Source organism: Pseudochaenichthys georgianus, chromosome 23, assembly GCF_902827115.2.
Source record: "Pseudochaenichthys georgianus chromosome 23, fPseGeo1.2, whole genome shotgun sequence".
Taxonomy (NCBI): domain Eukaryota; kingdom Metazoa; phylum Chordata; class Actinopteri; order Perciformes; family Channichthyidae; genus Pseudochaenichthys; species Pseudochaenichthys georgianus.
Window position 1 is genome coordinate 22,646,460 of NC_047525.1, and position 72,089 is coordinate 22,718,548.

Consider the following 72,089-nt stretch of genomic DNA (forward strand, 5'->3'; position numbering starts at 1 on the left):
TAATAATAGTGATTTTACAAATGTCTCCCTTCGCTTCTTTTAGAGTAAACTAAACAAATACAATCCTCATCATAACTGTGAAAGGCTGTGTGTGTGTCTATGTTAGCGAAGTACCATATTCCTGCATGTGTTTAAAAAAACCTATATGAATCGGTGTGCTGCTGTATGTCTTATGTGTGTGTCATACATTGCACGCTAACGGGAAGAGCAGTGTGTGTCTATTACTGGCTACATAACACTGCCGGCATAGCAGAGTGTGGAGGATGCTAAGGTGGGGAATGAGTAATTTATTCACATTTAACAGAGGAATTCCCCAGAAGATAAATTATTTGAGATGATTGTATCGACGTGGTTAAACAAGTACAACAAAACATTGAGTAATTTAGCACTGATGTAATGTATTGCATGACAACGCTGTAGAAAACCGTGATGTGTGTGTCCTTCGTTAAATGTCCCTTAGCTTGTTTTCAGTCAAAGTCTAAAGTGGTATTCTCGAGAATCTAAGAGCTCACATCCTCCTTGAGCTTTTCAAGCAACAACCTATCTGACTGCCAGCGGAGATAATTTCCTAATTCATCTCTGATCTCCACAATGAAACTCTGGCTCTGAAGTTTTCAGTGTTCTAAGGAAATCCACTGGGAACAACGACAGCCAAGACCTCCCTGTTGCCACTGAGCCTCCCTGTACACCATGTTCTTCAAAAAGTATGGCTGTATAACAACAATAACACAGCAAACTTGGGAACAAATCTCTTTATTTACAGGTCATCTTACAAAACTGATGTTGTTTAAATAGAAGAAACACGAGTGATTATGTAAGCCCTTTTTCCCCCAGAGGAATGTGTTGTAATTTCTCAACTCAAAGTAAGACATGAGATGTAAATATCCTGATCTCTGGTATTTAGTCTCATATATGATGCCAACTCCGTCTAGGACTTTGAACACGTGTCTCACACACACACAATTTCTCCACTTACAGTAAGAGCTTGCGTCATAATTCAAACCAAACGTTTGTAGTCAGTCTTTTTCTTTCAATTTCAATTCCTAAGGACACATCATTAACCGGTACTGTCTTGTTGATCTGATGGTATGTATAGCTTCGTCATAAGCTACAGTTCATACATACATTAGTGTCGGAAATAAGTAGAAACAAATTGTCATATTTCTCAAAAATCATCAGGTAATTCCCATTATTTTAAATGTCACCCAGCCCTGTTCGTCCATTTCGTCAGACAGGAACAAACTGTATATTACAGACATTTTTCTTCATAGTTTAACACAACTTAATATCTGGTTGTGGGGGTTGTTATTAAACATCTGCCAGGTACTCTCCCTGAGTTATAGCTCATCCCATTGAGCTGTAAACACCGTGAATAACTCGGTTAATGTCAGACTGAACGCACAGCAGCGGACCGAGCGCTGTGTGTGCAGAGCTCGTGTCAGCATGTAATCAAGTAGATGGAGTACGCCACCGTTTGATTTATAACACCGTTTGACATCAATATTCATAAATTGCATGAGAGAAAAATTGAGAAGTTATGGAGAGAATTGTTGCTGCAACAATTCATATTAATAGCTGCTGGGGTTATTGATTTTCTATAAAGAATTGAGCTGTTAAATGTAATTGGATCAAACAACTTCCCCGTTTTAGATTTACCCGTGTTTGTGTTTGAATGCTTTGTACACTTACAAACTGAAACGTTGACTTTAATTACATGTATTATCAACAGATTAAGTTAGGTGAAAGCAGTAATATTAAGTATAAAATACGAGGTTCAACTTTGCTTTCAATTAACCTAATAAAGTTATGTGAAATCTGTTGACATAATACATTGAATTAAAGTTTTTTCAGTAGACTGTCCGTATCGTTCCACGCATGCCTTCGTTTTTACTGTAAAAAACGAGGGTGATTATTTCGTCCCTTCTGCGTCGTATTCTCCCCTCCATCTTTCTTTTCTGGACGTCTCCCTCCATCTTTCCTCCGCCCGTCTCTCATCGTCGGTTACTTATCCTCAAGGCCGAGTCAATGATGACTTTTCTCTCCGACACGTTTTCCCCGCCCTTCCCGTTTCATTTCCCCTCAAAGCCCAGCAGTATTAGTGTCTGTTTCAGAGCCGTCTCCTCCACGAATCTGGCGTCCACGTTCTCCTGCTCCTCGAAAGGGTTCGGAGCTGCAACACAGGAAGAGGATAAAACACCAGACACTTCCTTCCTCTCTTCCACTGCCTCGCTTTTTGGACCAAGCATCACGCACTCGTAATCCTCCAAAGGCCCTTGTATCAGAACCAGGCGGGAAACACACACACATACCTTGTTCCTCTATATCAGAGAGTATTTTTGCCAGGTAGGTAAGAGGCAGGAACTCAGGTCTGAAGCCTGGCTTGTCTCTGCCGCTGAATGCGAATCCCTGAAGAGGAGGAAAAAACACAACTGTGGATAATATGAAGGTTTTCTCTTCGTCAAAACAATTCTGCGGAAAATCAAAAACACGTAACTCTTCTGGATAAAGTTGTGTGGCAGCTTTTTTTAATTCATTTATACTTATCCACCATTGCACACAAATGCTGCTGGTTCCACTACTAGCCTATTAGCCGACTAGCCGTTAGCATCATGAAGTGGATAGACGATGTGTAAGCTGACCCGATGGGTTCACTTTTAAAGCACATTTGATGAAAGAAAAGTCGAGGTAGATTTCTTTTTTGGAAGTGTCACAAAAAAGTTAAGTTTCTGGAGTTAAAATGGTGCGGCTGCGATGATTTCTTGTCAGGAAATTGTGATAATGGCCACTCACAAGTGTCCTCAGTCGAAGAAGATGCCTTAAAAAAGCTTTTCAAAACCGACTTCAAAAAAGAATGTTACATCTTCATACTGTATGTGAAGAGCTGGAAGCAGCCAATGTTCGGTATCCTTAGGTTCTTTCTTCCCAGTCTCTGAGGTGTTTTACTTTTTTGCTAATTAGCGAATGCTGTGTTAGATGTGTGTCGGGCTTCAGGTATATGTCAGTGTGTATTCTCCACGGTATGTGTGACACTTTGCTGCGTTACCTTTGCTTTTGTTGAGTTTTTCCAGCTGAGTCCTGACATAATCTCTGGAGATCCAAGCTGAACTGACAGGATGGTCCCACATATGGTAGATCCTCTGCTCCATAGGCTAACACACACACACACACACACACACACACACACACACACACACACACACACACACACACACACACACACACACCACACACACACACACACACACACACACACACACACACACACACACACACACACACACACACACACTTCATCACTTCATGGGACATTACATTGACTTACATGCATTTCCTGGAGACTTATCCTAACCTTAACCATAACCAACACATGCCTTACCCTAACCCTAAACCTAACCAAGTCTTCACCCTAAAAGTAATGATCCCCCTCATGGGGACCTCCAATTTGTCCCATAAGGGAGGCGAGTCCCCACATATGACTATGTAAACAGATGTAGGTCCCCACAAGTATAGTAATGCTAGTACACACACAACACACACACACACCCACACACACAACACACACACACACACACACACACACACACACCAAAGTTAACATGTTAGGCATGTGGCTCATGTAGTCATGCAGAAATGATTGCCCGAAGCAAAGGAACATCTGTCCCTCTCAATGTTGCCAACTGGAGCTGAAAACTATTCTCGAGGAGCTGACTGCTAATGAGGGATTCAAGAGAAATATTTTTTGTCAGTTAATATATGGCAAAACTGTAGTAAATAAAACATAGCGGTCTCAAGGTCAGGTTGCAATATGTTAAACATGTGCAGTAGCATTCATACAGGTTAGCATTGCAATGTCTGATTATGCTAACTAAGCTAACGCTATTTGGACATTTGGCAGATTTTATGCCATTATGTTTAGTTTTTTAAGGTATTTATATTGATACAGATTTTTTAATCAAGCAAATGTATTGGCAGAGTATCTTTTTTTCTCACTATACAGGTTAGCAAGCTATCGCGAATTTAGTAGTCCGTATCTACAGAGCATTAAAACCAAAACAAATACTAGGTGTGAATACTTGATTAATAGCTTTATAAGGAACGTATCTCTACGTAAGAACTACTTTATTTAGTTCAATTATTTAAATATCCACTTAGTAAACACTAGCGTTATAGGCTAGTTGAGCGGCTAAAGAGCTAGCATATCTCTTTAATTTGTTATTTATATTATGAAGGGCTATTCAATGGGGGTTGAAGATCAGTATAATAAGAATTATGAGGATGATAGGGTTCCCCAAATTGTACATTTCTTAAGTTTGTTAAAATATTCTTTGTTTTGTAGCTGTGCTGTGCTGTGCCTGGTAAATCTCTCCTGCTAAGAAAAGTCTGACAGGCAGGAAAAACAGACGGCAAACACTCGACATTCCTCTGACCACAATGCGGACGGATCTCACACACACACACACACACACACACACACACACACACACACACACACACACACACACACCCACACACACACACACACACACACACACCACACACACCAACACACACACACACACACACACACACACACACACACACACCACACACACACACACACACACACACAAGAGCTTTATGATGGCTTGAGGGGGTTTGAGGAGAGATATACCAAATAACTCTACATTAGCTCAGAATAGGAAGCTTGGGGGAGAGAACCATTCACAGAGACATCAAAACGTCCCCCTCAGGGAGAGATAGAATTACATTTAAGCCTCGTGAATTGTTTTACTGAATTCAGCCCGGTCATGTGCAGATACATTACAGCTTGATACTCCAAGTTTGTACATTCAAAGTGTCGTCATTTGGATGGAAAACTATTCTAAACTACTCCTTGGCCTTCATTAAAAAACTCATCTTTGACTCGGTAGTACCTCGGGGAGTCTCTTAAGTATGCTGAACTTCAGTCGCTCGTTGGCATCACTGTTGTCCAAATCTAAAGAGAAAAGTAAAATATAATTTTAAGACAACAGGGAGGACAAATAATGCAAAGTCACACCTTCTCTTTTCATAGTTAACTAGTAGCTCAAAATCCTTAGAAACAACAGAAACATGGTTTTTTAATAAATGCAAAACAACAAAGTCCAAAATTGATAAAACTGCAACTTTTACAGAAAACACTGACACGTTTTATCCATAAACAAGTCTGATCCCTGAAGCATGAAGATCCTGAGTCAGCCCAAGTTTTTTATTTTGAAGTTTAAAGAACTCCCAGAAGGTGTGCTTGTTGTGGTGCAGAAATATCTATTCATCCAAAAAGGAAATGGAGTAGTGAGCCTCAGAGATCCTTTGCTTCAGCAGCTCCTGGATAACTCTGATGCAACAATGCCTTCTGGGTAATGTAGTTCATCTAGGGCAGGGGTGTCAAACTCAAGGCCCGGGGGCCAAATCCGGCCCGCCACTTCATTTTATGTGGCCCACAAGAGCTTGCAAAGAATATAATACGTTATTATAATGTTACGTGCCGCTTTACAGGAGAACGTTGCCCATAAATTACATGTCCCACAATGCATCTCATTTTGTGACATGCGCACTGAAGAGACTTGCAATGATTTGCCCTAGACTTCTGCTTTCAGACGTGGTTAATTATGAAGTTATTACCCTATCCGATAATAATCCAATGCAGAGGAAATATTGTAAAATTATACATTATTTTATATTTATTATCTATGTATATTTATATAGTCTTAAAGTTACCACCGGCCCTTTGAGTGCAACCATAATTCTAATGTGGCCCGCGATGAAATTGAGTTCGACACCCCTGATCTAGGGTTACCTTGAAAGCCAACCTTTCTCAAGGTGTATGGGTGTAAGCAGCAAACAATGCCCCAGTGAAATATCTCAACAACTATTGGACGGAGTATCATAACGTTTTGTACAGGCCTTTCAAGAGCATAACACTTCCTTTTTGTAGTTTTCATGATAAAAGTGGTTCCTGCCAAGATGTCAGAAGGCTATAACCAAGATAAGTAAGACCAGTTGAGAATTCCAGATGAGAGTATATGTTTGTATGTGTTTGTAATGAGGCAGAAAGAGCACACTGCCCAGCAAATCGCCCAGGATCAAGTGGTAGACATTTGAATAATGATATACTCATTTGATGTGATGCGTGAACCCGGGTACTTCAAAGCTCTGAAGCCTCCTTGCTCTCACTTTGAAGTCCGAATCTTTTGGACTCTGCCCTTTAAATAAATAATCTTGGTTTGTTCTCTTCATGAGAAAGAACCACGTTAAAGTACAACGAGATCAAGAGTTGACGAGTGTATTTCTGTTCTGTTGATCTCAGAGCCAAGTCAAGATGTTTGTCATTCAAACAATGTGCTCTCCATGTGAATGGAAGATAAACAATATTAATGTGTTTTTAAGCCAAGTAAGCAAACGTTAGCAACGGACCTTTCCACAAGGTGATGAAATGAACTCCTTTTGTTTATTATTGTCGCTTAAAGCCACACATGTTAACCTCTATGGCAGCACTAGATGCAAATTCAGAGAATCACCAGTGGAACAAAGTCTAATGGAAATCCACCCGATAGTTGTTGAGCTAGTTCAGTCCGGAGAGAGCCGAGGATGAATTGACAATATGTTTCTACTCGCATATGGAAATAAATAAATTGCAAAATGTGTGTGTGTGTGTGTGTGTGGTGTGTGTGTGTTGTGTGTGTGTGTGTGTGTGTGTGTGGGTGTGTGTGTGTGTGTGTGTGTGTGTGTGTGTGTGTGTGTGTGTGTGTGTGGTGTGTGTGGTTGTGTGTGTGGTGTGTGTGTGTGTGGTCTAGCATTACTATACTTGTGGGGACCTACATCTGTTTACATAGTCACGTGTGGGGACTGGCTTCCCTTATGGGGACAAATTAGAGGTCCCCATGAGGGGGATCATTACTGTTAGGGTGAAGACTTGGTTAGGGTTAGGTTAAGGGTTAGGGTTAGGTATGTGCTGGTTAAGGTTAGGATAAGTTTCCAGGAAATGCATGTAAGTCAATGTAATGTCCCCTGAAGTGATGTGTGTGTGTGTGTGTGTGTGTGTGTGTGTGTGTGTGTGTGTGTGTGTGTGTGTGTGTGTGTGTGTGTGTGTGTGTGTGTGTGTGTGTGTGTGTGTGTGGTGTGTGTGTGTGTGTGTGTGTGGTGTGTGTGTGTGTGTGTGTGTGTGTGTGTACCTGTCATGAGGCGGGACACGAAGGTCTCGGTGAGCTGCAGGAAGCCGTGGTCAACGTACTGTAGGAAGGTGGGCTGAGGGAGGCAGCGCACAGCAAACACTGCTAATAGCGTGTGATAGCCTGCAGAGACAGAACAGTAGGGCCGGAGATGAAAAAGAGACTTTTGCTTTTGATGCTCTGGAAAACAATAAATAAAAGAAAAAGGTAAGAGTCTGCAGCAACGCTAGCGGCTCTGTGAGGCTGTGTTTAGACTTTGAGCTGATTACATTATTTTTTACAGATAACGAGACATTATGATGGAATACATTTTGAAAGTAACCCTCCTTACCCTGTCTACTGGCCATAGAGGATTGACATGATTTCAGTCAATTATATACAGTATATAAAACAGGCTACAAATAAAGGTACTTCCTGTTAACCATAACGGATACCTGGCTGAACAGCGATGTGCAATAGTTTTGTGTTTTAAACAGCAAAGGAACACACACACACACACACACACCACACACCACACACACACACACACAACACACACACACACACACACAACACACACACACACACACACAACACACACCACACACACACACACACACACACTCCTGCTGCTTTACATCTTCACACCCTATTGACACACACTTACACCGGCAGCCTTGCTGCAGGGCATTTCCTCTCATTCCCACACAGTTGGCCGTTTTCTCTGTTGAAACTGAAATCATGGAAGTGTCGCTGCATACAACGGAATATAAATGATTGAAAATGTATTCACACTCTGGCTCACCCATGTCTGCCGCACTATGCTAATGTTTGACATCTTTTTGGTTACAGCAGCCGCTCTGTCGTCCCTCATTGGTGTGTGTGTGTGTGTGTGTGTGTGTGTGTGTGTGTGTGGTGTGTGTGTGTGGGTGTGTGTGTGTGTGTGTGTGGTGTGTGTGTGTGTGTGTGTGTGTGTGTGTGTGTGTGTGTGTGTGTGTGTGTGTGTGTGTGTGTGGTCTAGCATTACTATACTTGTGGGGACCTAAATCTGTTTACACAGTCACGTGTGGGGACTCGCCTCCCTTATGGGGACAAATTGTAGGTCCCCATGAGGGGAGTCATTAATTTGAAGGTGAAGACTTGGTTAGGGTAAGGGGGGGGTGTGTGTGTAATACCAGGTGGGAGGGGCAGGCAGAGACCCCTTGTTGCTTCCAGGATCCGAAACATGAAGTGAAACACGGACCACTCTCCGGGACTGCCCTGCTGTTTACTGAAACACACACACACACACACACAACACACACACACACACACACACACACACACAACACACCACACACACACACACACACACACACACACAGTCAGGGTTTTATACTTTCTCAGATTTCTCAGAAACGTTCAAAGAACACACACGTATTACACACACATGGAAGAGGGGGGGCTACTCACAGGCACAGAACACGAGGGCCAAGCTTGTACTTCAGCCAGGCCGACTCCAGCATGTGTCTGATGAGCTCCAGCTAATCACACACACACACACACACACACACACCACACACACACCACACACACACACACACACACACGTTAGCGCTGAGCAAATGAGAGTCTGGATAAGACACCTGAAAACAAGACCTTTCTTGTGTTTACATGGAAATGTACAGTCCTCGCTTCCCCTTTTTTTTCCTACTTCCCATTTTCATTTCCACTGAACGCTGTGACTCAGGATGTGAACACACGCATCTCACCACACATCAGTAGGCATTAGGATGCACTTGACTCATGTGCTCCGCGCTGTAATACACACAGTCGTTTTTCCACGAATGACCACGTCTCTCATCTCCTGCAGAATAACAGGAAAGACGATCGGTCGAATTCACATCCTGTAAACCAGCGGGAAACATTCCGCCGGCCGCGTCCTCCACTGACCTCAGGATGGGAAGTTCAATTAGCCTCGATTATGTAACGTTCTGACCCCAAAAAATAAAACAGGTGTCAAAGAAAGATGTGAGGGAAAGCTCCGCCTTTATCCATTTGATCCCATTGGAAATGATCCGTCAACAGAGGAAGAAAATAATACTCTAAAAGCGTCAAAGGAATGTTATTATTCTTTAAAATTAGATATTCATTGTTGGACGAAAAGGTGGCAACTTTTTAAACTTAATACATTCTTAAATGTCTTAACCCTTAAACTGTTTAACGAACATCACTTCTGCTCGCTGACGATGTAACGCAGAAGGTCAGTATTAAGGATGTTCTTGTGTCAGCATTTAAAAGCTACAGCCCCCCCCCCCCCCCCCCCCCCCCCACTGTGTGACTTTCTATGAGGATTATTCCATTTCGTCTTAATGAGCCCGAGACATTCGCTCAGTGAGGCGGGGGAGAAAAAAGTCTAATAACCTTGGGTATCGAGCAACTTTTCGACATAATTACAAAATATTGCAGCCTATTTCAATTAATTCCATTACTTTATATTCATGCGTTTAGTTATATATTCAGCCATTAGCTCTCTGCGTTGACATTGGCTGTGCTGCATGTGTTTCAGTCGTCGGTAGCAACAGGAAGATGAAATAAATAACAATAATGTGCAGTGGAGCTGTAATCTATCATAGCAGAAGTTCCCTGACTCTTAAAAGCTGTAATCTGTGTCCCCCCCCCCCCCCAAAACCTCTCCCCTGTGTCAACGCAGCCATTAGTCTCAATGAGTGCCGACGAAAAGGCGAGATGTTCTTTATCAGCGGAGGGGAAGTCAGATGACAACAGTTCTCTGTTTAAAGCCGGCTGTTGAGTTCCTCGACTGTCCTTTAAGCAAAGCGTCCCGGAAGGATGTCTCTTATTTTCTGCTTTAATAGGAATATAAAACTTTTCCACTTCACTTGAATACATCTAATATAAACCCTGTTTGCCTGTGCCGACACTATTACAAGCCACTTCTATTTCCATTGCTTTCATTTGGAGTTGGAAGGCGCAGGTTAAAACTTTTGTACCGAGGGAAGCCAATCCAGAGATGCTTCTGAGAGCAGAGAGGATTTGTTCCGTTCTTTGTTACCGTCATTTGCAATTCCACAAAGTCCCAATACGTGCTTCCTGCTTTCTATTCAATTCCAGCCGTACCCTTGGCCTGCTTTAATACTGTTGTCTTGATGTATGCTGGATGTCTGCTTTCTGCGGCTGCTGCTAGCTGGGAAGAGATGTACCTCCCAGGAATACTAAAGACTGACTTTACACATCCAAGAAGTTCCTTGTGCCGAGACGTCTCTCCGCTCGGTTTATGCAGAGCCCACCTGCTGCTCTTTGGGCGGGAAACACAGGGCGTAGGTTGGGTTTTCAGAAGTAAGTGGGGTGCACGGGGAAGTGATATTTATACACATCGAAAAGCACTGTCATTTTCTGCCCATAGAGTTTCTCATAAAATGCGAAGCTAGCTTTCTCGGTTAGGTTATGTTCTTAGGATTACTTTTCTTACTTTTTAGGTTTCAATCAAAAGTCGAATTGTCTGCAGGGGTCCTCCTCCACTACAGAACAAATGGACCGATAAAAACAGTTTTCATCAGGGTTCTCCAAGTGGATACAGGATACAGTAGCCTCAAGCTAACCGCTAACATGTGCTTGTTTCTCTGCTAACTTTTGATCCAAACTCAAAAACTACAATGGTACAATGGGAGCCAGAGCCTTTTCTTATCAAGCTCCACATTGTGGAATCAGCTTCCAGTTTGTGTTTCGGGCGGCAGGACACCCTATCCGTTTTTAAGAGTGCGCTTAAGCACCCTTCCTTTTTGATAAAGCTTATAGTTAGGGCTGATTAGATTCAGCCCCTAGTTTTGCTGATATAGGCTTAGTTTGTCGGGGAACATCTTACTTCTTCCTTCTCTCTGTCTGTACCCGTGTACACTCATGTTCCGATTAACCCAGCTTCCCCAAATGTCTTTCTTTTTGGTGTCTATATACGCTGGGATCCGGAGTCATGGATGATCCTGCGGTCCTGTGTCCTGGATCGCGAGCCCTGGATCTTGAGTCGTGGCTGTGGTCCTGGATCATAGGTCCTGGATGGATATCCTCGTGGATTCATCTTCCCATTATACACACATGCATTTCCAAACATTTGGACTACCTATGTTGCAAATGTATTATCTTTTCAATTTACACACGGCATCTATTGCACGTCTGTCCGTCCTGGGAGAGGGATCCCTCTCTGTTGCTCTCCCTGAGGTTTCTCCCATTTTTCCCTTTAAACTGGGTTTTCTCCGGAAGTGTTTCCTTGTACGATGTGAGGGTCTAAGGACAGAGGGTGTCGTATTGTCATACTGATATTCTGTACACACTGTGAAGACTACTGAGACAATGTAACATTTGTGATATTGGGCTATATAAATAAACATTGATGATTGATTGATTGAAAAACTGTAGTTAAAAAGTGTATTGTAAAAATGCAGCTTACATTTTGATTCAAAAGTAAATCTATGGCAGTTTCTTGTAGACAACCACAACACTGATACATTCTTTCACACACAGTGACGTCACGAGCTACCCACAATGCAACGCGCGCCATATATATATATATATATATATAAATACGCCATTTTCCTGGAGGTGCTAATATCCTGGAGGTGCAAATATAAACGGCTAGCTAAAGTAGCCAGGCAGAGCGCACTAGTTTTTTTTCTGAATTAACGACCGAAGAAATCGCTGCATGTCTTCGGATTACACCTCTGGACTGGAGGGGTGTGCTCTCGGTCGTTACCAGCGTAAACTAGAGCTGTGTGGGTTGTCGGATTGCCCTTACAGACTGCCTGCAGATGTATGGAAAAACGACTGTGGCCTTCGTCGATTTTGGCTGCATCTACGTCTATCTTCTGGAAACACCAGGTGAATACCCCACTTGTCACAATAATATTATCATGCCAATGCATATATGTGGTATTTTAGAGTTGACTAGATATTGATTAAGGCAATAGACTATGATATTCTGCTTGCACCTCGCGTGAAATGGCGGATACCGGAAGTACGGTGTCGCCCTCGGCCCAATACCTGTATGTGTGTGTGAAAGAATGTGTAAAAGGATACGACATAATCACTTGCAACCGACTGTAACAAGGCGTTAACTTGATAGAAATGTCTCTGGAAATATTTGAAGACACAACTTAACCAAATAAATAACCAGAGGTTTAAATGAACTAAGTACATGTACTCAAGTAATGTACTGCATTTCCATGTAATGCTACTTTGTACTTCTACTCCAGTACATTTAAAAGGGAAATAAACTAATTTAGCTACTCTTAACAAAAATAATCTTTAAAAAGTTAAACTAGTGGCCTATATCTTTAAGTCACAAATGAGTTAAAGTATTTCAATATTTACAACAAGACAATCAGAACGTTGTTTGTCTGACAGTAAAAGGTAGTATTACATAACAGTATTATCTAGAAATGTCACATATATAAATATAATTATATACAAATAAAGGCCATTTTTCTGCACTATGAATACTTTGACTTTTTATACTTAAAGTACATTTAGCTGATAATACTTTTGTACTAAGATTTTGGTAATGAAATATTTGAAAATAATGTATTTGTACTTGTACTCAAGTAAAGCATCTGAATACTTCTTCATTAACATATATCTAATTGTTTTTAGACAAAGCTTGTGCTCCCAGGAGTGTGGAGTGTGGTTGAGGACACTTGACCGCAGAGCCGATGACTGTTTTAAGGACTGAAAAGGAGACCTGATGGCTCCCAGCATCCTCTCTGATCTGAAGAGCACACACACATCTGGGCGCTCTGTCAGAGTGTTTAACTAAAGTGGGAAAGTCTGCAGCTTCCACCGAGCCGTCCTCACTGCGAGTCACTTAACCTTCCCCAAAAGGAGTAAGGGCGAACGTTAAGGAAACATAACGTGGAGAACGATGTTCCTTTTCAATTATAGGCGGGTTCACAGAGTGTACACAGCACTACTGAACACACACACACACACACACACACACACACACACACACACACACACACACACACACACACACACACACACACACACACACACACACTGTGTACCCACCAGTTTGGCCACGTAGTTGACAACCAGCGAGTCAATCTTCTTCTTCCCCAGTCGAGGCAGGTGTCTGTTGAGATGCTCTCGAAGCTTGTCAACCGTCTGCAACGCAAATAAATAAATACATAGACAGATGTTTTCCTTTGGATGCAAGTGTGTGTGTCGCTCGGGGTAAAACCTTGTGCGTGTGTATTTTAGGAAGACTTTACTGTGCGCTCAGCAGGGTCAAATTGAGTTCAGCTCGACTTTTCCCTCGACTACTGCGTCCCAAAATTGATTTAACGACGGAGAGAAGAGAGAGGGGGCAGATGAGGGAAGATCTAAAAAACAGTTCATATCTCTCCGGGAGGAAAAGGGAGTGAGGAGGAGAATGAAGGAAGGAAGGAAGGAAGTGATCCGAGAGAATAAAGGAGAGACAAAGTCATTTTAAGAACAGCTTGCTAGCATCTAGCCTGAACTCCATTAAACTGAAGCTATCTGCTCCTTAGTGCTGAGCTCGGCAGGATATGAAATTGTCCATCAGACGGGATGAAAGAAAGGAAGGACAGGGACCTTAAGATAGCCTTTTTCTCTGAAGTGTCGACTCATCTGAAGCGTGACAGCGAGTTTCACCTTAAAGATGACTACGGGGGGAAATGATTGGCTGTCAGCATTTCACTATGGCTCGTTAGCGGTCTATATATCAACCCATGCTCGAGGGAATCCAGGGGATTCCAACAATCTGGGCGTCGGAGGAGGGGCCTCACCATGAATCCTCCTTTGCTGCGAGGGAAAGACATCATTATTCAAACCGAGACAAATAGGGCGTCAAAGTTGGATCTGTATTTCAAAAGAGACAATCTAATCCGTGTTCTCCTGCTCTTTGATTTGAGTGGCAGGACGTTAACTACAGTCTTTCTCTGAAGGTTAAATGACTTTTAGAATAAGTGCATATGTTGTCACAACTAACTACGACTATTTATTTAACTACGTTTCTTTTCTAAAACATGCAAGTTAAAGAGGCCCTATTATGCTTTTTGGGGTTTTCCTTTCCTGTAGGGTTTTATAGCCCTTTGTTTTGCTTGTGTGCTTGTACACTCGTCTGCTTCTCAAACTGCGAGGGTGCAGAGTGCAGACCACCTTCTACCGTAATAAACTGACTATTTGGTACCTTATACAGCGCCACTTCAATGCCTCCATCATTTGGGGAGATTAAACCCAAATCGACTACAGAGCTACGTTTTAAACTTGTTTATCCTCATGTTGCCATCAGGGCGTAGATAAGCTCTACCTGATCAAAGGACTACTCGCTTTTCAAAATCATTCATTCCTTCTGCACTCAAACTTGTATTTATTTATTTATTATTGTGATGCTACTGTATGAACTATTTATATTGTAAATTGGAATGATCCACATCTGTGCTCCCGGGTGTATCGGTGTGTTTTCAACCTGTATGTTCCTGCCTGTGTTCATGACATAAGCTGCTGCTCAAACAATTACCCCTTGCGGGATTAATAAAGTTGTTTTAAAATTGATTGATTGATTGATTAATTGATTGATACAGTCAACTATCTTATCAAAACTCGAGTTGGTTTCTACCCCCCCATCTCTACCAGCCGTCCCTGATGTCAGAGCTCTGGCTCGCAGTCAGTGCTCTGATCCCTCTCAGAGGATGAGGGGCTGAGGTCAGGGCTCTGATCTGGCCGCTCGAGCTCTTCCACAACAAACTCGATAAAATAAATCCATTTCTTTATCCGCCTGCTTTTGTTATTCTCACTTTAGAAAAGGAAAGGGCTTGACTTTTACAAATGTCAAAGCGTATTTTTCATTTCATTTCATCGTTTATTCGAAAAGGGAAAACGCACATTAATGAACACTTTAGACGAATAATGCTTCAAGTGTAAATGTGCCGGATTTTAGCTTTGAGCTCATTTCCATCCGTAGTCCCTGACATACAACACATAAGAACATGACATTTGGAAATATAGCAACAAATAAATACATGATATGCAGAAAGAGCAAGAGCAGCACACACAAGTATTTACCACATGCAGTACAATATAGCAGCTACGACATATTAAGTGCAAGAGGAGATACCCCTGTGTTAAAGTGCATTTAGCAGTTTGTTTCTCAACCCTTCTCTGAGTTGCCCTTTGAAGCTATGGAGAGTGGGACGATCCCGTATCTCAGTTGGGAGGCTGTTCCACAAAGAGCTGCCTTTAACGGAGAGGACATTTTGTCCAAAAGTGGTCCGTCTGTGTGTTTTGTGTGGATGAATTCCCCTAAGGGAAAACACATAATTTTAAAAGACTTCAAAATCGTCAAAACTCAAGAAATTGTGTTTTTCAAGGATGCTACACAGAGGTGGTATGAATATGGCATTCTGTCAAACACCTTGATACCTCTCTTGCACTTGTTCTAGGGTTCAGGTTTGTGGCACAAGCAAACGTATTCAAGTATATATGTTTGTTTTTTAAAGCTCTAAATCAGGTTTTATTTATGGTTGCAGGTTAACAATCCACAATGGAAAATGACATGATGATGTTGGATATGACACTGCCATAGAAACCAGCTTTAAAGAGGCCCTATTGTGCTTTTTGGGGGGGTTCCCTTTCCTGCAACGTGTTATCGGTTTTAATGCGTGTCAATGGTCTGCAAAGGCGAAAATCCCAAAGTTCCCTCCAGGGGGAGTTTCTTTCCCACACACTCCCCCCCCGTCAAAGTACAGGCACTAAATACAAATATCAAATGAGAATAATATGTCCACTTAAATATCGTTTTTTTTCATTTCGATGTGTGCATGAATCGGTAAAACATGCACACTAATCCCCAAAGATGTATGGCGATTAATTCATCGTTTAAGAAATGTTTTATTACTAAATGATGTTTGCCTGTTTATTAAATCCAAAAGTTAGCCGCTTTTTTGTGTTTTGCAACATTTAATATCTTTAGGTTTTGGACTTTTGGTCGTGGTTTTTTGCTTGAATGAAATGTCGAGCCAAAGCCAGGACAAGTATCACGTTAGCAGAGAGTGCAGATATACCCGTGAACAGTTTCTCTTACCAGGCCGATGAGCGCCCTGTGCTGATGGTCCTCCTCCCGGAACAGTGGCACCAGCTTCTTGTCTGGAAGAGACCCAGCGGCGGAGAGCACATTAGAGACACTTTGAAGAGCCATTGATGCTGAATGTAGACGGAAACCACAGGGAGCCTCAGGTTTACGTTATTAAACACACTCTGACTTGTTCATAGCTAAGATAAAGTACATGGAATACTTTCTCTCATTGAAAATACTTCCCAGAGCTTGGGGGGGGGGGGGTACAATCCTGCTGTGTCAGTGTTTTTATGTCGGTCACACAACCATGCTCCAGAATTTCAACTTCACACACACACACACACACACACACACACACACACACACACACACACACACACACACACACACACACACACACACACACACACACACACACACACACACACACACACACACACACACACACACACACACACAAGCTTTTGATGTTACAGGGCACAGAGAGCTGCCTGATTGGCTTCCTGTCGTAAGTTCAAAGTTATAAACTGTGTATTGAATATTTTACACACCGAGCTGATTCTGACTGGGAGGGAGCAGGTGGACGTTCAATGCATTTTGCTCCAACAAAAAGCCTTACGATGATTTACTGCAGGGCGATAAATAAGGCAGATTCTTTCATGACTGCTATAATCTGGGTATAAGTGTTATTTGAGGAGTGATTACAATGAGTGTTGGTTTAACAAGTGAATCTGAGGGAGGTGTGTGACATCACCCGTGAGGATTAAGTGAGGTGAGGGCGTGTGTCGCGGCTGAGACGAAACATCTGCACTGGAGTCCTGAGAGGAAGGTACGTGGAGGAGGTAATACAATCCCCACCGTTGTATCATAATTGTACCATTCTTTCCTCTTAAAAAAAAATATATTTCGCTCTATTTTCCCTTTTCCCCCTCGACCTCCCTCCAAGATAAATGAGTGGTTCTGTTTATCCGAATTCTCCAGCGAGCGTGAAGAATGCAACTTCAGACGTCGACACAAACACACTCACACACAGTTTGGAGCTCCATTATATTCAAGGTTTTGTTGTTTACGCTATCCACACTCCCTGTATTGTGTGTGTGTGTGTGTGTGTGTGTGTGTGTGTGTGTGTGTGTGTGTGTGTGTGTGTGTGTGTGTGTGTGTGTGTGTGTGTGTGTGTGTGTGTGTGTGTGTGTGTGTGTGTGTGTGTGTGTGTGTGTGTGTGTGTGTGTGTGTTCAGTGTGCTCATGCGTCTTACCAAGACACCAGGTGTCCACCATCGATAGAACTCTACAAAACAAGGAGAAAAAGCTTTGTGAGAAAACAATCCCTCCAGCCAGCATTAAAATAAGAGTCTTACTTTGTGCGCTGCAAGCTGAGGCGGACTCAGGCTCGCTGCCGCACTCCACGGCAAAAATATATCAAAAGTTAAAAGAAAAGTGAGTAAGCAGGTGCCGAGTTTGGCCTGGAGGAAGAGAAGGTGATTATGAAGCGAAAAGGTTTTTTGGTTTGATCCGTAGTAGAATTTAATTCAAGGCAGGTACGACATCAGGGGTCCATCATCACTTGATCATACACTACTTTATATTCACAGAGCAACCTAATAACAAGCTACACAGTTTCTTGATATATAATAATTGTGAGAACTTTTAATGTTCGGGGAGATTTTGTAGATATTTACATATGTTTACATTTTGTCAGTTGGAGGTCGGCCTATCATGTACACTGACATCAATTCTGTGTATTTATATTGTGAATTCGATAGCGACACTCTGTATATATATATAAATATATATCATGACGGGCCGTGGTATATGCTCATTATATCACAGCTAAGGGGCGTGGTTCGGCCCGACGCGAACCACTTCGCTTCGCGTCGGGCCGAACCACGCCCCTTAGCTGTGATATAATGAGCATATACCACGGCCTGTCGTGAGCTATTGCTTAATTATAAAACTGACAAGTCAAATCAAGCAATCTGATTGGCCGATAGTGTTTTTGCGGACCTCTTTGATTACAGATTTGAAAACATCGTTGCTTGCTTTAAAAGTAGCACAATTCATGATGTCAGACCTTGGAAAGTATCTAGATATCCCTGCCCTAATGCCACAGGAACTGCACACTGAATATGTGTTGCCGTTTGATGTCTATGTCTGGACCGCTGCGTAAAAAGGAGGGTTTCTGCCCGTTACTTCTCCGCTGCTTTCTTGTTCCAGTTTGAACGGTATACTGTTTCTCTCAGACGCGGAGGGATACTGACTTGTTGTGAAAAGTAACTTACAATTCTACCAGTGGTATACGCTCAGTATATCACGGCTAAGAACCAATCAGATTGCTTGATTTGACTTGTCCGTTTTATAAATATATATATATATCTTTCACTGTAAATATTTTCTGATGTATAGGTTTGTTTATTTTCTAACACCCTAAAGTACTTTTTAAACCTGCTTCACATATTTAATATATACCACTATGTTTTATTCTTCCACTGATTGTTTATACCTCAGAACGAATACAGAAACAACTTCATAATTCAGACACGTGTGTGTGCTCTCCGGCAGCAGTAATGCTCGCTATCTTTTGTTATTTAAAGAGCCCATGAAATCCCCCAAACCAGTGTGAAAGGATTCTACCAACATATGTCGTCTGTCGCCAAAGCCAGCAGGATCCGATTCCTCTGTGCAAACAAATCAACGAGCCACTGCTGCTCTGCTCCTTCTTCATAATGAACATGTTTTATTCTGAGTCAATTCCACAGACTGCTGCTGCACATATTCTCCCGCACGCACGCGTATGAGATCAAGGCAACGTATTTGCAGCAGGATACAACCGTTTTTTAAGATGTATGGATTCAGAAATGATCTTTGTGCAGGGGTGCACATCACTTGTTTGCCCTGGTTCTCAAAGGAGCACCTGGAGATGTTGCTTAGTGCTCATCCTTAAAATGAAATAAACCGTAACTTTTGAGGGGGTCTTTATTTGCCAGACACACGGCACTGAACACACAGAGGTGAACACTGAACACACGTGCAGAGGTGAACACAGAACACACACACACAGAGGTGAACACTGAACACACACGCAGAGGTGAACACTGAACACACACACAGAGGTGAACACTGAACACACACATGCAGAGGTGAACACAGGACACACACACTGAGGTGAACACAAGACAACATTAGCACGACCAGTAATCCTACAAGCTGTCATCACTTCCCTCCTCACTGTTCTCCTCACTGTCTTCCTCTCTGTCAGACATGGCAGCTGATGATGTAGGCATACTTCTTTCTCTCTGGTTGAGTCTGCATTAGATGCTTGCATCCACAAGTTGCTGGTGTTGGGTCGAAAGTCTCCGTTGTCGTCTTAGACAAGTGCATCAGGGATGAGAGGCGAGAGTCTGACAGGCAGGATCTGAACTTGCTTTTGATTATATTAAGATGTGAAAATCCCCTCTCACATGAAGCACTGCTCAAGGGCAGTGTAAGGGGCAACAGCAGGACTTTCTGAATGTTGGAGTATCTTTCTGCATTGCTTGTCTTCACTATGTTGACCAAGTCACACAGAGAACGCTGCCAAACGTTTTCCTGCTTGCTTTAAAAGCATCCATTCTCTTACAGCGGAGTCTCTGTCGGTCGACAGGATGGCCTCGTGTTTCTGAAGAATGTCAGTCAGTGTTGTGTTGCCAAGAGATCTTTTTTTATTGAGGCCAAGTTGAAGGATCAAGCATTAAAAATGGATGACTTGAGGGATTCATATCTGCTTTCAAACTCCTGAATTAGACGTCTGAATACATCAACCTTGTCCCCGTCAGAATCAGCATCTGAAACACTCTCTTTCCTGTACTTGCCTTCGCTGTCAAGCAGAAGTGTCAGCTGTCCGATAGCTACCACGAGCTCATCCTTGCATTCACCAATAGTCAAATTCTCTGGCTGGAACTTGAGGGAGGTGAACTGTAAAATGTTTCCAGTGTCAAGCATGCTGGCTAGGAAACACTTAAAGCGCTCTGTGCAGACATGTTTTAGGTCACTTGTAGCCACTTGAGATTGAATGGCAGGTAATAGCCTCCATATTTTCAAAAGAGTCTCTTGTCTCCATGCACACCATCTAATGTTGTGAAACTTTCCTAGTTTTACAAAGGCAGTGCCATTCTCATCACACATCACCTTAAGTTGTTCTGTTGGCGCCCCCTTTCTGTAGATAAAAGCGTAGCAGCAGCTTGACAACGGAGCTATTACATGTCTCACGGTATGGAACCATGCGATCAGCTGACTTGGCACAGTTCTCGAGGGTGTGGGCGGTACACAGAATGTGCACAAGGGAATCCCCAATCGCCACCAGTTTACGCAGTTTGAGGACCAAACCAACTTTGTCTTCCACTCATCTCCTAAGCCAGGGGTTCCCAAACGTTGCCATGCCAAGGACCCCATATAGCATTATCCTCTGGCGGGGACCCCCCTGTTGCATTTTTTTTTTTTTAAATGATGTGTCCAAGTGCCTCCCGATGGAACATGCCGTGCGTTGCCACTACATTTGGGGCCTTCTGCCTGATCGAAGCTGTCACTCCGCTTTCTTTGCCTGTCATAGCCGCACTGCCCCATCTGAACACACACCCACACCACGAGACCAGTCAAGTCCGTTTGAGATGATCTAAAACTTGGAACATGTCTCTTCATGTGGTCCTACCTTCCGGTGCTTTGCAAAATATTTCCTCAACAAAGTTGTCTTCTGAAATAAGTCTGATGTATGCTAGCAATTCTGCGACATTTGCTACATCCGTGCTCTCATCCAGCTGCAGAGCGAAACATTCACTAGCTCTCACTTGCTCCAAAAGCTGAGCAGATTTTCACTTTCAGTAGCGGCAGCTCGATTCTGATTGGCTTGAAGGGCGGTCGTGTGATTAAAAAAAACAAAAAATCCTGTTTCCCCTCAAACTTTGAGTGACCCCCGTGGAGCCCCCTGGCGGCCCCCCGGGGGGTCGGGGCCCCCACTTTGAAAAACACTGTCCTAAGCCACAAGCATGGAAGAGTTGCTCCAGCCCGTCTGTCATGTCCTGTGCCGTTCGTTTCACACCCAAACGAATGAACCCAAGGAAATCTGAGCTACACTCTCCCACAGACACAATGTACACCATTTCCTGCTCCACTTTTGTTATGTCTTCTGATCCATCAAAAAGCACACCGCAAAATTCAGCTGCCTTCAATTCTTCATACATCTCTGAAGTGATCGCCTGTGCGATGGTCTCCATGATGCGGCTTCTCTCGAATGATAAGCCGTCCCAACGTTAACTTTAAGCCTCTTGAAAAGCGCAATGTCCTCTTCATATGAACGCATAGGACGTGCATGTTTGGCTTTGTGAAAGGCCAACAGAAACGTATTACTCCGAGCTTGGCGCTGTTCTTCATCGAGTTTATCCTGCCACCTGTCGAGGGGGCGATTGGGGTTCTTATCCTGGCTGCACTTGTCAGCTATCTTCACATCTCTTTGCTCTTCTCATGCTTTTCAAAAGCTGGATGACTAAAGTTCGTAGAACCTATATAAAAGGCGTTGCTTTTATCAGCAAGATTCGGATTTTCTCTGCATATTTTTGCACCACATCTCAGTGCGCTCGTCATCGGTTTGGAGCCAGCCTACATCCTGCAGCCACTTCTCTGCGAATACACGTTTTGTTTGAGCAGGTTCAGTCTGACGTTTTTTGGACGGTGGTGGAGTACCAAAGTAACTACTCAACGTGGCTTGCTTCTTGGACTTTTTTTTCTTACCAGTTGATATGCAACTCGCAAATATCTGTCTCTCTCTCGCTCTCCTCTCTTTTCTCTTCTCCCTCTCAATATTGGTACGCAAATGCGCCTTTTTTCAAATGACCCGGTGTGCATGTGCACCTGTTATGTGCACCCCCGCCAAAAAAGAGAACGCTGCCAAACGGTGCGCACCAGTTATGTGCAGCCCTGTCTATGTGGTTGTAACATTTATATCGTAGAACAAAACGTTAAAATTACTTAATCATGTAATAACCACAGACCTTATTTCAGGCCTCTAACAAATAACCCAAATTGACTTTGAAGAAAGGGAGCCGAAAGTGCTGAAATGCTAACCAGCTTCTAGGATGCATTCCTGCGCCACTCTGAGAAGAAAGGCTAAACATATTGTTTTATATACAATATGTATAGCCTGGACATTTCCTGAACACAGAAAGTTAGAAAATAAAAGGCACGGAGCAGGGTCTCTTCAGATACAGACACACTAGGGTCACAGGTGATGATTGAGATACATTAACAAAGTAAAGCATTGTTGGTTCCAGACCTTTTAGGGTTAACAGTAAGAAGCGTAGTAATAACACTGCGATGGTGTTTTAAGGACGTTACAGCTCTATGTATTTTTCACATATGTTGGGAAAATCAATGCAACTTTCAAAGGAAGCTGAACTTGAGTAACAGTTCTACTGTTCCTGTTAAGTTAAGTACTTTTCCAAACCCAATTTTGAGACAACAGTGCAGCAAACACTTAAGCGCAGTGCAGAGCTGTAGTCGTGCGTTCCCTCTCTCCAGTTGTAGGACTGTGTGTCTAGACAGTGATGTACTCTTTAACAAAGCTCCAGTGGGAGGCAGACCTACTTCTTGGTGTTCTCCTCGATGCGGTTCATGTGGCTGGAAGGTCTCCTCTCGGCCCTCTGAAACAAGAAGGAGCGTCATGGCAGGGCGGAGAATATGCTCTCATTGTTCAGTAAAGACACAACGGTGTGCTGACACGCGAAGACACATCCTTGGGGGAAGTTCAAATGCCCATAAAGTTGGAGGAAATTCGTTTTCACACACATTACTCTTTTTATTTACACACACAATCATTTCATGAGAAGAGGTACACAATGTTTCATTACAACTTTATGGGCAACAGTGTGGGCACATGTTGCCCATTTTTGTATTGTGTGCCTCTTCTGTGACGTGTTTCCATGTTTAACATTTCAAAAAGCTTCTACTGCCCGTGCTGCAGCACCTCAGATACTTATAACACAATACAGGAAAGAGAAAAAAGCTTATTATTAAAGCAAAGATTATTCTCGTCTGTACCAATGCACCTCAATCCCCAAATTAAAACACAGTTTGGTTTATCATACTTTAGAAACCCCAAAACTGAAGTGGACTCAAATAAAGATGTTGCCCTTTAAAAAAAAAATCAGCTTGTAGGACAAAATGTCGCCTAAACTAATGTATTTCTTTGGATTTAAACGTATCAAAAATACGTTTTGTGCGTTGTTTGATCCATGATGAACACAGGCGCCCGACAACACACAAGGCTCTTATTCCACTTACATAACATAGTGGGATATCTACACAACACACAGGAAAGGGAAAACCCCAAAAAGCATTATAGGGCCCCTTTAACAAATAATCAACTGGTCATTCCTATGCATGAGACACACACACACACACACACACACACACACACACACTCACCAGTTTATCCCAGTCGGCTTGTATGTGTGAGGTTCTGTATCTGGGATCAGCATCCAGAGAATGTGTCCTCTCCGTGTTCCACTGCAGCTCTGACCAGAAACCCTGGAGACTGCTGGCCTACACACACACACACACACACACACACACACACACACACACACACACACACACACACACACACACACACACACACACACACACACACACACACACACACACACACACACACACACACACACACACACACACACACACACACACACACACACACACACACACACACACACACACACACACACACACACACACACACACGTATTCTAAATGTCAGAATTAAGTCATTTCCCAGCATTGCGTAACACATGCACCTACAGTCATGTGACAAACACACATTTCATCAGCAACCTTAATGCAAGTTTTATGACTAGAAACACAACAGTCGTGTATATTGTTCAAGAATACTTACAAGCCGTTTTAAAAATAAAAAATGTGATTTAAAAAAATGGAGGTTGTTACCTTGCCTTTGAACACGGGTTCAATATGCAGCTCAGTGGTACACAACACACCAGGGACCTCCAACAGACATGCTGGTATCTCCTAGAAAACACAAGTGTGTGTGTGTGTGTGTGTGTGTGTGTGTGTGTGTGTGTGTGTGTGTGTGTGTGTGTGTGTGTGTGTGTGTGTGTGTGTGTGTGTGTGTGTGTGTGTGTGTGTGTGTGTGTGTGTGTGTGTGTGTGTGTGTGTGTGTGTGTGTGTGTGTGTGTGTGTGTGTGTGTGTGTGTGTGTGTGTGTGTGTGTGTTAAGGCGCAAAGAAAGAAAACAGAATTCAAATTGTGTCCTCATAATGCATTCATACACACACATGGCTGCCTTTTATTTGTATGCGCATTCTCAATTGTATAATTGTGTGTGTGTGTGTGTGTGTGTGTGTGTGTGTGTGTGTGTGTGTGTGTGTGTGTGTGTGTGTGTGTGTGTGTGTGTGTGTGTGTGTGTGTGTGTGTGTGTGTGTGTGTGTGTGTGTGTGTGGTGTGTGTGTGTGTGTGTGTGTGTGTGTGTGTGTGTGTGTGTGTGTGTGTGTGTGTGTGTGGTACCTTCTTGTCGAGCACAGAGGAGTAGGGCAGGACTTTATCCAGGCTGAGAGACTTCTCATAGCTTATTCTGTATAAAGAGGCTGTGTGACAGTGAGGGACAGAGAGAGTACAGTCTGAATTCATTTAATACAGCACAGATTGATTTACTTTATTAGAGGCACGGATGTCTTTTAAGTTCTGGATATGACGGGCCGATGTTTCCAATTTTGCCCACAGGCGAATTATACCTCATTTTAGAATCAATGTTGTATTTGTAAAAGCTAGGCTACATAAGCTATCATCACAGTGTAAGGGCAGTGGCTCTCAACTGGTCAGGCCTCGGGACCCACTCTTTTCTTTGTCAATAAATCTCGACCCAAAATGTTGAACCACTCAAATCTATTCAACAAAAAATCGTGCTGTAATATACGCTTTTCAGCATACAATATTAATTAAAGTGAAGTACAGGGCATATATCCCTTCACGGAACTAAAGTATGCTTTTAAAAAAGGTTTAATGAGATGATGGAGTCAAAGCTGAACTGTATGCTGAAAACCCAACCCCAGAAAAAAGTCTGGGGGGATTCTCCCCCAGGAGATTTAGAAATACTAACATATAAACTACGCATTCTGGTACACTCTGAGAAGAAAATAAATACATCTATTACTACCCGACATTTTAATAATATGTTATGCCATTGTTTGTGTTTCACTTTGTTCTGACAGCTGAACCTGCTGCTCCACACAGAGAGAAGAGTAAAGAGGAGATAGTTTGTGTGAAGGGTAGATAGAAAATCGGGCCTTCAAAATAAAAGTTTGACTTTTTTTTCACTCGCACATCTGCGACCCACTTGAAACAGGTCCACGACCCACTTTTGGGTCGCGACCCACCAGTTGAGAACCACTGGTCTAAGGAACACTATAGCACAGGGGTAGCCAACACGGGGCAACGTGAGTCGCCCGCGGGGCATGTTCAAGCTAATCCAAAATGTATAAAATACACAAAACAAAAAAGGAAATGTAATTAAAAGAATCTACCCTATAAACGAAACCTAATCATAGCGAACTCTATCTACTTACTACAACTCTATATCTATCTAACAGTATCCATAAATTCATGTTGTGCTCAAAGTGCACCAGATTGATGCATTTCACTTCAACATTTTAAAAAACATCTTCCCGGGGGTGCATGCCCCTGGACCCCCCTAGAGGAGGTGAGGACCCCCCTTGAGGATGTGAGGACCCCCCTAGAGGTTGTGAGGTCCCCCCTGGAGGAGGTGAGGACCCCCCTAGAGGATGTGAGGTCCCCCCTGGAGGATGTGAGGACCCCCCTAGAGGTTGTGAGGTCCCCCCTGGAGGAGGTGAGGACCCCCCTAGAGGATGTGAGGTCCCCCCTGGAGGTTGTGAGGTCCCCCCTAGAGGAGGTGAGGACCCCCCTAGAGGTTGTGAGGTCCCCCCTGGAGGAGGTGAGGACCCCCCTAGAGGATGTGAGGACCCCCCTAGAGGTTGTGAGGTCCCCCCTGGAGGAGGTGAGGACCCCCCTAGAGGATGTGAGGTCCCCCCTAGAGGTTGTGAGGTCCACCCCAAATAAAACAGGTTAAAATAATTAAATTGCATCCATTTTCTTTTAGTAAACACTGGAAACGGGTCCTACAGACCCAAACAGCACTCAAAGGTTAAAGGTCAGCATATAATAATGTTAAAATGTGCTAAATATATACACGAAAAGTAGCTCACGACTTGTTTTATTCTTTGAAAGTAGCCCTCATCCTAAAAAAGGTTGGTGACCTCTGCTATAGCACATATTAATTGGGCCATATAACCAGGAGGTAAAAAGGGTCGAGCTCGATTACTTTGACGTAGTATGACACAGGAAAAGCAATTGCCATTTGATTAAAAAGGCACCATTTCTGGTGTTTATGTTGTTAACATCTTTTATATGTTAAGGTTGCTTGTTAGCTTGTTCGCTTGCAAGGATCATGGGTTAATAGGAATGTTTTTGCTCCAGGGTCCGGTTTACATCCGGAATGTTTGCTGCCACTATGCTAATGTAAACTCGGTAGCTCTCTAGTGACTCTTTGCAAAAATACAAGCGAGTATAGTCAAGGTCAGACATTTCAGGGGGTATTATTACCGAAAACACATGATTGAGTGGAGGGGATCTTTAAAATAAAGTACAACCTCTGCCTGATTGTCACATTTAAGATTATCAATCACTTTCCTTAGCGCTGCTCCTGAAGTGTTGTCCGTCTGGAAGTCTGACCTTTCCTTTGAACATGTCATAATGAATTTAGTTTGACACAACGTAATAGGTTTTATAAAGTGCTTTATATTTTGAGGCAAGATTTCCATTTTCAACCGTACTTTGCTCCAGTTTAGAGAATGTCTGTGTCTATTCAAGACGTGGATCAGCCATCTTTATCCAAACAAATACTTTTTTGTTGGTGAGACAGACCGATCCAGATCCACTATAGTTTAATGTGGAGGATTTGTGGCTACTCTCCCTATTTTAGCCTCAGGATTAAGCAGTCAATACGGCTGATGTTATTCACACAGCAGACCGAATGTTGACAGGAAGGACATCGTTTGTCGGTAGTTAAACAGAGTAAAGCTTGAACATCCAGATCGGTCGTGTGCGAATATTAAACCTTCTGTGGAGTAGCTAATAAAGATGCTATTCTACGATAAGTCCGACAGAGATATTACAGGATGTTTCATGAAGACATCGGTCTTTTTATTCTGTGTTTGAACAATGTATCTCATTATATTATTCACCGCTTGAGAAACAGGCTTTTGTCAGTTTTCTTACCCACTAAATCCCACCACACTCACTATGATATATTAGTGAGCACAGGCTTCTTATGTTTTATTTATGAGGCCAACATAATTGTCTTCATATACAGTAACCCTTGTTTTAATAGGACCTCTGTGTATTAGACCTAGTAGTGACAGCAGCTTGAATAATATGCTAATGTATTCCGCAAGGTGCTCCGACAGCAATGATTTTCAAACTTTTTTCAATAATGTACCCCCTTTGAAAAAAAAATGCAGCCAAGTACCCCCTGATCAGCGCAAAAACTATTTGTTAGGGAAGAAATGCCTATATAAAGACGTACAGCACAGCGCTGCACCATCGGGGTCTGATTTATTAAAACAACAACATTGTAACTCAGAAACACTTAAATGCTACATTTCAAATGTTTACAATCCATCACTAAATTCATGGCAAACAAATTTTAACATCATGCAATAACACTAAGACGACATTAGTTGCATTGAACTGATCTTGTTAATAAGTTGTACTTACAATGTAGTGAGAAACATGGGCTTGTGCTTCACTGAGGATCTTTGTTATTCTGACAGGAAGGCCACTGCAGTTATTACACTTCGCGTTTAAAAAAAAAATTAACATAAAATAAATCTCACGTACCCCCTGCAGTACTCCAACGTACCCCTAGGGGTCCGCATACCCCCTGCAGTACTCCAACGTACCCCTAGGGGTCCGCGTACCCCCTACAGTACTCCAACGTACCCCTAGGGGTACCCCCATTTGACAACCACTGTCCTACAGTATATATAATGTGATGCTCTAGGACGGTGTGTGTCCTAGAGCAATGTGAAATTAATTTCATGTACTCTTATATTTTCTTCAAGCAGACATCATGGGGCATTTGAACAGAGGTGGAATAAGTACTCGAATATTTAAGTAAGTAAAAGTATTAATACCACAGTGTAGAAATACACCTGCATCCCAGTAAATGTGCAAAAGTATGAGCATCCAAAAAGAAATTAAAGTAGCTGAACTAAAAGTAATCAATATGCAGAATGGCCATTTTCGGAGTGATATATTTGAATACTACCGGATTGTAATTAATGACGCATTAATGTGGTCATTATTTAAATGCCACAGCTGGTAATGCCTTTTTTTTTTTTACTGCCAGCAATCTTAATTCATGATAGTACATTATTCATTAGTTGATTTACATATCTTGTAAAAAATATGAACCTGCAAAGTCACTATGAACTAAAGCTGTCAACCAAATGTGCTTCCAAAATATAGTTGAGAAAAGCACAAAATGAAAAGTACAAATACCTGTAAGTTGTACTTAAGTGCAGATCTCGAGTGAATGTACTTTGTGACGTGCCAACACTGCGTTGAAATGTGTTTCTGCTCCGGGACTAAATCATATTTTTTCTCCCAAGGTCTCTAATTGCGACTCTGGCACAAGTTTGCAAGAGAAACATAGTCAAACGGAGCTGATGAAAGAATCCAGTTGTGTGTAGATGAGATGTAAGCAGCCTGGTAACCGCAAGCAGAAGGAGACAGCGTGAAAAGAAGAAGTGGAACCGAGCAGATTTGTGTCCCAGATGCTTCGGCTGCTACTGACCTAGAATGAACTCTTGGATCTGATCAAAGGAGTCGAAGGCGTTCACGTTGTCAAAGAGCCACTCGGTGATCTGGAGGGAGACACGCAGGAGACGGGCGTCAATGAGCGGGAGATGCAGAACATACTGTAGTCGTTTTTGTTATTTTCTCACATTCCCCGTTACATCCATTCGTGCTCCAATTTAGATGAACCGTTTCTTTAACCCTTAGATCAGGGGTGTCAAACTCAAGGCCCGGGGGCCACATTCGGCCCGCAACTTCATTGTATGTGGCCCCACAAGAGCTTTCAAAGAATATAATATGTTTATTATACGGTTACATACTACAGAAGCACGTTGCCCATAAACTACATGTCCCACAATGCATCTCAAATATGACTTTTTTCTCAGAATTTGCCTTTTTTTCTTCAAAATATGCATTTTTTCATAGAATTCCTTTTTCTCAGAATTAGATTTTTATTTCAAAATGTCACTTCTATTTATTTTTTCTCCAGAATTTGGCTTTTCTTTTTAAATCATTTTGGGACATACGCACTGAAAAGACTTCTGCTTTCAGACATAGTTAATTATGAAGTCATTACCCTATCCGATGATAATCCAATGCAGAGGCAATGATGTAATATAACACATTATTTTATATATATGATATATTTATATATGTATTTTTATATCGTCTTAAAGTTACAACCGGCCCTTTGAGTGCAACCATAATGCTGATGTGGCCCGCGATGAAATTGAGTTTGACACCCCTGCCTTAGATGCATAAGTGGGTCTTTTTGACCCGGTGAGGTGGTTTTCTTAGAGTATCTTTGTAATTACATTTTTTTTATCATTTCATATTCCAGCTATTCCTCAAAAAACATGTTTTGAATATCATGCCATTAAAAAAATGTATTCGGCGTGACGTTGAAGCAGTGACCCTGCTGTAGTTCCTTTACAGCATAACGCTAGCATTTAGCTTCTGGCGACTAGATTTATGATTAGAAAATTATAAAAGTAGGGTAGACATGTGGAGATTATCCGGCTGGACAAAACGTGATCCGTCTCTTAAATGTGTCTCAACCACAGACCTGATTTCCAGCTATTTTCCAAAACCCTATGGAGAAATTGCATTGCGTTTTGTCGAAGGAACCGGAAGGAGTTTACTTCCCGGTTTTAGGACGCGTCACTGCGGCACTCTATTGTTTGATATACTAATGTTTCAATTACAAATAAAGATGTCCTCAAGAGAGCCTCTGCAAATCTCAGAGTTAGAGTGAAACCTTATATTATGCAGCCCATTCCTCCGATGAAAAATATCAGAAAACATTCTGCATAACATATGTGTGAAGAGAAAGAAAAGTAAATCAACATAATGTGCATAGCATTATCTTAAAATAACGAACAATAACACTGTCCATCACTTTTTTATCTGCACTCCTGAAGCTAAGTGACTCATTTAACCTCTAAAGAAAGAATGTATTGTAATCTATCAGGACGGCGGGGACGTCTGAGTCATAGTCAGCGCTGTTTCCAGGAAAATATTTGCCCTTTTCTCTCTCTCCTTGTCTGGCTCCGTTTGATCTCTGTCCATATGTGTGCGCTCCTTTAATGTTTTATTACAGCTTTTCTTTCTCCTCCCTCCACCTGCGCACCTCAAGGTCGACACCTACCGAGTTCACACAGAAGTGCAGAAAAGCTGCCTTAATCAATGTATTGCTACTTTGTCATCATGAAAGCACCTTGCAGTGAAAGGAACATGCAATTCATCAATGGTGAGTGCATTCTCTGTCAGATTTTGTTTTATTAAAATCAATTTTTGGGTTATTGTGGGTCCAGACGATGTGTTTATTTTGAAGGTAAAAAAGGTGACCTGATGCTAAATGTCAACCCTTTTGTCCTCCCATCTCCTTTCCTGTCTTTTTTCCATTTGTGTACCTTCAGCTCCAGGTTCGGGTCGTTTCCCAGGTACACCAGCAGGCAGTGGAGGGCGGCCATGCGCTGAGGGTCAGTCTTGCTGCTGGGACACCTTGGACACGGGTGACATGATACAGCAAATTAACTTTTATACAACATAAGCACATTCAAACACGCAGCAGAAGCACAGGCAGACAACCAACATTTGGGTACAGCAGTGTGATACATGAGCCGTTTAAAAGTGGGATTTATGAATGAATGAAGCAAAAAAGAACAAAATGTTGTGAAATAACCGACAGGGGCCCCCGGATGTGTCCGCATTGAGCATGATGGTTGACATTTCTGGCAATGAGTCAAGCTATAGTTGTTCTTACATCCAACTAATATTGAAGTGTGTGTGTGTGTGTGTGTGTGTGTGTGTGTGTGTGTGTGTGTGTGTGTGTGTGTGTGTGTGTGTGTGTGTGTGTGTGTGTGTGTGTGTGTGTGTGTGTGTGTGTGTGTGTGTGTGTGTGTGTGTGTGTGTGTGTGTGTGTGTGTGTGTGTGTGTGTGTGTGTGTGTGTGTGTGTGTGTGTGGATGCGATTATCTTCACACTTATATACATGGATGTTGCTGAGGACCCAAATCGTGACGTGTTGCGTATGGGAGTAGTGTATTACATGTACACATTGTGTAGTGTACTCTTGAGGTACACTACTTAAGTCACCGTGACATCACTCATTGGTTCGTTGGCCAACGTTTGGAAATGCCGAGTTTGTTTTTTTGGAAACAGAAGTGACGTTAGACGGTAGAGAAAAAAAAGATTAACGAGACAATTTTAGAAGACCGGAATGTTAAAATTAACTTTCATGAACTGAAAACATTGTGGTAGCGACCTGACAATTCGTAGCGTACTCTGCTTTTTTCTCTCTATTTTAATCCACATCGGACCAATATTAACAAATTCAATAGAACCATGATGCATCGACGAAGCGATTTAGACCATAAACTCATTAAGAAAATATTCCTTGATGTTATAATTTGAGTGAGACGTAGGGTACATTTCTCATAGACTTCGAGACAATCTGACTTTTCTTGCAACCAGTGAAGTGTCCCCCTGCTGGCTTTAAAAAGTAATGCATGTTTACAGCACTTGCACATCGGGTAAGGCTCGTTCGGCAAAGCTGACAACATTACATTCAAGAACAGATAAAGAAATTGGAAAGAGAGAGATCTATGCGACATGTCTATTTGTCAGTTTGACTCATTCGATCAACTTCTCACTTGAAGGGTGTTTGAAGGGTGATGAGCTGTTTAGATACTTGTGTAGATTCTTGAGGCTTAGCAATTGGCTCGTTTCAACCATAGTCTGTATTTATAGACAGGAACATTTCGCACCAGTTTATCCCAAGACACTGCAGGTGTGTATGTTCCAAAATAACCGTAAAAAAAAGACTTCTCCTTTCCACCTGCTCGCTGTATATATATATACCTCCCTCTGCTCTCAAGTTCCTCATCTATGTATAGCAACATTAACCCTGATAGACATGAATCATTTATTTCCTCATAAAGTCTTGAAGCACGCTCACCTGGAAGGAGCTCGCAGGATCTTCAGCAGGAAGGCAGGGCTCAGCTCGGCCTCGTGGATCCTGCCGCTGCCCAGGTCCAACACACTCCCACTGGACTCTTCTTCTGAGTGCAACACTGTGACGTCAGCTGACTCAGACTGCAAACCCAGGTCCACATCAAGACCTGAAGGTCGTCCAGACGGGGAGAGACAGAGAAAACAAATCAAATTAAATTAGGTTTCTCCCATGTTCCCCTTTAAACTGTGGGTTTTTCTCCGGAAGTGTTTCCTTGTACGATGTGAGGGTCTCTAAGGACAGAGGGTGTCGTTTTCTCATACCGATATTCTGCACAAACTGTGCTGTTGTATTTGCTGTAAAGTGTCTTTAATGTAGGGTCTTTTTTATTATCTGTACAGCACTTTGGCTCGACCAAAAAGCGTTTAAAAATGTGCTATATAAATAAAACTTGATTTGATTTGAAAATGAAAGCTGTGTGTTTGTACAGGATCCATGTTCAACCCTACGGTCGTTCTTGGGTCAAATATGATCGACTGACTTCTTTCATCAGTCATAAATAATGTGTTTTACATTTGATTGCCTCAAGGCCTTATGATATCCTCCACGGTAGGCATGGGAACATATTTCGTTGCTGATGTATATATAATAACTTTTTCTTATTGTATTATATGTATATTTTCTACTTTATTTCTAATTTGTATTGTACAATGCCATCAATAAAGTAATATCTTATCTTATACAGTAAGCACTTTCATTACATTTTGAGTGGTTTAGTTAACTTTGTAACACCTATGATGTTCCCGGTTAAAAATGACCACCATAGGAAATGTATGGGTAACCCTACAGTACATGATGTTCATCCATCAGACAAATCAAATACATTTTCAGTGTCTATTCTTTGTTTATGTACTCCAGTTATTCATGCTAACCAGTAGAATGAGACATTGTTTACAGCTTAAACGGGTGTTAAATTAAAAGCGGTGATGATTAATGGTTGTTGTGTTAATGTAAGAGCAGTTGAAACGAACACGACAGGAAGGTTAAGAAATCTAATCAGGGAAAAAGGGGCTTGTAGTGTGGACGAGAAAGGAAGTAAACAAACTGCTAATTGAACAAAGACCTTGTCTCACCAGAGAGAAAGAGGGAGTGACACACCATCTCCTGCTGCCTGGTGTTGATGCAGTGGAGGAAATGGTCCTGCAGGTACACCAGGATGTGGTAACCTACGAGAAAACAACAGCCTCACTTATACACCTGTTATATTAGTATTCTGTTTGCACACCAGACCGAGGACACATGCGCTCATTTGTAGGTATTCATGTAAACCTCTCACACACTTGAGCTGAATTGGATTCTGAGGCATGTGTGTGTGACTGTTTTACATTTCTGTGTGTGCAATGACCTATAGGAATGAAGAGCGGATGGAGATGTGTGGCTTTCTGCTCGCTGCCCAGAGACACTCTGAACGTCTTGCTGCAGTCTGCAGGAGGAGAAGAAAAATCCAATTTTCTCAGCATATGCTCAAGATAAAAACAGAAGCGTAGGAATAGAGACAGCAAAAATAAATGAGTTATTTAAAAACAAATGTAAACAGAGAGAATGCACACCGTTGTGGACTAAAAGCACAGTGTAGATCACTTCCTGTCTGGCTTTGAGATGTTGGCTGTAGCACACACACATGCTTCCTAAAGACAAACCATAGGGACAGAAAGCTTATGGATCACACAGTGGGGCAACATCAGTGAAAACATGCATGACGTTCAATAAGAAATTAAATTAGGTGTTAGGCAGTCGGATTTCGTATTTGGTTTTGAAATCAAAGCCTCAATCTCATGAATAAATTAATCAAATGGTAATTCAAGGTTTGAATTCTAATATGAAAAGATGCAATCATTTGGAAAAGTCTTGTTCCAAAACACTGAACATTACTTTTTGTTGAGGGTGACATAAACTAATACATGTAAATTGTTGGTGCCTTTGATGGCAATCACATAGGACTATTTTAAAGAGGCCCTGTTGTGCATTTGGGGTGTTCCCTTTCCTGTAGTGTGTGACATAGGTTTTTGTGAATGGTCTGCAAAGGCTAATGGGGAGTGTTCGAGTGTTTCTCCCACACTCGAAACCCTACCTGAAACCCCTCCATTGGACTCCTTTGTTTACTTCTGTGACACATTATAAACCATACTGTACACAGATTCAACTTGCCTTTTTTAGTGATCATTATTACATTACATTATATGTCACTTTTATCCAAAGCGACTTCAGTACTGTAATTCAGTACTATGGGCAATCCCCAAAGGAGTTGACGCAGTGGGACTCGAACTTCCCATCTCCTGATTCAAAGTGCAGCGCACTATCCACTGAGCTACAGCCTCCCCATGATCAGAACAATCATTTTGAAACCAAATTCTTCCAACAATCTTTGGATTATTTAATATTCACTGGAATTGTTCATTACAAAATCAGCCTTGATTTTCTAAATCTGATTTGTTGTGCATATAATTCGATTGTTATTATTATAACTTCTGTTAAAACTTACTTTCTTGTTTTCAGAAATAGAAATGCAAAACACAAACATATTTAGGATTAGTCATGAACTGTAACCACAAGTTAGTTTATTTACATCTCTAGAGGGTGGGGGAACAAATCTGTGACTGAAATATTATTCATGAAACAATGTTTGTGTGTTACCTATTATGTTTGTGAACACTTTCAGCCTCAGGGGCTCCTGCTCTGGGCTATTCTGGTGATAGTGGTCGAACCCCAGATTTACAAAGCTGTTGGACACACACAGAAAAATTATTTATTTGAGTAAATTATATAAATAAAGAAATACATTAAATATTTTCAGCATGAACAACTTGTACAGTAGAGGAAGTGTGAGGAAAATCCTTTTATCTCCTTTGATTACAATACCATATCAAGAAATTGAGAATATAGAATAAAATAACTGCTGAAAAATATATTTAATATACTAAGCTAGCAGTGGTTGCCTTACTTGACTGTGCGGAAAAGATTAGCAGGAGACTCTAATGGGAATTCCAACTGTGGGAGAAGATTTTTAAAAGCACATTAAAAAACAAAACATTTTGAATATGATTCGAGCAAAAGACTGGTTATCTATTAAAGTGTAAGACATCAAGATGATTCACCATAGTTTCGCAGTTATGGTTGGGGTAAAACTGCACACATCGCATGAGAAACTTGTCCTGTGAAAGACACATGATAGGGAGTTATTAAACGTACCTAGTCTGCCTAAACTGGTCATTTTAGATGATGTTATAAAATGCAATGTCCTCACAAGTACAGTAGTACATGCCTGAGGGTGTGTCACACTATGCGTGAGATAGTAGACTCGTTGTGTGTGTCCGTCCCACTGGAGCCAGCAGAAGTCCTCCACGATCCTCTCTGCTGTTTTTTAACAAACGCTCCGGATTTGCCATCACCTGGTTCACACAAACACAAATACATTCAGCTTTGTGGGCACAATGGATTCTTAATGCAAATAACCCACAAGGGCACGAGGCGTTAGGGGTGGGCGATATGACGATATTATATCGTCGTGACGATATTAGGTCTCCACGATATGCTTTTTCAGAGATATCGTATCTATCGTGATAAAAACTAAAAAAAAACAAACAAAACGTTTCCCTTCAGTTATGCTAAAGTATTTTATTGCACTTCAAGTCTAAAGTTTACATTTTAATTGTTTGCACTGACTTTTCCTCATTGATGTTTTATGTTTTACTTAGTTATGTTTTACCCTCCTTTTCATGTTTATTGATGTTCACTGCTAGTGCTACCTCAGAAAGTTCATGTTTATACTGAGAAACTGTGCCTTGAAGCCATATCAAAATGTTGAATTGTTCATTCAGGGATTCATTTCAGAAATAAAACCAGCTTGAAATGCTATGTTGGTCTGTTACGCCTTTTTGTTTTAGTTTCTGTCACCTTGTAGGTGCTTGTACTGTTAAGTAACTTGAAAAATAACCATAATAACCGACATGAAAAAAATATCGTGATATATATCGTCTATCGTGATACTGCTTGAAAAATATCGTGATAATATATTTTTCAATATTGCCCACCCCTACGTGGCGTTATGGCTGGATAATGAGGTAGAACCATATATTCAAGGCACTGGGTTTAGTAAACAAATCACAACCTATTTACTTATTATTTACTGGATATTTGTGGAATTCAGAGCTTTAAAAAACAGCACAGAACCCTCCGGCAAGACAAATTCTCTATGCAATGCATAGCTTTGCTGAAGGGCCACCTTTGGGACTTCTTTATAAAGTAAGGATCTGGATAAAGTACAAACAGAAAAGTGGTGAATTTAGATTCTAACTCACCACTCTGTAACCCTCCTGTTTCGTCAGCATAACATGGTAGAGATCGACATCTGAAACACACAGAAGGATATACATAAATACAACTGTATTCAATTATATGTGTCCCCGAGAAGGCGTTTTTTTTCCCCTCAAAATGTAAGAAAAAGACAGATTATGTCTCTAAATGTGATGATGTGTTTCGTTAGAGATTAGTGAAATATCGCCCACACAGACACACTCACATCCGTCCTCAGTCAGCAGCAGCAGGTGGCTCTCCAGCACTGATCTCCTGTCAGTTTCAGCGTGCAGGAACTGGAGGCAGAAAACACGAGTCAGCATCTCGCGGTTTACAACAGCTACCAGATGGAGGAGTTTATTTGATGATTTCCATATTTTAATGCAGGCCTTAAACATTCTTGGCATTTATTTAAATTAGCGGTTTTGGCAACTGGACGAGAAACACACGGTAAGGAACACGGGCAGCCAACAGCGGCTTAATAAAGTTAAATAATACACAGAGAACTAAGAAAGAGAGATATGTAAAGCATGATTAAGTGAGTAAGAGAGGAAATGGAAATTACAATCACAAACAGTAACAAGAATATGGCACAGATGCACAATAACTGCAACATCAGCTCCTGACACACCCACACAAACCACACACACACACCCACACACACTCACACAACACAAACACACACACACACTCACACACACACACACACACTACACAACACACACACACACACACACCACAACACACACACACACACACAACACACACACACACACACAACACACACACACACACACCACACAACACACACCACACACACAGTACCTGCACTTTGACCTGCAGTCTACCGCCTTGAGGACTTTAGTGTTGTTGATGGGATGGATCTCGATCAGGAGCGTTAGACACTTGGATACAAAAACACAACATGAGAAATGATTTGAATAAGGTAACGTGGAATTTAAAAAAAAGGCGTTATGATGAAGAGATCTCGGTGTTACTTGGTTTGAGGCGCTCCTCTCCTCTGGTGTTTTGTGCCAAGCTGACAGCTGGGAGGGCAAACAAAGCACAGGCAAGGGTCATGAGACTTCATTTGCATATATATATATATCTACACTAAATCAGCATCTCTTCAACTATGATCTGGCACCATTAATCATTAATATGCTAACAAACTTCCCATTTCTTTTGGGTTGCAAAATAATAATGTTATAGAGATACTTAACTGCTCCCTAGACGCTTAGATAATTTATTATTTAGACCCGAGTTTGGTCGCTCACTTAATTGCCTAATTAAGGGTCAGAGTTTCGCCTCATTTGCTGCTAACTATTTAATCTGTAAGTAAGAGAGGCTCACCTAACAGGGTCTCTCCTTGTTCAGGGAGCAGCTGCTGACACACACTGCTTGTCAAATGTGTACAGGAGCTGTTGGAGAGAAAGCACAGCCTCATGGGAAAATGCCAACACACACAAGCACAACAATCAAAATCTGAAGGAGACACACACACACAGACAGTACCTTGTTCTGTTTGGTGTTGGAGTCAAATTTCCCAATCCTGGTAGTCCCTGTTGCTCCCTATCAAAAGAAGGAACCCTCTAGTTACATGTAGGTCATTAAAGAGGCACTTTTCCCTTTCCTTTTAGGGTGTTATATGTTTTCGTGCATGTCAAAATCCCAAAGTTTTCTATTAGCTAGCGCTCCAATACATTGTAAGTGATAGGGTGTGTGTGTGTGGTGTGTGTGTGTGTGTGGTGTGTGGTGTGTGTGGGTGTGTGGTGTGGTGTGTGTGTGTGTGTGTGGGTGTGTGTGTGTGTGTGTGTGTGGTGTGGTGTGTGTGTGTGGGTGTGTGTGTGTGTGTGTGTGTGTGTGTGGTGTGGATGCGATTATCTTCACACTTATATACATGGATGTTGCTGAGGACCCAATCGTGACGTGTTGCGTATGGGAGTAGTGTATTACATGTACACATTGTGTAGTGTACTCTTGAGGTACACTACTTAAGTCACCGTGACATCACTCATTGGTTCGTTGGCCAACGTTTGGAAATGCCGAGTTTGTTTTTTTGGAAACAGAAGTGACGTTAGACGGTAGAGAAAAAAAAGATTAACGAGACAATTTTAGAAGACCGGAATGTTAAAATTAACTTTCATGAACTGAAAACATTGTGGTAGCGACCTGACAATTCGTAGCGTACTCTGCTTTTTTCTCTCTATTTTAATCCACATCGGACCAATATTAACAAATTCAATAGAACCATGATGCATCGACGAAGCGATTTAGACCATAAACTCATTAAGAAAATATTCCTTGATGTTATAATTTGAGTGAGACGTAGGGTACATTTCTCATAGACTTCGAGACAATCTGACTTTTCTTGCAACCAGTGAAGTGTCCCCCTGCTGGCTTTAAAAAGTAATGCATGTTTACAGCACTTGCACATCGGGTAAGGCTCGTTCGGCAAAGCTGACAACATTACATTCAAGAACAGATAAAGAAATTGGAAAGAGAGAGATCTATGCGACATGTCTATTTGTCAGTTTGACTCATTCGATCAACTTCTCACTTGAAGGGTGTTTGAAGGGTGATGAGCTGTTTAGATACTTGTGTAGATTCTTGAGGCTTAGCAATTGGCTCGTTTCAACCATAGTCTGTATTTATAGACAGGAACATTTCGCACCAGTTTATCCCAAGACACTGCAGGTGTGTATGTTCCAAAATAACCGTAAAAAAAAGACTTCTCCTTTCCACCTGCTCGCTGTATATATATATACCTCCCTCTGCTCTCAAGTTCCTCATCGTATAGCAACATTAACCCTGATAGACATGAATCATTTATTTCCTCATAAAGTCTTGAAGCACGCTCACCTGGAAGGAGCTCGCAGGATCTTCAGCAGGAAGGCAGGGCTCAGCTCGGCCTCGTGGATCCTGCCGCTGCCCAGGTCCAACACCACTCCCACTGGACTCTTCTCTGAGTGCAACACTGTGACGTCAGCTGACTCAGACTGCAAACCCAGGTCCACATCAAGACCTGAAGGTCGTCCAGACGGGGAGAGACAGAGAAAACAAATCAAATTAAATTAGGTTTCTCCCATGTTCCCCTTTAAAACTGTGGGTTTTTCTCCGGAAGTGTTTCCTTGTACGATGTGAGGGTCTCTAAGGACAGAGGGTGTCGTTTTCTCATACCGATATCTGCCACAACTGTGCTGTTGTATTTGCTGTAAAGTGTCTTTAATGTAGGGTCTTTTTTATTATCTGTACAGCACTTTGGCTCGACCAAAAGCGTTTAAAAATGTGCTATATAAATAAAACTTGATTTGATTTGAAAATGAAAGCTGTGTGTTTGTACAGGATCCATGTTCAACCCTACGGTCGTTCTTGGGTCAAATATGATCGACTGACTTCTTTCATCAGTCATAAATAATGTGTTTTACATTTGATTGCCTCAAGGCCTTATGATATCCTCCACGGTAGGCATGGAACATATTTCGTTGCTGATGTATATATAATAACTTTTTCTTATTGTATTATATGTATATTTTCTACTTTATTTCTAATTTGTATTGTACAATGCCATCAATAAAGTAATATCTTATCTATACAGTAAGCACTTTCATTTACATTTTGAGTGGTTTAGTTAACTTTGTAACACCTATGATGTTCCCGGTTAAAAATGACCACCATAGGAAATGTATGGGTAACCCTACAGTACATGATGTTCATCCATCAGACAATCAAATACATTTTCAGTGTCTATTCTTTGTTTATGTACTCCAGTTATTCATGCTAACCAGTAGAATGAGACATTGTTTACAGCTTAAACGGGTGTTAAATTAAAAGCGGTGATGATTAATGGTTGTTGTGTTAATGTAAGAGCAGTTGAAACGAACACGACGGAAGGTTAAGAAATCTAATCAGGGAAAAAGGGGCTGTAGTGTGGACGAGAAAGGAAGTAAACAAACTGCTAATTGAACAAAGACCTTGTCTCACCAGAGAGAAAGAGGGAGTGACAACCATCTCCTGCTGCCTGGTGTTGATGCAGTGGAGGAAATGGTCCTGCAGGTACACCAGGATGTGGTAACCTACGAGAAAACAACAGCCTCACTTATACACCTGTTATATTAGTATTCTGTTTGCAACACCAGACCGAGGACACATGCGCTCATTTGTAGGTATTCATGTAAACCTCTCACCACACTTGAGCTGAATTGGATTCTGAGGCATGTGTGTGTGACTGTTTTTACATTTCTGTGTGTGCAATGACCTATAGGAATGAAGAGCGGATGGAGATGTGTGGCTTTCTGCTCGCTGCCCAGAGACACTCTGAACGTCTTGCTGCAGTCTGCAGGAGGAGAAGAAAAATCCAATTTCTCAGCATATGCTCAAGATAAAAAACAGAAGCGTAGGAATAGAGACAGCAAAAATAAATGAGTTTATTTAAAAACAAAATGTAAACAGAGAGAATGCACACCGTTGTGGACTAAAAGCACAGTGTAGATCACTTCCTGTCTGGCTTTGAGATGTTGGCTGTAGCACACACACATGCTTCCTAAAGACAAAACCATAGGGACAGAAAGCTTAGGGATCACACAGTGGGGCAACATCAGTGAAAACATGCATGACGTTCAATAAGAAATTAAATTTAGGTGTTAGGCAGTCGGATTTCGTATTTGGTTTTGAAATCAAAGCCTCCAATCTCATGAATAAATTAATCAAATGGTAATTCAAGGTTTGAATTCTAATATGAAAAGATGCAATCATTTGGAAAAGTCTTGTTCCAAAACACTGAACATTACTTTTTGTTGAGGGTGACATAAACTAATACAATGTAAATTGTTGGTGCCTTTGATGGCAATCACATAGGACTATTTTAAAGAGCGGCCCTGTTGTGCATTTGGGGTGTTCCCTTTCCGTTAGTGTGTGACATAGGTTTTTGTGAATGGTCTGCAAAGGCTAATGGGGAGTGTTCGAGTGTTTCTCCCACCTCGAAACCCCTCCATTGGACTCCTTTGTTTACTTCTGTGACACATTATAAACCATACTGTACACAGGATTCAACTTGCCTTTTTTAGTGATCATTATTACATTACATTATATGTCACTTTTATCCAAAGCGACTTCAGTACTGTAATTCAGTACTATGGGCAATCCCCAAAGGAGTTGACGCAGTGGGACTCGAACTTCCCATCTCCTGATTCAAAGTGCAGCGCACTATCCACTGAGCTACAGCCTCCCCATGATCAGAACAATCATTTTGAAACCAAATTCTTCCAACAATCTTTGGATTATTTAATATTCACTGGAATTGTTCATTACAAAATCAGCCTTGATTTTCTAATCTGATTTGTTGTGCATATAATTCGATTGTTATTATTATAACTTCTGTTAAAACTTACTTTCTTGTTTTCAGAAATAGAAATGCAAAACACAAACATATTTAGGATTAGTCATGAACTGTAACCACAAGTTAGTTTATTTACATCTCTAGAGGGTGGGGGAACAAATCTGTGACTGAAATATTATTCATGAAACAATGTTTGTGTGTTACCTATTATGTTTGTGAACACTTCATTTCAGCCTCAGGGGCTCCTGCTCTGGGCTATTCTGGTGATAGTGGTCGAACCCCAGATTTACAAAGCTGTTGGACACACACAGAAAAATTATTTATTTGAGTAAATTATATAAATAAAGAAATACATTAAATATTTTCAGCATGAGCAACTTGTACAGTAGAGGAAGTGTGAGGAAAATCCTTTTATCTCCTTTGATTACAATACCATATCAAGAAATTGAGAATATAGAATAAAATAACTGCTGAAAAATATATTTAATATACTAAGCTAGCAGTGGTTGCCTTACTTGACTGTGCGGAAAAGATTAGCAGGAGACTCTAATGGGAATTCCAACTGTGGGAGAAGATTTTTAAAAGCACATTAAAAACAAAACATTTTGAATATGATTCGAGCAAAAAGACTGGTTATCTATTAAAGTGTAAGACATCAAGATGATTCACCATAGTTTCGCAGTTATGGTTGGGGTAAAACTGCACACATCGCATGAGAAACTTGTCCTGTGAAAGACACATGATAGGGAGTTATTAAACGTACCTAGTCTGCCTAAACTGGTCATTTTAGATGATGTTATAAAATGCAATGTCCTCACAAGTACAGTAGTACATGCCTGAGGGTGTGTCACACTATGCGTGAGATAGTAGACTCGTTGTGTGTGTCCGTCCCACTGGAGCCAGCAGAAGTCCTCCACGATCCTCTCTGCTGTTTTTAACAAACGCTCCGGATTTGCCATCACCTGGTTCACACAAACACAAATACATTCAGCTTTGTGGGCACAATGGATTCTTAATGCAAATAACCCCACAAGGGCACGAGGCGTTAGGGGTGGGCGATATGACGATATATATCGTCGTGACGATATTAGGTCTCCACGATATGCTTTTTCAGAGATATCGTATCTATCGTGATAAAAAAAAAAAAAAAAAACGTTTCCCTTCAGTTATGCTAAAGTATTTTATTGCACTTCAAGTCTAAAGTTTACATTTTAATTGTTTTGCACTGACTTTTCCTCATTGATGTTTTATGTTTTACTTAGTTATGTTTTACCCTCCTTTTCATGTTTATTGATGTTCACTGCTAGTGCTACCTCAGAAAGTTCATGTTTATACTGAGAAACTGCCTTGAAGCCATATCAAAATGTTGAATTGTTCATTCAGGGATTCATTTCAGAAATAAAACCAGCTTGAAATGCTATGTTGGTCTGTTACGCCTTTTTGTTTTAGTTTCTGTCACCTTGTAGGTGCTTGTACTGTTAAGTAACTTGAAAAATAACCATAATAACCGACATGAAAAAAATATCGTGATATATATCGTCTATCGTGATACTGCTTGAAAAATATCGTGATAATATATTTTTCAATATTGCCCACCCCTACGTGGCGTTATGGCTGGATAATGAGGTAGAACCATATATTCAAGGCACTGGGTTTAGTAAACAAATCACAACCTATTTACTTATTATTTACTGGATATTTGTGGAATTCAGAGCTTTAAAAAACAGCACAGAACCCTCCGGCAAGACAAATTCTCTATGCAATGCATAGCTTTGCTGAAGGGCCACCTTTGGGACTTCTTTATAAGTAAGGATCTGGATAAAGTACAAACAGAAAAGTGGTGAATTTAGATTCTAACTCACCACTCTGTAACCCTCCTGTTTCGTCAGCATAACATGGTAGAGATCGACATCTGAAACACACAGAAGGATATACATAAATACAACTGTATTCAATTATATGTGTCCCCGAGAAGGCGTTTTTTTTTCCCCTCAAAATGTAAGAAAAAGACAGATTATGTCTCTAAATGTGATGATGTGTTTCGTTAGAGATTAGTGAAATATCGCCCACACAGACACACTCACATCCGTCCTCAGTCAGCAGCAGCAGGTGGCTCTCCAGCACTGATCTCCTGTCAGTTTCAGCGTGCAGGAACTGGAGGCAGAAAACACGAGTCAGCATCTCGCGGTTTACAACAGCTACCAGATGGAGGAGTTTATTTGATGATTTCCATATTTTAATGCAGGCCTTAAACATTCTTGGCATTTATTTAAATTAGCGGTTTGGCAACTGGACGAGAAACACACGGTAAGGAACACGGGCAGCCAACAGCGGCTTAATAAAGTAAATAATACACAGAGAACTAAGAAAGAGAGATATGTAAAGCATGATTAAGTGAGTAAGAGAGGAAATGGAAATTACAATCACAAACAGTAACAAGAATATGGCACAGATGCACAATAACTGCAACATCAGCTCCTGACACACACACACACACACACACACACACACACACACACACACACACACACACACACACACACACACACACACACACACACACACACACACACACACACACACACACACACACACACACACACACACACACACACACACACACACACACACACACACACACACACACACACACACACACACAGTACCTGCACTTTGACCCTGCAGTCTACCGCCTTGAGGACTTTAGTGTTGTTGATGGGATGGATCTCGATCAGGAGCGTTAGACACTTGGATACTAAAAGACACAACATGAGAAATGATTTGAATAAGGTAACGTGGAATTTAAAAAAAAGGCGTTATGATGAAGAGATCTCGGTGTTACTTGGTTTGAGGCGCTCCTCTCCTCTGGTGTTTTGTGCCAAGCTGACAGCTGGGAGGGCAAACAAAGCACAGGCAAGGGTCATGAGACTTCATTTGCATATATATATATATTCTACACTAAATCAGCATCTCTTCAACTATGATCTGGCACCATTAATCATTAATATGCTAACAAACTTCCCATTCTTCTTTTGGGTTGCAAAATAATAATGTTATAGAGATACTTAACTGCTCCCTAGACGCTTAGATAATTTATTATTTAGACCCGAGTTTGGTCGCTCACTTAATTGCCTAATTAAGGGTCAGAGTTTCGCCTCATTTGCTGCTAACTATTTAATCTGTAAGTAAGAGAGGCTCACCTAACAGGGTCTCCTCCTTGTTCAGGGAGCAGCTGCTGACACACACCTGCTTGTCAAATGTGTACAGGAGCTGTTGGAGAGAAAGCACAGCCTCATGGGAAAATGCCAACACACACAAGCACAACAATCAAAATCTGAAGGAGACACACACACACAGACAGTACCTTGTTCTGTTTGGTGTTGGAGTCAAATTTCCCAATCCTGGTAGTCCCTGTTGCTCCCTATCAAAAGAAGGAACCCTCTAGTTACATGTAGGTCATTAAAGAGGCACTTTTCCCTTTCCTTTTAGGGTGTTATATGTTTTCGTGCATGTCAAAATCCCAAAGTTTTCTATTAGCTAGCGCTCCAATACATTGTACGTGATAGGCTAAGTGGCGGGACATCTCTAAGCGCTTGACCAATCACAACAGAGCCGGCCAGCTAACCAATCAGAGCAGACTGGTCTCTGGTTTCAGACAGAGGGTGAAAAGAGGGGCTGCAGCACAGGCAGTATGAGAAAAATAAAGAGCTTTTTGAACATTAAAGCATGGAGACATGTCCCAGTAGAGACACTACATACAAATATGAACCTGAAAATGAGCAGAATAGGGCCCCTTTAAATCAATCAAACTACAGAGATGGATATTCCCAATCGAGACTGAGAAAACCTCTTTGTTGTGTAGACCGCCATGCTTGATCTCCTTATTACCTCGGCAGACCTTGCCGATTATCCAGACTAGACTTGCTTGACTTCAAACCAGCAACTCAACACTATTTCGGGGTTCAGAGGATTTTAAATAAAAGGAAGGAAACTGCTCTGAAACCCAAGGCGCAGCCAGGCATGCATGGAGCTGTGAACCTTTCACAGAAAAAAGAGATTACTTCCTCTTTGACTGCCCACTGTCTTTAACCTAGCAAACTCTTCGGCGAGCCTATCATTAGAAATGCATGTTGTGCAGAGAAGTACAGTTAAGCACACAGAACGTTACCCCAAGGCTTATGAAAATATGTCAAGCAGAAACATAGAGGAATCTGTATGTAAGAAAATATAATTTTATTTCATTTTGTGGTGTCCTGTTGGAGAAAATATGGGGGGGTTAATATTTAGCTCCCTGGGGCTTAAATGAGGGATGTGGACAGCTGGAACAGAATAGTTTTAAACTCTATGCATATGAATGTGTTCTAACATACTACAATATACTGAGTCAAAGAAGTGAGACCAATGCAGGCTGTAAACTAAACTGGAACAAGCACTAAAAAAAGAAATGCTAAGACTAATTACACTTGATTAATGAGTCAATTCCACAAGGAAACTATTCCATTTGCATTGCTGTCACTATTAATGTACCTTCCAGGAGTAAAGGATGCCTCCATCCCTCTCAATGTTTAGGATCCGGGTGTCCACTGCTCCAGAGTATTCTGCAGACACAGCATCATTATTATGAACCCATACGTCTCATCGTGTCTGAACAACAGCATGCAGACTGCTACTGCTCACACTGAACATATAGTGTTACGCCTGATGAGGATATAGTGTGTATAACAACGTATTAATATTATACATGTGTAAAGAGCTGAGGTGTGTGGGACAAATGTATTTTGAGGGAATCTATAAATGTGCCACCACTGGGACTGAATGAGTTTTGGTGCATTTCCTGCAGAACCACCACTGCCAAGCATCACTTTACCACTGTAATCACATCTTAGTCACGACTTTTTTCTTAGTCCTATACTGGTAGCCTACTGAGATTGGCTACAGTGAAAATAAATAATATAAATGATATATTGTATTGTCTTTGGATAGAAAGTCCAGAGAGCATGAAACCCCATATATATATTTTGTATCTTTTAATTCCTACTTGTATCCATAGTTAGGACGTTTAACAGGAAATAATAACTTTTGTTTTGGTGTCCTTACAACGTATTTACAGAGGAAGTATGAGGAGTAAATGGCTCCATCTACTGGAATATATTTACAAACTTTTAGCCACTCAATTGTTTCTATAAGCTCCATTTGCTCAAATGAATTGACTTTGTATGTGATATTACGCAATTTCATAGCAATGACACACATGAATCATGTAGATAAATACTCTCTAGGCTCTTTAATAACAGTGACAGGTTGAACTGACACTGTTCGCTAGCTATTAGTCAAAGCTATTCAGTTATTACAAAACTTTAAAGAGTACCGACGACACCTGAACGCCTCACCTTTCACTCTGCAGACCGACGCTTCTTTCCTCAGAATATCAGAAACAACATCTCTGTGCAGGTCAAACTTTTGCTTTAACTTCAGCATGTTTGCACCAATCCTCAGTTGAAAATCCCTACTTTATTTAAAACACTCCGGAATAAGTTTATTTCCTGAAGAGGCGGCTCCTGGCACCTGACAGCCGGTGTGCGTTCAGGCTCTGCATCATGTGACCATTTAACTACATGAACTTTGGATAGTTGTTGCTGAAACTGAAAGCAGTAGTGTCCATGAGTAGTGCACATACAGCTTCCTCCTGTCTTTAGAAATGTATTGACATGCGGAAATGGCACTTTATCCAGTAATAAGCTCCTCCCTTCCCATGAGCAGAGTCGCTGCCATAAACCGAGGAAAGCATCCGTCAAGCGGGTTGGAATCTCTCACCGTCCCGCTGAATGAGAGCACCATCCAGCCTCAGAATGGAGTCACAGGCAGGTGACACATATGATCAGTGGTAGAAACAGTACTTAGATGTTGTACTTAAGTAAAATAAGAACTTCTACAATGTTCAAATACTCAATTACAAGCAAAAATTATTATAATACTGATAAAGCGTTTATTAAAATAGCACTTTTCATACAACACATGCAGCTCAAAGTGCTTTACAAAATGGCGACACATCACAAGTTAAAAATAAACGACAAGAAATTCCCCTCGGATTATTTGTTAAGAACTTTAAAAGGTACATGCAGCAAAATATAACATTTTATCAGGTTAATAGACACAAGGAGGTAAAATGTATGATAATGAAAATAAAATAAATAATGGTTTCTCTCTGACAGATAAGACACAAGACAACTGAGTCGATGCAACAAAATAAAATATAAAACCCCATAAAACAAAGTGAACATATAGGTACAACAAAAATACAAATAAAAAGATTAAGACCTATAAAACAATATAAAGGTAGGTCAATAATAAAGACTAAAAGAACATTTAAAGTGGGGGGTTGTCGTTTAAAAATGTCCACTGAGTTGGCCTTAAAAGTCATGCATTTAAAGAGAATTACAACAATATCAGCATCAAAATATACTTTAAGGACAGACTAAAGTTTGTGTGATCGAATATGTAAACAACTCAATCCCTTTAGGAGTAAGCCATATATTACAAAATCAGCTTGACAGTAATAATCTTATGTTTTTATTTAAAGTTCCCTCTACTCTTTGTATGATAGGATTAATGATGAGCACATTTGAGGCAATTTAATGGGAAAACACGTTTTTGTCAATGAAATGATTCTTTATGACTTTATTTGGGGTCCTGTGTAGTTAGTGCACACAGTAACTGTTGTTAAACTTGCAAAAACACAGCCAAACACTAAATAAATCCCAGAAATCGGGTTCAAGATGCAAACAAATTGAACTCAAACATAGTAAGATATTTGAGGCCAACCATATCAGATGACACTTGTCTTGGCTGTCTTCCTTCCAAGCCATTTTTTATTTTGTTATGTTTTTTATTTTGATGCAACATTCATATATCAATCTTCTTTTCCCCTGTGTATTAAGCTTTTTATAGATAAAACACACACTCCTGCAGAGAAATTAATAATACAGAGTAATCATAAGTTAATTCTTGAATTGTTTGAAGTCTAAAATAACATCTGCTTGTCGGCTAACTAACTCAGATGTACATTTAAACTATAAAATGTATTTATAGTTATTAAATTGTATGCTGTTGAATTTTATAGCTGCATTAGTTTCCTTCCAGACAGCTCATTAAGACTATGCTCTCCAAAGAACAAATGGTAATGAGGGTGGCTTCCTCTAGCAACAGTTTTATTGCAGTAATGATCAAATACATTAAGGTGGAGAACTCATTTACAATATAGCCGAGTTAAAAACAAACAAAAATACAATAAGGAATCCTAGGTACTAAGGCACACAAATAAGAGACCCATAATGAATACATCAGTGTTGCTATGAAACATTTTTTAAAGGTATGGCATGAATTTATTAGAAATGCAATTTATTTTACTTTATAATTACTTGCCAAAGTACATTCAAATGAACCCTCATGTAATTTCTGATATTTTAACACATTTTGATGACCAACACTGCTCCCTTCTGATGAGTTTTAAAACTGCACATAAGAGCCCATGTCTGAGCACTTCTGATGGAAAATCACTACTTTAATTCTCATTGTTCTATACAAATAATAATGTCATTATGGAAATATGTCACATTTAATGCCATAACTTATTTACATTTCTTTCTTGTCATATATGATCCGTTTCTCAGTTTCTCCACCAAATCAAACAATTTGACAGTTGTCATAATAAATAATGCCTCAAAATAAATGTCAAGATTATTTTGTAAAGTAATAATTATATATCTTGTACTTACTGCTATAATATTTGTATTGTATATGTCATTGCTAGTTACAGTTGCTTAGTTGCCAATTTAAATAATTTCCCAATCACATAGTTCTTCTAAATATGTATACAAATATATAACATAATGGTGTGCATACATTATGATGTATACAATAAAGATAAAGAACATTGAAAAAAATGATCCCATTTGTCAATGTAAATATGAATTCAACTATCATAACAAGAAGGCCTTAGCCATTCCAAGTCATTACACTAGAGAATGCGATTCCTGAAGAAATTGCTAGTGGGAATGCTTTATGCTGAAAATCTGATGCTAAACTGCTATGCTGAAATGTAATGTGTAAGAAGAAAGTGAAGAATTTAGATTGAAATGATACATGAATACTGGGGGCTTGAATGTATGATGAGAGAAGAAAATAAAGTAAAAAGGCTTGGAAAAGCAGCAGAATATTTGAACTGCAAACTTCTGAACTAACTTGATGGCGAATGATCTGTCGCCATGGCAACCACATTTGATGACACCCCATAACACGCTTAGATACGTTGATGGCTGCATCGTTACCAAACCTGTGAAGTTTTGGGGCGTTTGGAGCAGTTTCACTGAAGTTATGAGAAAACCGTGTTTCATGGCGAGCATTGTGTTGCCATGGCAACGGCATTTGAAGAAATCTCAAAACTGTCCCGTAGATGTCTTCACGGCTGGACCGTTAACACACATGTGAAGTTTGAGCACTTTTTGAACATTTTCATAGGAGTTATAGCGACATCATGTTTTATGGCGAGGGATACGCATCCATGGAAACGGCATATGGTGAGATCTCAGATTTGGCGTAGAGCTGTTGAGGCATGGACCGGTGATATAAAAGTGAAGATTGGGGGACGTTTGGACCGTGTCGATTGGACTTACAGCGACATCCTGTTTCATGGCAAGTAGTCTGTCACCATGGCAACGGCATTTGATGACACCCCATAATACGCTTAGATGCATTGATGGCTGCATCGTTACCTCACCTGTGAAGTTCTGGGCTGTTTGGAGTATTTTCACTGAAGTTATGGCCGTGTCTCAATTCAGGGGTTGCATCCTTCGAAGGGTGCATTCGTAGACCGCTTACGTCACTTCCGCCGAAAGAAGGCTGTCCCAATTCAAAAGAAGACGAGACTCCTCTGAATGCGGCCCACGAATGCAGCCTACTTTTCCCCAATTTGAAGGATACATCTGATGTACACTCCGCGGCCTACCATATCCCAGGGTGCAATGCGCGCAGGGAAGAGGGAGTTTTTTTCAAATGAAATGACTTCCGGTCTCCCCAGCAGAGTGGATTTAAAAGCAGCAGCGAGCGGAGGAATCACTAATAAATGTGAGTATTGGGTTTTAACTTACTTTAAATTAACTGACGTCACCCACGTCAAACCCAAGGGGCATTAAAACTTACATTTTCGTTAAATAATACGGATACATATGTGACGCTAACTAGCTAGCTGGACGTACTGCACTGTTGTTTACACTTATTTTTTAATTAAATTCAGAAGTTTACTAAAGTCATACAGAGATCTTGGCTCTGTTATAGATAAGTTATACTTTATATTATATAAATAGACCAAAGTTAAAACATTTAGACCGATATAGCCTACAGTACGGTGGGATTTATAAAACGCTACCCTGACGTGTAGCTGCTGTTAGCTTTATTTATTTTTCTGACATGTTCCAATTTTGTAGGCTACTGTTTATTAAACTTTAGGACAACATTACAACCTTTTTATTCAGCTCATGCTACTTTGAGGTACGGCAAAAAAAAAGCCTATTTTCAATATTTCCACCAGATTTGATCATCTTTTATTTAGGTTAAAGTGTATTTAATTTATCCTGATCCCATAATAAGACAATCACAAATAGACAGCAGCCTTTAGCTTGATGTTAGTTTGTGCTGTCAAAGGGATGCACGTGTGACTGTCATTTCATCTCTTTAGTTTGAAAAAAAACCAGAACAGTACATCATTTTTATATGATCCTTTAGGGATTGTTTGTCTGAAATGCTGAGAGTAACATTTTGCAATAATACTTCTGCAACCCTGTGTCTAATATGATTAATTCACATTTTTATTTTTCTCTTGTTTCTCTCTGTAATTAGGAAAATTCTGGAGAAATGGATCTGCTGGAGAAGGACCCCTAATCTGAAAAGTGCACAGCAGATCATCAGGACAGAGCTCCATCCACCTGGACCCCCGAGATGCTGGAGAAGGACCCCTAACCCCAGCAGATCATCAGGACAGAGCTCCATCCACCTGGACCCCCGAGGTGCTGGAGAAGGACCCCTAACCCCAGCGGATCATCAGGACAGAGCTCCATCCACCTGGACCCCCGAGATGCTGGAGAAGGACCCCTAACCCCAGCAGATCATCAGGACAGAGCTCCATCCACCTGGACCCCCGAGGTGCTGGAGAAGGACCCCTAACCCCAGCGGATCATCAGGACAGAGCTCCATCCACCTGGACCCCCGAGGTGCTGGAGAAGGACCCCTAACCCCAGCGGATCATCAGGACAGAGCTCCATCCACCTGGACCCCCGAGGTGCTGGAGAAGGACCCCTAACCCCAGCGGATCATCAGGACAGAGCTCCATCCACCTGGACCCCCGAGGTGCTGGAGAAGGACCCCTAACCCCAGCGGATCATCAGGACAGAGCTCCATCCACCTGGACCCCCGTGGTGATGGAGAAAGCAAAGCGGCGATCAGGAGCATCCTCCACCCAGACCTCTGCTTACTGCCGTCCTACAGACTTGTGTCTTACTTTCAGAATTTGATTTTGTATGTGTCCTTTCTTTTAATAGATATCTAACGATTATAGCTTGAGTCTGTCTGATTCCCCAAACAGCTGCTTCTATATACTTGCTGCACATATAATACAAATAAACAACTCCATAAACACACTTCTGCTGATATTTGTGTTACTGCTGGTGATGTTAATAACATGATTGATTTCCTCTGTCTCAATGATGAAAGTTATAATAAGAGAAGACATGAAGCTGCAGAGAGAGGATGGATATATTCTTACCTCTACTTTGTGATAAGATGAAAATACAATATTAAATTGTAATTGTTAAACACATTGTTCATTTCATTTACTGAGGTTTTAAAGATTATTTACATGTGTACATAAGCAGTGGAATAATAGGGTATCTCTAGGTCATTAAACTGTCTTCAATTTAATTTTATTAATACAAGAAATAGGTCATAGAAAATGTTTAATTGTATGTTTCAGCAGAGCGGGGGGGGGGGGGGGGGGGCACGGTGCTGCTGGACCTGGAGGTGCTGACCTGGGGTCAGTGGGACATCATCTGGGCAGGTTTAGGGGAAGAAGGACAATATAAACTGTTATAATCACAGCTATTAAGATTAGAACACTACTATTGTTGACAATCAATCTATACAACATGCTTTTGTTCATTTAAAAAACATATTGTTTTATTAGTACAGAAAAATTAAGACTTATTTTAAATATGAAATAATATGATTAAATTACATCAGCTATATATAATTTACTTGTTAACTTACGAATGTAACATTACTGGGGGCTAAAGGAACAGCTTCATCTTATTTACCTGGCCATGGTCCTCTTTAATTCATCGCCGACGGTGATCTCCAAAAAATGTAAAAAGTAAAGTTTCTGGATCCTTTTCAGCTGAGTTAGCTTGTGACGTAAATACGAAGCGCTCCGTAGGCTAGACCGTCTCATTTTGTAGGCCGCTCGGTCCAGCCTACCCGGTCTACGTGGGCTGGGTCCTCCGTGGACCGCGTAGGCTGCGCACTCCGAAGGGTGCAGCCGCTGAATTGGGACACAGCCATGAGAAAACCGTGTTTCAAGGAGAGCATTGTGTTGCCATGGTAACGGCTTTTGAAGAAATCTCAAAACTGTCCCGTAGATGTCTTCACGGCTGGACTGTTGGCACACTGCTATCTGAAGTCTGCTGCTCTGAGCATGTCAGTTGGAGTGATGACATCATCGTGTTCCATTACACAGGTGTTTATATTTGAGCTAACGAGGTGTGCAGAGATCATAGGTTTCCATTGCTCTGAATGAGAGATAAACCTCTTACATGTGAACGTTTTGTGGAAGAACTGTAACAGACATCTGTGAAATTTCAAAACGTGAAGCATGTCAAGGAAGTTGAGTATCTGAAGTGTAATTTTTGTGTATTTTCGGGTTAATAATGTGGCCTTTTTGGCAGTTTAACTAAAGGTGTGCGGCTGCTGCCGTGAGGACATATCTGCCTGAAATTACAATGGGCTTTAATGGAGGAATGTTGAATGTTGTTGTCACTTCATGCCCTCAAGAGGCATTTTGTTTAATTATTTTTTAGTTATTTGTTATTTTTCAAGCTACGAGATGTTTTCCTACGTTTGTCATGATAAATGTCTCAGGAATGTAGGGTTTGGGAATTATGGCAGTTTAAAAAAAATATATGAATGCAAATTTCAAGATTTTCTACCCTGACATCACGCACTCTTTAACAAGGTCTGAACCAGGGACGTGCACAGGTACGGCCTAATGTTGCCAGGGCAACGGCCCATTTGGCCTTTTTGGCTGACCTGCCCCTCTGGAGAGAGCGAGAGTTTATTTTAATTTTTTCTGTTGTGGCCGAATTAACATGATGAGCCCACAATTAGTAGCGTCTCGCTGCGGGAAACACACTTTGTCAGCGCTGTCATCTGCTGGTGCGTTAAGACCACCTCAGTGTCGGATTTTGGAAACTTGATTTTGAGTTGTCTCATGGCAGTATAGGGAATAAGGGACAAACCAGGGGACTTTACTTCCTCAATGATACCGTTGGTTATTTACAAAAAAACACCTAAATATAGCCTACTTGTTGTGATTGTGTGACTTTTCATCTGTAAACTCCCTCAACGGGGCCGCTCGCTCTCTTTTCTTGATCGCCCTCTGGATGAATACTTCACTGTCCCGCTTCATTGTAGGATTTCTGCCATGTCTCTACCACTTTAGTTTGACCATCTCTGTTATTAAGTTACGGAATACTAAATAAATAAGTAATTAAATACCTTACCGTTACTGGCTGCGCTCATAATGATAAGAATAAGAATAATGCGTATTGAACTGGTTTAATTAATTAGTGACTTTATTTAAGGTAGCCTAATTAGTTAGAAGCATGGGGTTAAGTTGGGATTTGATATGTGGGGGGGCTCTGTGTGGAGGTGCGAGAATATATATAAATATATATTGAGTAAATATTGTCCCCTTGAAAACCGTTACTGAACTGATTTTGGATATTTGTACTTTGATAACCATTAATCTGCCTTCAATGTTGACCATTTTCTGGATCTTCTCGCGGATTCTTCAAGTCCCGCCAAATGATGGGTGACGTCATTGCGGGCACAGCGCTCCAGCTGCACCGTTCAGGATCCCAGTTTCTGCATGTAAACGCACGATGGTGCACACAGCAGCAAGCTCAGACAGCGATGACAGTTTAATTTTGAACGTGTCTGAGAGCTCATATGAGGCTGAAGGATCGGTTTATGTTGTATCTGTTAGAAGTTTAGGAATGAGGTGCGTCAATATGGGCGATCATATGGTCATGTAGCCAGTGGTGGAATGGGACTAAAAATCATCCCGGGACTCTCGACCGGCCCACTTCGGTACCGCTAGTAAATTGTCAACGGGGGGAGTGGGGGATGTCAGGGGCGGCGGGTGCTCTAGATAGTAAATGTAAATATGTAAATATTTGTGTCACTGCATCCTGGTAAAATACAAATATAATGATGTCTGTGTCTTTGACCTTAGCGCTGCTAGCCACCTGTGCCCTGTACTACGAAGCCAGTTCAACAGACCCTGGATATGTTTGAGTAACAAACTAACTAACAACAACAAACTAACAAATGAGATCTCACTAAGCGGTCCGACGACGCTGGTTATCAACTCGGTAAATCAAGCCAGGGTTTCTCTCTCCAGCTGAGAGCGCGTTCACGTCTAAGACACGAGTGGATCTGACTTTAATTACATTTGTCTCGAGTGTTTCGTCAACATAATGTGTTAAATAATACTTCTGCATACAGTCTGTGACACTGTAAGTGTTGCACGGCCAGATACGGCTGGAGAAGCTGACTCAGATAAGGAAATATATGATATATTATGATATTATATGATCGATGATCGACTGATTGATGATGTGATATGAATGATAAGTGCGACACGTCGGCGTCTTCTCTGCATACGGCAGTTTAAACTGTATTTCCTTTATCCTGTAATATGACTTGAGAGATTTAAACTCCGCACACTGAGTGGATCTCTTTTCTATAGACGCCGGAGGCGGGCAGCGTCAGGTAAAATAAGTTATTTAGCCTTCTCAAACCTGAGCCTCACGCGCCGCCTATGGGGGATGTGCTAGTTACTTATCCGACCGGCCCACTTCGGTACCGGCCCATCGGGATTCGTCCCGATGGCCAGTCCGCCACTGCACCCAGCCCACGTAAACTGTCAACGGGGGGAGCCTCGCTGCGGGGAAACGGTGGACCTAGTGTCCCGATCGGAGTAGGAATAATAATAATAATCCGTGCATTTTATCCATTAATTTCCCCAACATTGTGGTAAAAAAAACACACGTTTAATCCATGTTGTTGGTGTACTACAACTACAAAAAGCATCGGTTTGTTTTCTCATCAGGAAATGCAGACCGGCTCAAACAAACGATCATTTAATGTGTTCATATGTTCGCCGAATTGACATGAAAGCACTAATAAATGTAGTTTCATCCACTTGAGTTTACAACTACAAAAATAATCGATTTGTTTTTATATCACATCCGACGGGAGGAAATTCAGCAGCTCTCACTCCCGATTTTTAATCCTAATGTAATCATCATCTTCACCACGATCATCTATGTTTATGTTCGCCGAATTGACATGAAAGCACTGACGAATATGAATATACTGTAGTCAACTTCATTAAAACGTTATTAACGTGGCTAATCTCAGTAATTCACCATTTATACGCATGACAACACACTTTGTCCGTGTTTGGCTCTCGAAGCGTTCCCGCATTGACGTCACTTCCGGCTTCCCCCAAAACTTAAAAATGAGTCGAAGGAATTTCCCCGCGATGTTCGAAATTATTGATATTTAATGGAACGGTATCGCTTTTTCTTTTTTAAACTGACGGTTCGAGATTACTAGTAGCCCAATATTTCATTGCACAACAGTTGTTGGGATGCTGTCACAGGCTCTTTAAGGGATATAGGCCTACACTGTGGCCCTAAAGCAACTGCTCCATTATCTGTATCAAATGCAGACATTGATGCCACCAAATGTCACAATAAAAATAGAAAGTACTACAAATAAACTGGAATTCATTTACATCTTAAATTATGAATATATATACACAAAAAATTAAGTCAAGGTAACACCCTTTTCACCCCGGTTACACTTTTCATTTGCCCCGTACGATGGGCGCTGTAAGTGATGAAAGTGGGGGGTGTTGGCTTATCAGGCGTCCGCAGCTCACAGCCAAAGTGGGTGTGGGATCGAGCGAGAGAGATAAATGCAATTTATGTAAACAAATATTTCCAAGGCACTCTTTTATAATTATTGGGGTAAACAGGTTTGAAATCATTTCAATGTATACTATAGGACAGTAAACCAAAAATATCGTTTAGAGAGATACAAAAATATGCATAAATAAATGTTAACTAGGTAAAATAAAATATGAATGAACAACAAAAATAAAATAAGTTGCATTTATTTGCTATTGGCTATGGTAGGTTATTGGTTATTTTCACATACTTATTTGATTATTAAAATGTAAACCAATCTTTTTCATATGGGTGTTTTACGGCCCGTCCACACAGCGGCGTGCGTTGAAATCTTCACCATTCACTTTGAATGGGGTGACGTCACTTTGCTGGCGTGGCTCGCTGCAAAAGTTGAGCAATGTTCAAGTTTTGAAGCCACGGCAGAAGCGTCAGCCAATCGAATCATATGCCAGTACAAGCTCTAGCCAATCAAACCGCTGCTTGTATGTCAGGGGCGGGAGATTCATGTGATTGGTTGTTGGTCGAGTCACCGAATGCAAGTAGTCGCCTTTGCTTATTTTGTTATGAGATGTGAATTACTGTTCAATTTAGTTGATGTAATAATTAGGGATGTTCCGATCACCTTTTTTTGCTCCCGATCCGATTCCGATCATTTGATTTTGACAATCTGCCGATACTGATTTTAACCGATCCGATCTTTATGCAATGCATTAAGAGAAAAAAAAGCATTGAAGTTGTCCCTTAAGGTTATTTTTTTATTTAAATGACAGTACCCAACTATCCATTCTATCCAACATGGATATAGCTTCTTTTTTTCACAGCAGCATTGGATCAGTTCAGTTGTGCAGCATTGGATCAAAACTAAATAAAGCTTATCAGTGGTCCACCACAAAATAACCATGTAAACAAATTGAGTGCATATAGTGCAGTAACAAAAATAACTCTACTGGAAAGAGGTAGCTTGACTAGCTTCACAAGTTCACATTCAGTCACAAATAATAAAATAAAATAAAAATGTGGCTTAGTGCAGAATTCTAGCCTTAAGACTAACTAGTCTAGTATTAATGCAATGAACAAGAACAGCTTAACATAACATGAATAAACAAAGTATTATATTTCCATCTTACTGGAGTAACACAATTCAATAGTAATCAGCCGCGAACCACTTATTTTTGTTATTCTACAGTATTGTGGTTTTATAGTTATTTGTTAATGTAACCCAATTTGGGTTCTTTGAAATTGAAAAGGATATTGCACTGTGTTGGTTACTTTCGTTGCAGTTGTATATGTCTTAAGTGTAATTTGGCTTGGCTTCCTATTTGTGGACATGCTTTTATTTTGAAGGAGAGGTAGCACTGTTGACAGGAAGTTGTTGTTGCTTTGGAAACAACGTGACGGAGATTAACGGAAAAAAGTAATATCTACATATAAAGACGGAGAAAGTAAACGATAACGTTTATGGTTAAGTGTTAGCACCCCCGAAGAGGCACAAGCTCTTACGTTGATATTGGAGATTTCAATAAATTCAATTTGAAAAAAAAAACGGGGGGAAAAAACAAACAATCGTATTAGATTGGTCGCGTTGAACGTAGCTCTGTTCTTTCCACCACGCGGAACCTCCTTCTTGCAAACATTGCATCTGGCTGTTACACTGCCTTCGCTTTCAATTTTATAATACTTCCAAACTCCTGACATTTGCTCTGTCCCGACTCCCGAGTCACCAGCTGAACGTAGCCTCTCGTTAGCTTACTGCTACTATTAGACACGGCGCCCACTCTTTGAGAGAAATAAGCAACCAGGTCTGAAAACAAGCCCAAATGAAGCAACACATACATGATGTTGTGTAATTTTAAACCAAAACTAAGTCCTCAGGATGACTTTAAGACGTGAACATGGTCATTTTTGTTTTGTAACATTAAATAAAATAATTTTTTTAAGGATTCCCGATCCCCGATCTTTTCCTCCCGATTCCGATCTTTTAAAAATCACGTGATCGGCTCCGATCCCCGATCACGTCATCTCTAGTAATAATCATTTGGTTTCTTTTACATTAAAAAAAGGTCTTATGTTTTTTTTTCGGGGGGAGGCCCTTTTTCCAGTTTAGAGCAATAGCCCCTCCAAATGTCTGTGCACGTCCCTGGTCTGAACAATGTTTAATATCTCTAAAAGTAAGAATCAGATTTAAAAGTTGTTGAATACGAATAATGTCAGAAATATGTATAACATTTTAAAGTTGGAATGAGGTTTCTGAGTGAAAGTATGAATGAACAGTTAGCAGTTGAAGTTGCATGAAGATTTGTTGAAGTCTGAAGATTTCCTCCATTGAATTCAATGTTAAAAATGTGATGAATTATGGGATGTATCTCTGGAATTATGAATGAGAAAAGTAATAGCCATCGATTCCCGACCGAGCTGAACGTTTTGATGTTTGAACGGAGTTTCTGCGATGTTCAATGCGGGAGGAGAAGCACGGCAAAATACCGGCGGAATAATAATAATAAACTTTTCGTGCGCAGAATAACAGATAGTTGGAATGCTGTTAACAGCATTCCAACTATCTGGGGGGGTGGAGAGCTCGATGCGAGTGAATTGTCTCCATATGTGGTCTTTCATAGTTTTTGATGTCTTCAGTATTAATCTACAAAGTAGAACACATTTTAAATAAACAAAAACCATTGAATGAGAAGGTGTGTCCAAACTTTTGACTGGTAGGCCTACTATATAAACCTATTGTTGACTATACATCTTCATTTATTTTATTTTTGCAGATTTATATTTCTGCAGAAACAAATCTAACCCAATTAGAGTGAGTGGTACAAAGTCACTTTTCTACAAATAGTGCATCCACCTATTACGTTCCTTAAATAGGATTAAACTACCAGCTGATATGTTGTACTGTTCTGAGTGGACAGGGTGAGTTTCATACATGAAACACTCATCTTGGCTGAAATAACAGGGAGATGCAAAACATATTTTTCTAGTTCTCTACCTGCGTTAGTCACGACACCAAGTCAAATTACTAGTACGTGGTGTAAACCTATCTCGTAGTAAACCCGTTTCTGATTCAGAAGGGATGCGTGTGGCACAGTGACCTAGTGCGTTCGGATCAGTGGGTCACAGGTTCAAACCCCACTGCAATCAGCATGTCGTTGTGTCCCTGGGCAAGACACTTCACCCCAAATTGCTCCTATCTAAGTCGCTTTGGATAAAAGCGTGTAACATGTAATGATTCTGATTCTGAAACCGGGATGGCTGGCCGAGTAGAACCGAACCTCCCCGAGTGATGCCGGAGTTTCTGTGACGCCGGTCCGCACGCCCCTTCCCCCGCCCGGCTCTCTCAGTTCGTCCTTCCCCTGGTCCTTCCCCCCCAAACTCAGCTACACTACTGGAGCTGGAGAGTCCCCGAACCAGAGCACTGAACCTACTGACAGCTGACCCACAAGGAGGGAAAGATGGAGCACAGAGACAGCGACTTCAGCATACTGTTAGCCACCGACTCATACAAGGTACAGTACTCATTTCTGATGGAGGAAAATACAGCATAAAGTCAAGGTGGTTGCATCACCGGTCCCAAGGCCATCTTCACTGTGGCCGCTCTCTCTCGGTTCACAGGAGGCCGAATTGGCAAGATAAGGGCAGGAAGATGGAGTACCACAATTCAGGAAGAGAGCATCCATCTTTAAGCAACCTTACATATATAACGTATATCTAAAGCTGCTGGTTGTTACGTAGCCGGCGTTGCTAGTCACAGTGACATGAAGCTAGCGGTGTTAGCTAGCTAGCTCATGGGAAGCGCAGAAAGGAGGCAATGGAGATTGATATAAAAAAGAGCTAATATTAGCCACAAGCTAGCTACTGCTGTATTGATACCCCGGCGATCTACACATGGACAAAGTCATTCAGTCTTATTCAAAAGCCCAGCCAGGCGTAATGTTAGCCGGCATGAAGCTACCAATGCCAATGCCTCGCTTACGGGAAATCAAAACCGAAAGTTAAAATGAGCCATGAGTCATTTCTCTGTGTGCACCTCTGGGTCCAAAGTCATGCGTAGAATTGGTACGTTTGGTCCCATAAAAACGATTTGTAATAGTCGACTGCCTCAGGCTTTGATGGCGAATGAAACAATGAGTAATGTTAAAGAGCCTGGCTGCAAACGCAACATGTATCCCGAGAATAAATGCACTTCTCGGAGTGTTTTATCTCACGTTTCCAGGCCGGTCTCCATGTTCTGCACAGTCATGACCGGTCAGTGGTGTGATGATGGGACAGAAGGGCAGAAATTACAGGAAGGGAGTCAGGACAGACACAGGGTTGAGTTTAAATGGAAAATGGGAAGCTTAAAACTGTGAGGTTGATACTCATAACTGCGTAACTGGAGTCTGATTTAACTACATTACAAGAAAAGGTGTGATCATTATGTACTTTCTCAACAAAATCTGAAGCTCTAGAGAAAATGACTGGGAACTGAGGTTGGACTATTAGGCATCATCCTACTTATTGGAAAGTACCTGAAAAAAATAAATAATGATTAAGATATATTATAAGAACTGAACTGTAGGCCATCACATTATTGCATTGAAAGGCAGAGCTGGCACCAGGTAGTGCTTTATTTATATAACACATCTCTTAACAGGGTGATATTTGTTGAACCAGTGTCTATTTATACTCTCTTTTTGATTCTCAGCCAGCCATGCTGTGAGTGTGTGAGATTGTGTGAGGTCTTTTCATATCAGGTATATGAATCAACATGTAAAACAGGTGCTTTATCATGTAATGGAGCTACCAACGCTAAGAAAAAAAAAACCTTAATTCTCCTTACACAGTAAAGACATCGTTTTTAAGGGATGTAGTACTTATATTCATAAAGGAAATTCCTTTGAGTGTAAGCCAAATAGTATGGTAATTATATTTTTTAATGTGTCTCCTGGAATCCATTTCCAAGATATATGTTCACTTTCGGTTTTTATTTCTCGGGAGTGAAATGTTTCATTTTTTACAACGTTTCGGATATAGCTTATCTCTGTCATAAATGGTTGTGATAAGGCAATTTGAGAACAATGATTGATCAAAGGTATCATATCCACTTTTTGTAGACTTTGGGAAGTCTAATATATCTTTAATTTATTCCTTTTTAATTCAGACTTGCCAAAATGCTATTTGATGAGACTCTCAGTGGCAAACAGAAGCATTTGCTCTGGAAAGCTACCAGGTGTGTGTCCAATCTAAAGCAGAGCATTGCTGAACAATGAAAAAATTAAAGGCTCAAGAGGAGCAGCAAATATCAGCTCAATGGGGAAAAGACTAAGGATTTGAGTGTGTCTGATCAAATGTCATGTTAGGTATTTGCCAGGCGAGGCAAACCTGTGTTGTCGTACGAGGCTGGAGTGACTCTTTAAACACAAAACAAAAAGCTGGACCTCTCAGTCAGTTAGGATCAGATGTGTTGAAAACCTGAGCCGATATATTGGGAAGTTAAATTAAAAGGCAGCTAGCTTAAACCTACATGTATGTAGTGTGCAACATTGTATTTTGTATAACCTTGATATACCAAATTCTCCAATTGATGAACTAGAGAAATAATAGTAAAACATGTTTATTTGTGCACGAAAAATGTGACCTTTTGTGAACGGATGTTGAAAATAATAACCTATAAAATATAAAAACTCCATAACCTTTATATAATTAACTCTGCCGTCATTGTTTGACTGATAGAGATCATGCAATGTTATTGTTTGTTTATTGATTGTTATGAACCGGTCTGAGGACCACAGATGGAAATGAGCCATTAGCTGGCATATTGCATCTCTTCTCTTTGCTGAGATTAATGTTTTTGTATGCATGGTCCTTCTATACATTTAAAATTTAAAAGCACACAATAAGCGAGAGAAGATATTGAAATGAGCTCTCCTATGTACTTGATTAGGAATAGTTTTGAATGAAAAAAAGGGACCACAAGAATCCAAATGTAATCTTGAGATACAAATACTCATCAGTATGCCGGAAAAGTTATTTGTTTGTTCAAAGCACAACAAATGCGTTATGCTAAAAAATACCCGGATATCCTACCGACAGCGTGCGGTCGCATTTTGCAAAATGAAAGCCATTATGCTTTTTCGTCTCTTCTGGCCAACGATCCTTTGCTTAGCAGACATATAAGCAAAAGTTCAAGGACCAAGGATGAATTAGTGTGTCCCGGTTGAATACAACAGCACATACTTTGTAAATACAGCTGCTGTATTATACTAAAAGTAAAAATAATACGTTTTTTGATTTGGAGCCAAGCCATTGTGTTTGGGTGTGCCTCGACCGTGCCATTGTGAGTGGCATGAATATGTTGTGTGTGCCTGACTGTGCAATAACCTTTGTAACTATAGAAGTGGTATCATTTAATTGACCAATAAGACGCATTCACTCTGTTCACATGAGATGAAAACAAGCTGCACCTGGGTGCCTTTAAGTTGTGTCTGTTTTGATTTGATAGAGAAGCTCAGCCCCAAAGCCAAACTCGCCTATTGTCTTATTTAACAAAGCCGTGACCAAGTGTATTGTTGGGGTTAAGGGTCTCTCAGATGTACAGAGATATCATTGTTCGTGCACATTCTTAGAGTACCACAACACTAGTTTGTCGGCATATGACCACATTTATGCAACAGGACATTTTTCTGAAGCTTAGATCTAGAGAAGTGCAGTGAGTGAGTGAGTGAGTAGGCAGAGGTCTGGGATTTGTGGGGGAAACATTTCCACCGAGCAGAATGGCTACAGTGAGGCTTTATCCTGTGACATTTAGCTAATAGGATACTCTCATTTAGCATTAGGCCAGCCGCTGCATGCTTCAGATGTTTGCAGAGAGACTGCCGCCAGATTAGGTGTCCAAACATTCCCCTTTTTTAAATGGCTTCCAATGCTATCTCCTGTCCAAGACACTGCATTAAGTCCTCAAAGGGCAACAGAAGAATAATAAGCATTTTTTGAAGACTTTCTTTATGATGTGTTATTCTTAATTGCTTCACCACCATCAGAGTTTAATAGTGCAGTGTAAGGAGGCGGATGGTACACTTAGTCAGAAGATAAAGAGGTGACACTTAACGTTAATCTGAGTCAGCTTCTCTCTAGACGAGTTCAAGTTGTATAATGATGATTTCCATCGTTTCGTCCGTAACATGCCTGGAACTGACAATCGCAACCCAAACTACGTCTTCAAAGGTCCAAACCCCAAAGACATGGAGTTTAATATAGTTTAAGTATCGAATCCTCAAAATGTAACTGACAATCTTAATAATTTTTTTAACACTAGAGTTACTGTTGCAGATTTCTGGGAATCACCGAAACCTCAAGATGTATTTGGAGGCGTTTCTAAGTTAAAGACTAGCATATCGGAGCATTTTTCGCTGAAGTTGACTGTATGTGAACTCTAAATGAGCCAAAACCAGGAAGTGATCTGGCAGAAAACCAAAACATTAAGCTGAAAGACGTCAACACGCGCCAATGAGCTTCGGGAAACTGGAGTCTCTGTGGATTTGTCAGCACAAACGACTCCTTTAAGAAAACACACGAGTAAAGTCACACCTAAAACATTGAATATTAATTTGTGCAGCTTCAATAAAACCCTATGACCAAGACAGTGGGATTTAATATCGACTACGTTTCACCTTCCTTCTTATTACATAATTTCCCATTTTTTGATGATGCTATAATGTTGCATAATGAGAAGGAAAGTGAAACCGAGTTGATTTTTTATCACACAGAGATTTATTGAAGAAGATCAGAAAATGGTGATTATAAGATAATGCATGACGAGGTCTGGAAAGTGCAGCTTGCAAACTAGACATGGTTACATATTGTGTGTGTTTGTGTATCTCCATGGGCATGTGGGCCAGTGAATGCGTACACACACGTGGTCAGGCGCAGTGTCATGTTGTGTGACGCTCGACTCTATTTTGAGTCCACGAAAGCCCAGAGGAAAGGACAGAGACAGGGTCAGAGAAACGGAGTAGTTCATTGACATTTAATTCAAACTCGGAAATAACTACTGTAATTTTCGGACTATAAGCCGCGCCTTTCTTCCCATTTTTCGACCCTGCGGCTTATATAACGGTGCGGCTAATCTATGGATTTGTACAGCTAACGGCCACTAGGGGACCTCCTAAATCTATGGATTTTACAGGTTACAGTCCACCACCTTTAACGCTATGGGCTCTATGGCCGGTCTGCGCCCGCCACCTTTAAGAGGCGGGCTCCAGCAGGAAAAGCTGGAGGCCGGAAAAGAGTGAGACAGGTAGCGCGCCAAAGTAAAAGTGGAACCGAGAGACAGAACGAGAGCGAGACAGACGGACATTACGAGAGCGAGACAGTTTGTGCAAAGGAAGTTTTCATGCACAAACCCTCATTATGGAAAACAAACGTAGAAATCCACTGGTGGTCCCCGTACCACCGATTGGAAACCACTGCTGTCGATCACTGCCGGTACGTGCGCTGGGGGCGCACCGTTTACGTTTGAAAGTTGACAAGTGTGTGTGTCTGAAACGCTATGTGATGCAGTACAGTTTACACAGCACATGTTCTGTAGCTACTATTGCACTAAATGGTAACACTTGAACACGTTATGCGAATATGCAACTTGTTTGTTGAAATGTTAATAAATGGGAGCTTCCTCAAACAGCCATCTCTTTCCCGACAATCCCCTCTGTGCACGAACCCGTACATACGGTCATTAAACATTAAAACACCTGCGGCTTATATTCAGGTGCGCCTTATAGTCTGAAAATTACGGTATTTTCATCCTCGAATGCCGACTTTTCTAGATTGTGATCTATACTTTTCCTGTGCTTGCTTGCTTGGTTAGAGCAAACCCATGACTTATGTTAACCCTTGTTTGATCTTTTATGTCCTCCTTTATCATTTCTATTACGTATAATTCCCTAGATGTGACTGTAAGATGTACGTTTAATGTCCACCGAATGCAGCGTATCACAGATTGGGCCCTTGCCGTCTCTGATTCTAAATGTATTGCCGGTAAACCACTGAAAGCAGATCAGTCTGAAAGATCACATTACAAAATAAGTCGGTTATCTGTAGCCGTTCCCATCAATCTGTGGACCTTGTTTGTGGAAGTTGACCGTGAGATGCCCTGGTGTTCTCAGTGGAAATCCCTGGGTTCCTTTTGGATTGAATTCTCGACCAGATGGCTCCAGCTGACTGTCGTCTCCTCTCTGTGCGGTACTCTTCCCCTCATCGGGTGTATTCTGTCAGAGTGAGGAACAAGCCTGGGCATGTCTTACACACTTTCTCTTGTCTGTCAGTTGACAGTAGATTAGCAGATCACTAGAAACACACACCACTGATTGTGCTCAGGGAATAATAGTAAATGCGTGGGAAAAGATCTTATTTGACTTAACACAATATATTGATTGATGGGTGTTTTGTTGAACTAAAGCTCTAATCACTGATAGAATAAACAAAAATGTCTTTGCTCCGGGATCCTTGAGTTGTGATTGTTGTAATTGAACTGAATTCGAAGTCTTTGAAAATATGTTTCGTTGTTGCGTATGCAGCCCAAAACTGCCTCGGCGTCCGACAACAATATGTGATCAGACTTATATTTGCATTTCATACTACTCCATGTTATCTAGCAGCTTTAGGCGGTGCTTACACGAGAACGAAATGGGTTGTATCCGCACCTTTTCTCTCGCGTATAGCCCGTTTACACGAGGCCGTAACGGAACCGCGGAAACGGACCCCGCAAACGATAACGGGTCCCAAGGTGGATAGATCTGCAAACCAGTTTTTTTATTTTAAACTGCTAAAAATAATCTGTCTAATCCCCGATATGTTTTCTTTGTCTCTGCAGGTCACGCATTACAAACAGTACCCCCCCAACACGAGTAAAGTGTACTCCTACTTCGAGTGCCGTGAGCGGAGGACCGATCCCACCAAAAGCAGAAAAGTCAAATATGACAAAACCGTCTTCTACGGCCTACAGTACATCCTCAACAAATACCTGAAAGGTCAGTCTCCATTTACAATGAAATGATGCTTCTAGAAACCTCCGCCTGTTTCGTGATGTAGTTTCACATGTTGTCAGATCGAGCTGCTCACCCTCCGATTAGCTGACATCACCACACGCTACATACTTAGTTACCCCTTGAGCAACAGCCGCTGAAGCCAGGTTGAATGACTTTGCCGCTTTTATTGATCCTTCATGTTTGTGCTAATAGAAATGTGCTTCCAGTCAACTAAACAAGTCAAATACGGGAGCACTCTGTCCTGCTGTGGTCCAGGCCACATACCGAAAACCTTTTATGATGCGCTGTTTGTCTCCGTGGGAGCATTATTTCCAGGACAAGGTCACAAGTAGGTGAAGGTCTTCTGCAGAACCGCTCTCGATTTAGTGCATTGCTTGAGGACACTTCAACATGGCCGGTGCCTTTCTATTGTGGTCCTTTTTAGAAGAAGGTGCTTCAGGAGGATTAGCAGCACAGAGCCAGCAGGTTAAGAAGGAAGCGATAAGCGAGTATAATGCATCGCTTCAATTAGCTAGTTTTAAAGGTGGATGTTTGTCGGCGTCATCCCGAGGGGCTTGAGAGAGAGAGAGAGAGAGAGAGAGAGAGAGAGAGCAGGAGAAGGAGTCAAAAGAAAGAAGGCATGCATCTCCCCCCTCCTGTCTCTTAAGAGGATTTCACGGAGGTGCGGGGGAGACGGAGAGACAGGCAGAACAGAGCGAGAGGGAGACAAAAGCACAGCTGCTCGCCACCATACGAGGCAGAAACACCAGCTGTCTGCACACGGCGTCCCTCGCACGGCCGTTAGATCCCCCGATCCTCCTGCTTGCGGACCCAAAAGGGTGCATCGCGACTGAAACACGGGGTGCATTGTAATCTTCTCTAACTGTGCTTCAGTGAAGGTGCAGGAGGAAACGTAAAAGCAGGAAAAAGGAACCCGTTTACCATAAGATTTTAAAGAAACGTCATTAAGAGATGTTTTACTTTAAGGAAAACCATCTTTTCTTTTTTTAAGGTTTTTATTCACTCTCTCGTTTTATCTTTGATGTTGCTAGGCAACCAACACAAGGTATGAGTCAGGCAGACATCCCCTTGTATCACCATGATTTAAGACACAACAGAAGAGACATTATTATTATTATTATTATTATTATTAGCTTTGAACAGAGCCATGCTAGCTGTTTGCCTTTTTAATACAACAAAATCAAGCTTTGTTTATATTTATCTCTGTTTGGGTTTGTTGTGGGCAACCGTTTCCATGGTCTGAAAACTTGAAAGGAGGTACATTTGTGTGTTTGAATAAAGAGGCATTTTCAGCTCTAATTTAATTACTACAGAGGACAGTAGCGTTCCAGTCCCTTCACTCTATCGCTTTCTGAACCTCCTCTCTCTCTCTCTCTCTCTCTCTCTCTCTCTCTCTCTCTCTCTCTCTCTCTCTCTCTCTCTCTCTCTCTCTCTTTGCCCTTCCTCCTCTCCAGGAAAGGTCGTGACCCCAGAGAAGATCCAGGAGGCGAAGGAGGTTTACAGAGAACACTTCCAGGATGATGTTTTCAACGAGAAGGGCTGGAACTACATCTTGGAGGTCAGAGACTGCGCCGACAAATCTTTGTTTCAACGTAATACTAGTAACGAGTTGTCGTGCATATTAGTGAGATGTCCCCTCTTCTCCATGTCTCTTCTACATCAACACGTGTCCCCTCTTCTTCATGTCTCTTCTACATCAACATGTGTCCCCTCTTCTCCATGTCTCTTCTACATCAACACGTGTCCCCTCTTCTTCATGTCTCTTCTACATCAACATGTGTCCCCTCTTCTTCATGTCTCTTCTACATCAACATGTGTCCCCTCTTCTTCATGTCTCTTCTACATCAACATGTGTCCCCTCTTCATGTCTCTTCTACATCAACATGTGTCCCCTCTTCTCCATGTCTCTTCTACATCAACACGTGTCCCCTCTTCTTCATGTCTCTTCTACATCAACATGTGTCCCCTCTTCTTCATGTCTCTTCTACATCAACATGTGTCCCCTCTTCTTCATGTCTCTTCTACATCAACATGTGTCCCCTCTTCTCCATGTCTCCTCTACATCAACATGTGTCCCCTCTTCTTCATGTCTCCTCTACATCAACATGTGTCCCCTCTTCTTCATGTCTCTTCTACATCAAAATGTGTCCCCTCTTCTTCATGTCTCTTCTTCATCAACATGTGTCCCCTCTTCTTCATGTCTCTTCTACATCAACATGTGTCCCCTCTGTGGAAAGAGACTCTGAAAGCTTCAGGAACAAAGATTCTCTCTCTTTTTGATCCATTTCTATAAAAACCTGTCTGAAAATGAGCTGATCAGATTTTGGCCACTTTATGATGTCATAACGATGTTTTGTCTTGTGTAACCATTAGCCAATCAGCAACCAAGGTAACCCCCCCCCCCCCCTTATCACCTGAATCTCCTCCTAGAGCACCTTTGAGTTCTTTGTAACCAAGTCTCTCAGAGGGGCGTGGGGAGGGGCTCCTTGTCTTCATCTAAAGTCACAGACAGAGAATCAGCACGGCCTGTGTCGGACATGTAAACTCGCACAGTCACGACACACATAATGGAGCAAGCTTGTAATCTGATTACTGTCATAAGGGACACAGTCTGCAGCAGCAAAGTGCGGCTATAAATACACAAAGCAGAAGTTTCCAGAGGGTGGCTAATGGTCTTTTAGAAATATGTTCTGCATGTGTAATAAAAGCCGTCGCAAAGAGAGAAATCTGAACCACTTTTAGTGCTGCGGATTTCCAGAGAAAGAGAGACGAGCAGAACTAGTTAGAGATTAAAGTCAGATTGGAAATGAATCACCGCCTTTTAATAAATCAGAGAAAATGTGCTTTACATATTTCTGGTTATTGAGAGGAACTGTTTCAGCACCTTGGAGAGAGCACTGTGCGGACGACGCCTTCTCTCAAGAGAGGTGAAGTGTTAACCACCTCTCAATTAGACTCCCTTTGTCGCTGCTCGACATATCGCTGAATCACATTGTAATCATTTCTCACAGATCGCTTCTTTACGATCAGCTTCGACATACCGGACCATTTTAAGCAGACACATATTTCTTAGTGGTATGATCTGCTACTTGTAGATTTAGTTTCTTTTACCCATTGCACACATTTTGCACACCGACTGAAACACACCTCTTCAGACTGGCTTTTAATGTGTGAATAATGCAGTTTTAATATTTTAATTCAACTTTTTACCTTTTATTTTATTTCCTTTTTATCACCGTGTCTTTGAGCAGCTGAAAAAGCGCTTAGAAATAAAATGTATTATTCAATGTGAAATGCAACACCACATTTGCTTTGAACAGGGTTTAAAAGGCAGGAAGTATCTATATTTGCCTTTCCACAGAATAGTTTGAATCTCACCAGAATTCACCTCCAAATGTGTCACTTTCCTTTTTTTAGGCTTTCTGCATCGGCATATCTGAACCGAATCACCACATGTTCACTTCATTTAACCCATCCTTGACCTGTGTGTGTGTGTGTGTGTGTGTGTGTGTGTGTGTGTGTGTGTGTGTGTGTGTGTGTGTGTGTGTGTGTGTGTGTGTGTGTGTGTGTGTGTGTGTGTGTGTGTGTGTGTGTGTGTGTGTGTGTGTGTGTGTGTGTGTGTGTGTGTGTGTGTGTGTGTGTGTGTGTGTGTGTGTGTGTGTGTGTGTGTGTGTGTGTGTGTGTGTGTGTGTGTGTGTGTGTGTGTGTGTGTGTGTGTGTGTGTGTGTGTGATTACAGAAATACGACGGCCACCTGCCCATTGAGATCAAGGCAGTGCCCGAGGGGAGTGTCATCCCTCGGGGCAACGTCCTGTTCACGGTGGAGAGCACGGACCCCGAATGCTACTGGCTCACCAACTGGGTGGAGGTACGTTTGTTTTGTTCGTCTTGGGTCCTGCGAAGACGCCTAAGTCAATGAGGGAAAGTGCATCGGGCTGGGAGGCGTCTAATTCAGTGTTTTTAAAACCGGAACCACACAAGCTATAAATCTGACTCGACTTTTCTGGCAGTTGAGACTTTAATGTCCTCCTTAAATTGCCATTGACCTTCATTGCTAGGCATATCAGTGTGATTTAACGGTCATCTTTATTTGACTATCGATTTAAGACTAAATACTGCCCTTTTTATCACAATGGAGAGTTAACAGTTTTATAAAAGCGTTAAACTCTTTAGCTTGGCAGCGCGCCCAACGACACCTCTAACAGTATCTCCTCTTAAATCTCACCGCCATGGCTTATTGCTTAACTACCGCTTAGAGATGGACTTTAACTGCAGAAAAATCCATGTTAAAATAGTTTCCGTCCTAAATCATCGCCCTGACTCGAACAATGTTCTGTTCTCTGAGGCTTCGGAATCACCCGGAACATGTAAGTGTCAGGAATGTGTGTCGACTTTGTTCCCTTTAATTAAATGAAAGGCCGTTTAAGAGAAGAAGGACCAGTTGGTTAAAATGTAGGCTTA

The 72,089-nt window shown here is 41.3% G+C and overlaps 3 protein-coding genes across 3 annotated transcripts in view; 1 reads left to right on the top strand and 2 right to left on the bottom strand.

The window, feature by feature from the left end:
* Positions 1-737: 737 nt before the first annotated feature.
* Positions 738-48,161, bottom strand: LOC117439121 (gamma-secretase-activating protein-like). Its single transcript, XM_071201795.1, has 32 exons — positions 47,696-48,161; positions 46,833-46,903; positions 45,670-45,726; positions 45,506-45,575; positions 45,148-45,195; positions 44,972-45,060; positions 44,390-44,459; positions 44,168-44,217; positions 43,142-43,267; positions 42,975-43,031; positions 42,821-42,867; positions 35,309-35,394; positions 34,225-34,302; positions 34,020-34,097; positions 33,748-33,840; positions 32,621-32,783; positions 31,075-31,165; positions 29,160-29,229; positions 24,794-24,873; positions 24,219-24,299; positions 23,703-23,819; positions 22,863-22,918; positions 17,507-17,538; positions 16,261-16,322; positions 13,224-13,319; positions 8,619-8,689; positions 8,342-8,436; positions 7,191-7,310; positions 4,914-4,975; positions 3,046-3,149; positions 2,310-2,407; positions 738-2,170 (listed from the first exon to the last, which is right to left on the bottom strand). Exons 1-32 carry the CDS (start codon positions 47,781-47,783, stop codon positions 2,070-2,072), a joined length of 2,607 nt encoding a protein of 868 aa, XP_071057896.1. The 5' UTR covers positions 47,784-48,161; the 3' UTR covers positions 738-2,069.
* On the bottom strand, positions 35,942-37,298 carry LOC117439123 (gamma-secretase-activating protein-like). The gene is made up of 3 exons (XM_071201794.1): positions 37,194-37,298; positions 36,973-37,022; positions 35,942-36,063 (listed from the first exon to the last, which is right to left on the bottom strand). The coding sequence occupies exons 1-3, from the start codon at positions 37,288-37,290 to the stop codon at positions 35,953-35,955; spliced, it is 258 nt and encodes an 85-aa protein (XP_071057895.1). The 5' UTR covers positions 37,291-37,298; the 3' UTR covers positions 35,942-35,952.
* A 12,785-nt stretch (positions 48,162-60,946) lies between the features above and the next one.
* Positions 60,947-72,089, top strand: part of nampt1 (nicotinamide phosphoribosyltransferase 1) — a 26,910-nt gene continuing 15,767 nt past the window's right edge. Inside the window, exons 1-4 of the mRNA XM_034112514.2 lie at positions 60,947-61,113; positions 67,455-67,611; positions 69,084-69,187; positions 71,368-71,496. Of these exons, the coding sequence (XP_033968405.1) occupies positions 61,060-61,113; positions 67,455-67,611; positions 69,084-69,187; positions 71,368-71,496 (444 nt within the window). The 5' untranslated portion in view covers positions 60,947-61,059. The remainder of the gene's footprint in view (positions 61,114-67,454; positions 67,612-69,083; positions 69,188-71,367; positions 71,497-72,089) is intronic.

Excerpts from the sequence above, each read along its gene's own strand:
- LOC117439123 (XM_071201794.1), bottom strand. The coding sequence starts at position 37,290 with ATGCTGACTCGTGTTTTCTGCCTCCAGTTCCTGCACGCTGAAACTGAC. Across the intron at positions 37,023-37,193 it reads GCTGCTGACTGAGGACGGAT|ATGTCGATCTCTACCATGTT; the intron begins GTGAGTGTGTCT and ends TGTGTGTTTCAG. Across the intron at positions 36,064-36,972 it reads AACAGGAGGGTTACAGAGTG|GTGATGGCAAATCCGGAGCG; the intron begins GTGAGTTAGAAT and ends TGTGTGAACCAG.
- LOC117439121 (XM_071201795.1), bottom strand. The coding sequence starts at position 47,783 with ATGCTGAAGTTAAAGCAAAAGTTTGACCTGCACAGAGATGTTGTTTCT. Across the intron at positions 45,727-46,832 it reads GCATCCTTTACTCCTGGAAG|GGAGCAACAGGGACTACCAG; the intron begins GTACATTAATAG and ends TTCTTTTGATAG. Across the intron at positions 23,820-24,218 it reads AACCCGTGTTCAAAGGCAAG|GCCAGCAGTCTCCAGGGTTT; the intron begins GTAACAACCTCC and ends GTGTGTGTGTAG.